The sequence below is a fragment of the Rutidosis leptorrhynchoides genome, chromosome 4 (assembly GCF_046630445.1).
Source record: "Rutidosis leptorrhynchoides isolate AG116_Rl617_1_P2 chromosome 4, CSIRO_AGI_Rlap_v1, whole genome shotgun sequence".
NCBI lineage: Eukaryota > Viridiplantae > Streptophyta > Magnoliopsida > Asterales > Asteraceae > Rutidosis > Rutidosis leptorrhynchoides.
This window is the reverse complement of record NC_092336.1, coordinates 159,071,731-159,143,819: the sequence shown is the minus strand read 5'-3', so window position 1 is coordinate 159,143,819 and position 72,089 is coordinate 159,071,731. Positions and strand designations below refer to the sequence as shown.

Genomic DNA, 72,089 nt, shown 5'->3' with positions numbered 1-72,089 from the left:
GAACTCACCAACCTTTTGGTTGACACTTTTAAGCATGTTTATTCTCAGGTACGAAAGAAATCTTCCGCTGTGCATTTGCTCATTTTAGAGACATTATTTGGAGTCATTCATGACATATTTCAAAAAATGTTGCATTCGAGTCGTCGAGTTCATCAAGATTATTATCAAGTAATTTATAGTTTAGATATATTATGAAATGGTATGCATGCCGTCAACTTTTGATGTATTGAAAGTTTGTTTTTTTTAAAACGAATGCAATGTTTGTAAAATGTATCATATAGAGGTCAAGTACCTCGCAATGAAATCAACTATTGTGAATCGTTTATAATCGATATGGACTTTATCCAGATAGATTAGGACGAGTCTCTACAGTTGGTATCAGAGCGGTGGTCTTAGTGAACCAGATCTGCATTAGTGTGTCTAACTTATAGTCGTTAGGATACATTAGTGAGTCTGGACTTCGACCGTGTCTGCATGTCAAAAGTTTTGCTTATCATTTCGTGTCGAAAATTACCTGCTTATCATCCTTAGGAAATTTCCTGCTTATCATTCTTAGTCTAGACACTTCTTATTGCATTGATTGCATGAATAGTGTAGAGACAAAATTCATATCTTAGCGTATCTGTTACTGTAGACTTTGCCTGACAGCTTCCGTAGATTTCTCCGTAATTTATGGGATTTTAGTATTATATATGCATATGTAAATTATGTATTGCAGGGTACTAATCTACATCCTATCATCTATTTCTTATCAAAAATCCTTCATCTGATCGTACGAGATGAATCCCTCAACCAGTTCAAATTCCTCGGATTCCGACTGCTATTCTGACATGAATGTTCACCTAAGCTCCGAAAGCAGCATCATCAGAATGAATCAACCAATCAGCCATCCCCATTTCATCTGATGGGTTCGTAGTCGACTTAATCAATGGAGAAGCAAAGAAGGCGATCCCTTTCACCAACCGAATTCATCTCTTGGCGAAGAACCGGAAACACTTACCGGCAAACCTGTTCGTAATACTATTTTCTCCCTCATTACCCGAATATCTCGCCATGATTATATACTATCTCAAATTCAAAACCTTACTCATCCGCTCGTTCTGACCGACAATCATCCCGGAATAATAGAAGAAGTCAACGAATTTCGCGCTCGAGTAATCAATTGGGAGAATATGGTGCAAAACCTATCAGCTTCAGCAACATCACTGGCACCAACAGTACCACCAACAACCTAAGTTTCAACATCACACGCCTTAACATCTCATTATGCACCTTGAGCATAATCATCGTTCTACATGACGTTCTACATCATTTATCTTCGCTCGACATGATGGTTATGTAACCTCTAATGTTTTAGAGATTATGTACTCTAGTTCTAACCGTAAACCAAATGAGTTTAATATCATATTAACTCATTAAATCCATGATTACATCTGAAGAAAATATACATGTATATATGTTTTCATAAAGATTGTAATTAAAATTTCGTTTGTACAAACTGTTAATGGTGAAAATATTTTAACGGATAGGTAATACCCGACGAATATTTAGATTTCACATTAATAAGTTACACTGTACATTCTTCAAATCTGATTCAACAGTCATTTACTATCCTACTTACATCCACAGATATACGTATCCGTTCACCGCAGAATAACCATTTCCATTCAATTTCATATTTGGATTTTGATCTATCAGAATCTAACAAATGGCATAATGAAGAAAACATTGGACAAAATAAAATTTGGTAGAAACAAACAAATTAACTATGAGAAATTTTGTTAAGAATCCACGCTAACGAAATCCTAGCTGACTGTTCCTAGCTGACTGTTCCTATCTAACTGTTAATTCCGTATCACATTTTAATTATCGCAATTTATTTATCGCAATTTATTTTATCGCAATTTTAATTCTCGCAATTTTATTTATCGTCATTTAATTTCTGTTATTTATTTTACGCACTTTATTTATTGTCATTTAAATACTGTTATTTACGCATTTCAATATCGGGACACGTATACAAGGTTTTGACATATCATATCGACACATCTATATATATTATTTAGAATAACCATAGACACTCTATATGCTATAATGATCGAGTTCGCCATACAGGGTTGAGGTTGATTCTATAATAATATATATACTTTGAGTTGTGATCGAGTCTGAGACATGTATACGGGTCATGATACGTATTAATTAATTCGAATATTATATATTAAACTATATATAAATTATTGGACTGTTAACTGTGGACTATCGACTATGGACTAATAACATTGGATAATTAAAATGAATTAAAATATTGATTATAACATATGAAACTAAACAATTCTTCAAGTTTGCCACTTGATTTCATCTTAAACCTCATTTGTATCTTGACGATTTCAATCTGCGTTCAAACATTTCATAATTCTTGAAAACACTTCAATCGAGAGGATGAACCAACCGCACTTTGTCTACGGAAGGAGAGATTTATGCATATAGTTATACACCTGAAAACCCTCGGAACCTGAGTAAACGTTTAACACATATCTGTGCTAATTCCTTTAGTGTTATTATCATCCAAAATAACTTGGTGATTCCTTTCAAAGTAGCAAATTTTGTCACAGCTCCAGCAAGTTAACTTCGACTTTTTGTTCGAAACAACCTTATTAACACCTTGATATATACGTGTGCTCTTTTATTGTTACCGAAGAACCGTTTATATTCCACCACATTAGCAGTAAACTTAGCAGCAACCTCGTTGCTCCTTGGCTTAAAACTTTCAGACAAATCACTATATTTATCTATTGAAGTCTTATCATGAACTCGTCGGCATCTTGTAACGATAATTACCATACCAAATATCGGGAAGCATTAATCATTATTTCTCGAATTTCGCAGCATTCCTACGTCAACAGTTATATATCTATATATAACGTATATCTTCTGGACTGATGAATTTCAATTCGGAATCTCTGAATTCCTGAAAAGCCCTCTAGCTTACGAACCAGATCTCTGAGTTCTGGAGAAAAAAAAACTGATGAAGCAGTGAAAACTGGAGACTGCTTTAACAGTCAAAAGTTGATAATAAAGAATTGAACAAACCATGAAGGAGACTCTGAACAAATCACAAGGACTAAACTTGTACATAAAGAATCTTGATGATTATGTTTTTGATGAAATCTTTGGAGATCACCTTGCTGCTTAATCATTCCAAATCATTGTGAATGAATTTCTTCGTCACACTTTGATTCTAGAATTATTAGATATCATGGTATCTTTCATTATAAATATCCTCAATATTTCTGAGGATATCTTCATAAATATTCTCGTCCGATATTAATTATCTCTCTGCGCTATCTGTGTTATCTCATAAAAGGAAACTCTTTTAGTTTCTATATTCTATAAATCTTTGAATTTAAAATATGAATGCTTTTAAAGTAGTGTTGGCAACTGAAGCATGAGTTAGTATAATATAATGACACTTGATCAACGTGATTATATTACAGTAAGTCATGCTGAGTTTCTAATGGAACGTGATGATTCACAGACCATAACGTCATCATGTGCCATGTTACACGACTCTTGTAATCTATTTAACCTCCAAAGTTATCAAGAAAATATTTTCTTGATGATTCGGTCTTTTCCGAATATTCTGGTAATTTGACAAATCAAGACCCTGTTGTTACAATTTCCTTATTAGAACATTAACTAGATTCATTTCAAAATCACGTACCTACGAATTCTGGACCATTATTTGTTGTACTTAGGGTCGAGAAGAAAATGAAAAGGCAAAGAGCTCCAAAATATAAGGGAGAATATAAAGCCAATGACGACACATAAATTACAAACCGTGTATATCAATGTTATTTGCAACATAAAGACACGGGAGAATTAAAAACATTATAACCCCAAGAGCGAAGTAGAAGAAAACAGATTCCTACGGTGGTAGTTGGAAAAGGAGAATGATTGTTGAGATAGTAAGTATAAGGACAAGAATCAGGACTGGATTAAGCATTTTCACAATCTTTTGAAATTGGGAATTTAGTATAGGAGTGGTAAAAATAATGGAACGGAAGAAGTTAATTTATGGTGAAATAACCGATAAAGAAATCAAGGCAGATTTTTGTATTTAATTATAGAGATCTTAATTTCCTTACTCGCCGAAGAATCAAATCTTTTTGATTTCGAAGATTTTCTTTAAAATCCCTTGAATTCCGGAATTCAACCCTGACTCTGTCAAAAGTTAAGACGCACCTTATTTTCTAAATTCAACAGGGACTACGTCAAAAGTTAAGACAAATCTCTATTTAAATCATTTCACTATATTGTGATAACTTCATTGGTACTCTTCGAATACTCGAATTATTTCATCCTTATTACTCTATGATAATAAAACTCTAGTTATCAACTCATAATCGTCATGAAAACATTTTTATTGTTAGCCATGACGACCTCGATCAAATTTTGGGACGAAATTTCTTTAATGGGTAGGTACTGTGACGACCCGAAAATTTCTGACCAAATTTAAACTTAATCTTTATATGATTCCGACACGATAAGCAAAGTCTGTAATATTGAATCTCAAAATTTTGAAGTGTTTCCATTTATGCAATTACCCTTTGACTGTGTTCGACGATTCACGAAATATTGTTTGTAAATAAATATGTATTTATATATAAATGCAAATATAAATAATAATTTAAAATTTAAAATATAAATTAAACATTAGAATTAATTATGTAAAATAAGATACATAATAAATAAGTAAACTTGGAAATGAATCTATATAAACATATATGATCTTTATGTATAATTATTTATATATGTATATTGTAATAAATAATCAAGATGTGTTATTATATATAGTAGATAGTTGTTACATATTACATATTTAATAATATATAAACATATTGAAATTTACTTACAAGTTAAGGTATAATTGTTATTACTATTTTCATTATTAATATTAATACCAGTAATATTAATATTATTAATTTAATACATATAGATATGAGATCTGATATGTGTGATTAGTTATATCAACATTTTTATTATTGTTATCATTATTAATATTAAAAATAACATTATTATTAGTATTAATATTATTATCATTAGGATTGGTAATATAAGAGTTATTAAAATTAGCATTATTATGATTACTATTAAAAATTAACATATTTTTATCAAAGTATAATTTTTATCATTATTATTTTGTTATCATTACTATATTCTTATGGATATTATTATTATTATAAATATTACTTATTAATACTAATTATAAAATTTATGAATACATTGACTAAAAACTAGGTAATTTTATCTAAAGATGTTTTTATTATTAAAATTAACATATTATTATGTTTAATGTATTTATAAATTATTAATATCAAATAGGATTTATAAAGATAAATAAATACGCGTAAATTATTTATCAAAATCAGTTGTTATCTGTTTCTGTCATACTATTCTGCTCGTGATATCAGATATCAAACATCAACCCTACAAGAAAGCAATCGATCCAACTGTGTACTGAGTCAAATTATTCATGCCAGATAGAAAGAGAAGCAAAAACAGATTTATTTTTTTCTTTTTCTCTTCCCTTCCCCTGTACGCGTTTTTTTTATTCAATGGTCCAATTTCGTTTAAATTTTCAAAATTGTAAAAACATTTAATAGAGCAGTTGTAAAAATAGACCCAAAAATGTAGAGAGTAAAAGGAAATCAAATGAACTCACAATACGATATTTTGTAGTAAAAATATTCATACGACGAGACTGAACAATGCAGGGTTGGCATCGGATTCACCAACCTATATCATTCATATATATATTAAAATGTATATTCGTAATCGAGCAACTTTATATATATTTAGTTATGTAATAAGATCAATTTTTATATATACTTTTATTAATACCTATAATATATTATTATGCTTATTTGATATATAATTTAGTTATCGTTATATCAATATCTATAATATTATATCATAATATTAAGCGATATTAGTATAATTATGTAACAAATATAGTTGTATATAAATTTCTTTCGTTTGCAAAGTAATAGTTAGTAATAATAGTACTAGAATAAAGTTAATAATAATTATTATAATGCTAATATCAATAATGATAGTAATAATAATAGTTTTATAATAATGATAAGATAAAAATGATAGTTTTCAATAAAATAATATTTTTAATAATAACGGTAATTTTAATAATAATAGTTTTTAATAATAAATTTAGTAATCATATTAATAATATTAGCGTTTAAATTATACTTCTAATAATAATAGTTTTTTTAATATTAATAATAATAATGATAATACTAAATAATGCTAATGATAATTATAATACTTTTAGATATAATCATAATGATAATAATTATAACTTTTATAATAACAATAATAATAATTAATCTTAAATCTTGTATTAGTAATAATAACAATAATAATAATTATATTACTAATAATAATAACAATAACAATAATAATAATAATAATAATAATAATAATAATAATAATAATAATAATAATAATAATAATAATAATAATAATAATAATAATAATAATAATAATAATAATAATAATAATAATAGAAGTAAAAATAGTAAAGTATACCCTTTAATAAAAAGAATTGCCCAAGATAAGGCTCGAACCCGAGACCTCTCGCTCACCCGCAACGCCCCTAGCCATCAAAGCTAACATGTTTTTCTGTTTTAATTTGCTAACTAAATCCATTTAACCCGTATAATACTCTTTCCCCTTTTTCTTCATTTTCAAAAAAAATGCCAGAGCTTGGCCTCGAACCCGCAACCTCCCGTTCACCCAACACACTCTTAACCAATACACTCTTTGCTTCAGTTCTTATTTTGAACCCCGACTAACTTATATATTCCGTGTCCTTATCAACTTCTTCTTCTTCTCTCAACATCGTAACAATATCATTATCAATTCCTTTGGCCCAACATCGATTACTCGGCCCAACTTGTAGCAACAGCCTAAGAGTACCTTCGATCCAACATTGTGTATATGGTTTTTGTTTTGGTAACTTCGACCGGCAGTTTAAAAAAAATATCACAAGTTTCACATATGGGGTTTGTTTGTCGGCCAATGTGCTGTAGTTCGCCCCACATATACAATCTTATCTCTGATTTGATAACATTTATTGCATTCTTCCATACAACAAAACTTTAAATACTAAATTGATATAGTACTCCATAATAATTTAAAACCTTATTGAGTGGATGAGGAGGCATGCATAGATCACGAACATGGCCAGTGATCAGTGATTATAGATATTGATCAACCGAGATTAGAAGTACTTGAAATACAACATGTTGGTCAGGGATCGAATCATGTTATAGAGAAACATTGACTGTACGTAGTTTTAGATGATTGGAGGTGGTGTATGGTGATTGTCTTAGTGGATATGGTGGTCACGATGGAGTGAGGGAGGGATGGTTGTGGTGATCGACTAGCACAGAATACAGTAAGTTGTAGCAGGAGTTGTAGCTTTTGGTGGTGGTTTCAAGTGGTTATAGAAGAAAGAAGAAGTGGGTTTTGAGGTTGAAGATGAAGAGAGGGAAAGAGAAGGTGGTTCTCGATGGTTTGTAATAAGATGATCGAAATAGAAATAGTTGTTTGGATTGTTTGAATAGAGGGCAGAAACAAAACCATAAGTATCAATTGCAGTTCTGACAGAGAATGAAACAAAAACAGTATCAGGTGGTTTTGTTTTGAGACTTGTGATCAAATAGAAAACATGATCAAGTACTTCGATGGTGACACCACTTTGTTGTGGTTGTGGGGTGGCGGTCAACCAGAAATCAATAGCAGCAAAGTGGCGGTGGTGATTAAATGGGTTGTGGTGGTGAACCGAATAATAATTACCAAGGTGTATGTGTGTGGTTTGTTGTGAGAGCCGATCGAAATGGATGACAGGAAGAAGCTCAAAGGTGTTTGGTGAAAGAGCCGAACTAGAGACAGGAAGAGTCGAGCTTGATAGTTCAAATTAGAGATAGATATATATTACATATGTATTTGTATGCATGAGTTAATATGTGTTATGTCTGTGTTGAATCAGAAACAAAAATGAAGAAGAATAGACTAGTAGCAACAATTGTTAAATAAGTGGGTTTTGTGCATGAATGAAGAAGTAATACGTACATATTTAAGAAGGAAGGTTGAAAAGATACAAACCCACTAATTGTGTTGTCAATGTAGTGCCTTTGACAAAAAAAAAGAAACAAGAGCAAAAGTTAATAATATGCTAGTGGGGATGGTGATATATAATCATGAGTCTGTATGTATAATATAAAATTATAACTATAATATATTAATTCTAGCAAAAGAAACATGTTTGCATTTGCTTTTGCATTATTAGCGAAAAAATCAACATCAAATGACATTTTGTTTTAACCATGTGACTTTGTGTCGATGCATGCATAATGCTTTGTTAGAAAGTCAAGAAAACAAAAATAGTAAATATTAAATAATTCAACTTCTAAACGTGTATGCATAAATGGATACACATATATAGTTATGGTATATATGTATGTAGGTATTTATTGAATTTCCTTTAACTTTATTAATAAACTAATAATAGTATAATAATATAAATTACTAATTAGTATAAGATTAGCTTTTAAATACATATATATACATCCATACAAATAATATAGTTCGTGAATCGCCGAGACTGATTAAAGGTTAAATGAATATTTGAAAGAGTTTAAAATTTTTGAGACTCAACATTACACACTTTGCTTATCGTGTCGAAATCATATAAAGATTAAGTTTAAATTTGGTCAAAAATTTCCGGGTCGTCACATATTTGGCACTACAATACCCTCTGTTGTTTGCGTATGCCGAAGATGGATATAGGCCAGATATTGATCATCAAGATGTGGATGGTACTACCACACGTAATAAGAAAAAGGTCTCTATGCGCGAATTTTTTGCATACAATATCCAAGATCGGTCCAAACCAACGCTGGCACATATGTCGCGAAAGCTGCATCAACAACTATTGGTAGATGCATACACAATGATCGAATCTGTGAATTCATTACATCAGAATCAACCCAAAAGTACAGAGAGTAGATACATTCACAAACCTTAAACTTGCTACTCTATCAGGTGATGTGATCAACAGTATGCTCGGCAATCGTGTTAAGTTACCAGCTTCTTTTACTGGTACTGCTAGATATATGCTTGAAAATTACCGTGATGCTATGGCATTGTGTCATGTATATGGTTATCCAGACCTATTCATTACTTTCACATGTAACTCTAAATGGCCAGAGGTCACAAGAGCATTAGAAGGAACAGGTTTTACTTCAGAAGATAAACTTGAATACCAGGGTAGAGTATTTAAAATGAAACTCGACCGCCTGATGGAAGATATAAAGAAAAACAAAATTTTTGGAAAAGTTCAGGCAGGTATGTTATTTTTTTAAACAATTCTTTTACAATGGTTTAACCGTTTTTTTAAAAATAGCTCATATATTATTTATTACTTAAAAAACAAAACTGTTACATTTAATTTTGATACATGTTCCTGTACTTGCAGATCTTTATACAATCGAGTTCCAAAAACGTGGCTTACCACACGCACACATATGCATCTTCCTTCATGAAAGCGACAAATTGCCTGAACCGGAAGATGTTGATGAGTACATTTCTGCTGAATTACTGGACAAAGAAGAAGATCCAGAACTATATCAACTCGTCACAGAGTTAATGATTCATGGCCCGTGTGGTGAAAAAAATCCAACATGTCCGTGTACTGATATCGAAAAGAAATGCATGAAAATATTTCCAAAGGCTTTTGCAGACATTACCAGTATAGATCATGATGGCTATCGGATATATAGAAGGAGAGAGGATGGCAGAACAGTCATCAAACAAGGATATGAGCTTGATAATAGAAATGTTTTTCCGTACAATGCATTTCTTCTTAGAAAATATCAAGCTCACATCAATGTTGAGTGGTGTAATCAAGTTGGTGCTATTAGGTATTTGTTCAAGTATATCAATAAAGGCAATGATAGAGTAACTGCAGGGCTATGCGATGAAGAAACCGATGAAATCAAGGAATACTATGACTGTAGATACATATCATCATGTGAGGCTGTATGGAGGATACTAAAATTTGATATACATAATCGAAATCCTACTGTTATACGACTCGCTTTTCACTTGGAAGATCAGCACTCAATCATATTTGATGAAGAAGATTTTATTGAAAATGTTTTGGATCAACCTTCGGTTAACACATCTCAATTTCTTAAATGGATGAAGTGTAACCAGACCTACGAAGAAGCCAGGCAATTGACTTACGTGGAGTTTCCAGCAAAGTTTGTATGGAATAAATAAACAAGAGAATAAACTAACCGAAAAAGATTTTCCGGGTCTATTGGGCGTAAACATCATGTACCCCCTATAATCGGTGAACTTTTTTTATCTTTGTATTTTACTGAACAAAGTTAAAGGGCCAACTTCATATGAAGATATCAGGACTGTTGACGGGAAGGTGTGTTCAACGTTCAAAAATGCATGCTTTGAAATGGGTTTATTGGATGATGACCAGGAATACATAGATGGTATCAAGGACGTAAGTACATGGGGTTCTGGACATTTTGTTCGTAATTTATTTGCTCAACTACTTCAGTTGATAGCCTTAGTCGTCCAGAAGACGTTTTTGAAAAGACATTTGATTATTTATCAGTGGAAATAATTCCTCGTCGACTTTCAGGTATACTTAATATTCCGACATGTTTTCAAATTAGTATTTCTGATTACTATATTCACGAAAACTTGAATAGAATATATGTTTAATAGATTTTTTAAGATTACTAATTAGAGTACCAACAACAAATTGTGTTTTAATACAAAATATCTTTAAACTTTCCTGGACTATAAATATAAGTATACTTTTTTTTTTCATCTTTGACATATCCATTTGCTTATTTTTAACGCAGCAATACAGCCTACAAGACAAATGATGTAGGACCTTGTGTTGATTCAGATAGAAAAATTCTTCAACGAAATGGCAAGTCATTGAGGAATTATAGTTCTATGCCATACCTTTCATCAAGTTCGTTTCATTTATCTGAAAATCAATTGATCGTAGACGAACTTTCTTACGATATGTCTGTGCTCGAATAAGAACATTCACATCTAATTGATAAGTTAATGAAAGAACAACGACATGCATACAACACCATTTTAAATTCTGTGGAGAAACAAATTGGAGGTGTCTTCTTTTTATACGGATATGGTGGCACAGGTAAAACTTTCCTTTGGAAAACATTATCAAATTCACTACGTAGTAAGGGTGAGATAATGTTAAATGTTGCATCAAGTGGAATAGCAGTAGGACTGCCTACTCGCGTTTTACAATACCAATAGATCCTACTGATGAATCTTTTTGTACCATTCTACCTAACAGTAATTTGGCCGGGCTAATTAGAAGAACAAAATTGATTACTTGGGACGAGGCACCCATGGTAAATCGCAGGTGTGTAGAAGCGTTAGATCGCTCATTACATGACATTTGTCGAACAGTTAATCCTAATAGTAATGAAACTCCATTCGGAGGAAAAGTCGTGGTTTTCGGAGGGGATTTTAGACAAGTGGTACCCGTTATTACTCGTGGAAAAAGAGAGGATATCGTGGATGCTTCACTTAATTCTTCATACATATGGGATCATGTTACTGTTTTAAAATTTACAGTTAACATGAGACTATCTAACGCTTCTTTAAATAATTCTGATGAAGATTACCAAGACAATTTGTCCGATATTCGTAAGTTTGTAGATTGGTTGTTAGACGTCAGTAATGGTAATGTCAACCCAAGTGAAGACGGGATTTCAGAGATAGAAATGCCTGAAGACATTTTAGTGAAAGACATACACAATCCTTTCGGTTCTATTATTAATGTTATTTATCATGATTTTCTCGATAACCTTGGTAATCCCACTTACTACGAACAACGTGCAATCCTTGCTCCAACTCACGAAGTGGTAAACATCATTAATGATCGTATGATGCAGTTTCTCGAAGGTGAAGAAAGATCATATTTAAGCTCCTATAGCATTTGCCAATCTGAACGAGACTCACATTTCAATAGTGAGCTATACACAACCGAGTATCTTAATAGCATTAACATAGGTGGTATACCAAAGCATGATCTACAACTGAAGGTAGGAGTACCAGTTATGCTTCTTAGGAATATAGATCAGGCTGGTGGTTTGTGCAATGATACACGGTTGCAAATCGTTGAGCTTAAAGATAAAGTCATAAAGGCAAAAATTTTGACTAGAACTCATGTTGGTACAATTACAGCTATTCAGCGAATGTTAATGGTTCCTTCAGATAAGCGAATTCCATTCAGATTCCAGAGAAGACAATACCCTATCTCTGTTTGCTTTGCAATGACTATTAATAAAAGTCAGGGACAATCATTAGCACATGTAGGATTATTTCTTCCAAAACCTGTTTTCAGTCACGGGCAACTGTATGTAGCTCTATCTAGAGTTACTTCTAAGAAAGGGCTAAAGGTTTCCATTTTGAACAAAGACAACCAATTTTCCGACATAACTAATAATGTTGTGTTCAAAGAAGTATTACAACATCTATAGTTGTTTCTTTTTTAGCCACTTATGTTTGTTTAATATTATTATCTTATTTTATAATTGTTTCAGTTATAAATTTAATAGCAATCTACTCTTTTTCAATGTGTACGACTTATTGACCATTTGCTCGGATTAAACATTTTAAGTAGATTTCAACCCATGAAACAGTATATTTTCAATTAAAAGATCCTATACAGCTTATAGTAATAACCTCATAAATAGAATTATGTATCATTATTATATATTGCCAACAAAAAATACAATATCTACAAAAACGTTTTAAAAATACTTAAGAAATTATTATTTATAAAATATGAAACCAATATCATTCTATAATAATTTCCCCTAAAATTTTTTCGATATTGGCAAATCAATGTACAATGTATTATTGATGACCACTTAATTATTATGTAAATTTCAAACAAAAGTTTATTTTACTTTGTCAATCTTTGTAGTTTAAACTTTATTCACATAATTTTATCCAACTTGCGAATTTAGATTATAATTTAAACTTATATGTTGACCCATTAATATTTGAATAAATAATATTAAAAAAAATCTTCACATCAATCTATACTATAATTTCGGCACAAAAAATTTCGCCAGCCATCTATATAAGTAAATAACATTTCCTCCAAAACTGATATCATACAAACAAAACAAACTGCTACCACAACTTTGATCTGTAAGTATGTTCCAACCTTCTGTAAACTATTTTAATTTTATTTAAATTTGTTTTTTTCATTAGATCGGTCATTCTCAATTCGTTTTTGTTCTGCAACTTTAGATCCAATTAGATATTTAGTTTGTTACATAATCGTTTCAAAGCATACTTTAATTACTATTACGGTTTATAATGTATATAAAGAATAATTATGCATTAGTTTGAACATTATACTGTAAAAGGCCGGATTTATAATGTATACTGTTTCTTCATTTACATGTACAACATATTTAATGGCTTTAATTTACAAGAAGCAACCTCCACCTTCGTTCATCCATATATTTTCCAGTATAAGTCATCAAGATGTGGTATTTCAATAATTATTATGTTCCATTTGTTTATACTTTTGCTTTATATACTTATTTAATAAATCATACAGTAAATATTTTATATTTTTTTCAGCCTTTGCCATTAAACTGGTTTAAACTATACTACGATGAGTCACTACCTAAACATAATGTTTGGATCTACACACTTAACGGATATAATGCAGAAGTGAGTTTTAGATGTTCTGATCATAATTTACTGCTAAGTGTTGGATTCATTAAGATTATTAATGATCTTAAAATTCGAAAAAATGATATCCTATGCTTTAGTGGTATTGACAAAGGCAATTATGAGTTGGTTATATACTCAGAAAACTTGATTCCAAAGAACTATTTTAACATAACTGATCATTGGAAAAACGTTATTAAGATTCATCGAAGAATGTTTCAAATGGCTCCTTATAGGAGATTTCCTTCGTTTATGGCGTTTATTGGGGATAAAAAAAATGAATTGGTATGTTATTTCTACATTAATACATTTATCTTTTACAACATATATTTTTTATACTTAACAATTAGCTTACTGTAATGTTTTTCCTGCACTACTTATCAATACCTTAATATTGTTTCAATAACAGACTCTCAAGAAGAAATGTTAGTCTGCATATAAAGCAAGATTGATCCCTAATGGTCACGTTGTCATTCACTATAATGGATCATATAAAAAATAGGCATATCAGTTAATGAAGAACAGTTGTTAATAAGGCAAGGATGGCCAGAATTAAGGAAGGATCTCAATTTACTTTATGGAGATTGCCTCATTTTTTATGCAGTTGATCATCGCAATATAGAACAAATGATATATAATGCAGAAGGTTGTGAGAAAACATGCAAATTAAATGCTCTGCAAAGTCAAATGGAACGTCCATATGTATTGCAAAAAATAGTGGATTGGTGGTTTTTCGAAATTATTATACCACGAGGAAATGTGTTGGTAAGATTAAATTTTTAAAACATTGATAACTCTTAAAGAAAAACTTATTCAGGCATAAAGTTTTTATCTCATATGCTATTATAAAGTATTATTGATACTTACTCACATATATCTCAAAGTTGTTCGTTGTTTAAATTTATATAACTTTTTATCCATTTTTTTGTAGCGTCTGCCAAACGAAATGATGTTCCTACCTGGACTTCGCAGCGGAAAAACAGTGTCGTGCTTGAATTTAGTTAAAAAAAAAAAAAAAGTATAAATGGAGGTTGAAAGAAGAGAAATCAAAGAGGAAACCAAATCTATGTGTGTCTTATGGATTTACACGTTTTCGAAAAGAAAATAAGCTAAAGCCTGGCACCAAATATTTATTCAATTACTGCAACACAGAGCGTCGTTTTTATCTTTTTCGTGCTGTAGACAATGATGAAATTGAAGTTTTGATATGAATAAACTTTTTAACATATATGTTATAAATTTTAATCATGTGTATGGTTTTTACGAGAATACTTCAACAGAGAACAATATATGACAATTATCCTGTAATATTTATATTAAATATACGCTGGCTATGTACTATATAAAGTGTTCGAAAGAGTCCCCGTGCAACGCACGGGCTCGATAAATCTAGTGTTTCATAAATCGCAATGAATTGTAGACTATAGTGCCTGGTAAAAGCTAAACTTGGACTTGTGGTTCTAACTAGCAGGAAGTTCAAGGAATAAACATGTATTCGAGAAGACTTAAAGAGCTCAAAATTTATATATCAATACGTGTTACTATGTGTAGTATAATATAATACTCCGTACTAAATATCAAAACTGGGTTTAACACTTGATACTAGACTCACAGAGCTTGAACTAAAGATTTTGGGGTTTAAAAATATTCGATCTTCGAAACGTTAAAAGAATCTTCGAACCAATATCAACTTGATTGTGATCATTTGGGGTATATATAATTTGGAATCTACATATCTATCTTTAACTAATTTATGGTAATGTATAGTTGGTGAACAAATAATACCATGAATTTTTTTTTCCGGATATTCGGATATCCGAATATCCGATTTTTCTAAAAAGTGGCATCCGATATCCGAATCCGAAAAATAGGATATCTGATTTTCGGGTATCCGAAAATCCGGATATCCGATTTTTCGGATATTTTCGGATCGGATTTCCGGATATTTCGGATGGCGGGTTCGGAATCAGATATTGTGAACACCCCAAATTCTTATGAGGACAAATATATTGTAGTGGTCATGATTGGAAACAGACAGAGAGTAATCATGTTGAGCTACGTACATCGTAGTATGAGATTGAATTACTCACTCTCCCGAATATACAACATCAAAAATTGAGAATGAAACAAATTATAATGTAGTTGAGCTCGAGCTTTATTAAACTATTGTAAAAAAGAGTTTAACTTGTTAACTACCAAACTCGAGCCTAAATACTTTCATACCTGTTAGTGTGTACACAATTTTAAACAAAAGTACTCTTAGATCATATGCTACGCGGGTACAACTGTATACCAGTTGTATATGTGGCACATTACAACGGAGCGTTGTGGGGCTTTTGTGAAAAGAATTGTTGTGGTATTGTTGGGTCAAACAACGATATTGACAACGGAAGGGAGTGAATTTGTTGGCCATAATTTTTTAAAAATTTCTTTATTCACCCAACTACAATTATATTTTATCACATTGCCCACAACTCTACAACACAACATTTATCACAACACTCCTCCATACAACAACAGTGCTACATAAATTACCTCCAAAGCTTCACAACATCACAACATTTACGTTTACCATAACAAATGTTCTCAAAAAAACAAACGTTTACCATCACAACATCATAACATTTACGTCAACTCTATCAATTGACGAACTACATATTAGAGGCTTTACATAGTAATATACTCTTTCTTCTTTTTTCTTCAAAACATAAATATAAATATAGAATATAATAGCTCTAAAGATTTATGTTAAGTTACAGATGTAACAAAACATATCATGTATGTTTGAATAGATCTTACAGTCTACTTGAACTACTTAATTGACCAATTTATTGATTCAAATCCTAACAACATTGAAATAAAACATGTTTGAGATATAGAGAACTTTAAACAATTAGAGGAAAGATTCCAGGAAACTCACACGAAGCTTCCACGAAGTTGTTAGAAAACTCACATGTAGCTTCCACGAAGCTGTCAGGAAACTCACATGAAGCTTCAAGGAATTGTTTTTAGCTTACTCCTTAAACCATTCTATAAATAGACCCTCTTGTAACTCATTGTAAACACACCACAAATATTCAGTAAATACATTCTCTAGTTGGTCCGTGGACTAAAGCAATCACAATGATTGCATATAACCACGTTATCTCTTGTGTCGATTTACATTTCTTGCATTTATAATCTTTCGTTCATTAAGTGAGTTAGTAATCTTGTAGAATTACTATCGGTGAGTGATCTTGTTGAATCACTTGCGTTGTTTTGGGTCCTAATATCCTTACAACTGGTATCAGAGCACAAGGTTTCGTTAAGGGAACGATGGCGGAAGACGGGAAGTTTAGAATCGACCGATTCGATGGGAGAGACTTTGGCTTTTGGAAGATGCAAATTGAAGATTACTTGTATCAAAAGAAGCTACACCAACCCTTGTTAGAGACCAAGCCTGAAAGCATGAACGATGCCGATTGGACGCTTTTGGATCGTCAAGCTTTGGGTGCTATTCGTCTTTCACTTGCTAAGAACGTTGCATACAACGTTGTGAATGAGAAGACGACGTTTGCTTGCTTGAAAGCACTCTCTAACATGTATGAGAAACCTACCGCTTCTAATAAAGTATTTCTCATGCGTCAATTGTTCAATACAAAGATGAAGGAAGGTACGAGTGCAATGGATCATATCAATGAATTTAATAATATCGTTTCAAGGCTTGAATCGGTAGAGATTAAGTTTGATGATGAACTAAAAGCACTAATCTTGCTTTCATCATTACCGGAAAGTTGGTCGGGTACGGTTACCGCGGTTAGTAGCTCTACAGGAACTACGAAGCTAGCGTTTGAAGCAATAAGGGATTTGATTCTTGGTGAAGATACTCGTAGGAGAAACTCGGGGGAATCGACATCCGGTTCTTTGTTAAGTACCGACAATCGTGGTAGGAAATTTGATCGAGGTGAGAAGAAGGGTAGAAAGAAGTCTAAGAAGAGGTATCCATCGAAAGATAGAAGTGAAGCTGTTTGTTGGAGTTGCAATCAAAAAGGACACTTTCAAAGGAATTGTAAAAATGGTCCGGCGAAAGGTGTGAACTTGACCGAGGAAGAAAGTGATGATGCACTTTTATGTAGTGTTGAAAATTCTATGGAGTCTTGGATTTTGGATTCGGGAGCTTCGTTTCATGCTACTCATGTCAAAAGCATGATGAAGAATTTTCATTCTTATTAAGGCAATTTGAGATTGGCGGATGACAAACAACTCAATATAGAGGGCATTGGAGATGTTGTATTGAAGACTACTCTTGGCTCTAATTGGACCTTGAAAAACGTAAGGTACATTCCTAAATTAAAAAGGAAACTTATTTCGGTTGGTCAATTAGATGATGAAGGTAACGCGGTTACTTTTGAAAACCGCCAATGGAAGGTGGTTAAGGGTAGTTGTGTCATGGCTCGTGGACATAAAAGGGGAACTCTTTATATGGTTGAAGTGTTTGATGAAGACACGGTGGTTGCTACGGTTAATGTTGAGTCCGAATCAACTCTATGGCACCGAAGACTCGGGCATATGAGTGAGAAGGGTATGAAGATGCTTGTTTCGAGTGGGAGAATTCCAGATTTGAAAAAGGTAGAACTTGGATTTTGCGAACCATGTGTATATGGGAAGCAAAAGAAGGTGACTTTTGGGAAATCGGGAAATGCTCCTAAGTTGGAGAAATTGGAGCTTGTTCATACGGATGTGTTTGGTCCAACCAATGTAGAATCACATGGAGGTTCTCGCTATTATGTCACCTTCATTGATGACTCCACTCTAAAGGTATGGGTTTATTTTCTTAAAGCTAAATCCGATGTATTTAATACTTTTGTGAAGTGGAAAGCTATGGTAGAAAATGAGACTAATTTGAAAGTCAAGTGCTTGAAGTCGGATAATGGAGGGGAATATGGTAGTCTTGAGTTTAAAGACCATTGTGCAAAGCTCGGTATTAGAATGTTGAAAACGGTACCGGAGACACCGCAACACAATGGGGTTGCCGAACGTATGAATCGTACGTTAAATGAAAGGGCAAAGAGTATGAGACTACATGCCGGTTTGCCTAAAATGTTTTGGGCGAATGCGGTTAATACGGTGGCTTATTTGATAAATAGGGGACCCTCAACACCGTTGGGTTTCCGAATTCTTGAGGAAGAATGGCAAGGTAAGAAGGTGAGTTATAATCACCTTAGGATCTTTGGGTGTAATGCTTATGTGAAGACCAAAGATGCGGATAGAGACAAGCTTGAAGCTAAGTCAAAGAAGTGTACTTTCATAGGTTACGGGTCGGATGAAATGGGCTATCGTTGTTGGGATAACGAGGCTAGAAAAGTGATTCGTTCTCGTGATGTTACCTTTGATGAAGATTCGGTTTATGGTAAACCGGAAATGAGGAGTCCAAAACCGGGTCATGTTACTTTTGACGATGTTTCTATTGATGATCTTGCAGGTTCTAGTGGGAGTACGGGTAACAATGAATTACCAATTAACGGTGAGGTGTCAGAAAATGCTAATGATGGAAATGATTCGGAAAGCGGTGATGATTCTGAACATAGTGCGAGTTCTGGTGATGAGGAGGATACAAATGAAAACCGGTCCAACCATTCCGGTTACTCCTACACTAAAACGCTCGACTAGAGTGCCCAAACCTAATCCTAGGTATTTTCCATCAGCAAACTATTTGCTCTATACCGAGAATGGTGAACCCGAAAGTTACTTTGAGGCAAGGAAGACAAAAGAATCCATACAATGGGAGCTTGCCATGAAAGAAGAGATGGGATCACTTGAGAAGAATAAAACTTGGTCACTAGTGAAACTACCTCATGATAAAAGGGCGTTGCAAAGTAAATGGGTGTATCGAATCAAGAATGAGTTGGATGGCAAGAAAAGGTATAAGGCTCGTTTGGTAGTCAAAGGCTTTCAACAAAAGGAAGGGGTTGACTACAAAGAGATATTTTCACCAGTAGTTAAAATGACTACTATCCGTTTGGTACTTTCTATTGTTGCATCCGAAGACTTACATCTAGAGCAACTAGATGTGAAGACCGCATTCTTGCATGGTGATCTTGTTGAAGAGATCTACATGAGGCAACCCGAGGGCTATGAGGTAAAGGGTAAAGAGAAGTGGGTTTGTAAGCTAAAGAAAAGTTTGTATGGATTGAAGCAAGCACCTCGGCAATGGTACTTGAAGTTTGATGATTTTATGAAGAAGATTGGTTTCTTAAGATGTGAAGCGGATCACTGTTGCTACTTTAAGAAACTCAAGTCTTCTTATATAATCTTATTGTTGTATGTTGACGACATGTTACTTGCAGGTTCCAACATGTCCGAAATTAACAAGTTGAAGGGATTACTTTCCCGTGAATTCGAGATGAAAGATCTTGGTGGTGCTAGGCAAATACTTGGCATGAGTATTGTGCGTGATCGTGTGAAAAGTACTCTATACTTGTCTCAATCCAAATATATTGAGAAAGTAGTAGAGAGGTTTAATATGAAGAATTCAAAGGCTCGTTCTATGCCTTTGGGTAGCACGATTAAGTTATCGAAAAGTCAATCACCAAAGACGGTAAAAAACAAAACGGATATGGAAAAGGTTCCATATGCATCGGCTGTGGGTAGTATTATGTATGCCATGGTTTATACAAGACCCGATATTGCTCAAGCAGTGAGAGTTGTAAGTCGTTATATGTCTAATCCGGGGAAAGAGCATTGGGAAGCGGTCAAATGGTTGCTTCGTTATTTGAAAGGTACTTCTAATATGGGATTGTGTTTCTCCAAAAAGAATCTCATACTTAGGGGTTATGCGGATGCTGATTTGGGTGGATGTGATGATTCAGGGAAAAGCACTACGGGTTATGTTTTCACAATAGGGAAGACGGCGGTTAGTTGGATGTCTCGACTACAAAAGAGTGTTGCTTTATCAACCACCGAAGCCGAATATATGGCTATTGCAGAAGCTTCTAAAGAGCTTGTTTGGTTGAAAAACTTCTTAGGTGAGTTGGGTAAAAGACAAGACTATTGCGTCTTGTATTGTGATAATCAAAGTGCAATACATCTTGGGAAGAATCCGGTGTTTCATAGTCGTACGAAACACATCAAGATAAGGTATCATTTTATTCGACAACATATAAATGATGGTACTTTATTATTGGAGAAAATCCTTGGTACGGAGAATCCTGCTGATATGTTTACTAAGGTTGTTACGACAGAGAAATTGAGGTTTTGCATTACCTCAATTGGTCTTCTAATGAATTGATGAGAGAAGACCCCAACTAGAGAATTAGAGAGTTAATGTTTCAATTCTAACAAGTAGTGTTGAAGACCTTGTATCGAAAGTCTGCTCATCCGAAGTATGTGTTGAGTGTGCGTGTCCCAAATGGAGTTTGGCGGTATAATGGTGGTTTAACGTTCTTGGTTAGATCGTTGATATTTTGGGTTGACGAAGGTTGGGTTTGTTCAAAGTCTCCAAGTGGGAGATTGTTGGAGATATGGAGAACTTTAAACAATTAGAGGGAAGATTCCAGGAAACTCACACGAAGCTTCCACGAAGTTGTTAGGAAACTCACATGTAGCTTCCACGAAGCTGTCAGGAAACTCACATGAAGCTTCAAGGAATTGTTTTTAGATTACTCCTTAAACCATTCTATAAATAGACCCTCTTGTAACTCATTGTAAACACACCAAAAATATTCAATAAATACATTCTCTAGTTGGTCCGTGGACTAAAGCAATCACAATGATTGCATATAACCACGTTATCTCTTGTGTCGATTTACATTTCTTGCATTTATAATCTTTCGTTCATTAAGTGGGTTAGTAATCTTATAGAATTACTATCGGTGAGTGATCTTGTTGAATCACTTGCGTTGTTTTGGGTCCTAATATCCTTACAAAACACATATACAACAACCTAACTCATTGAAGCATCCAAAAACACTACGTTTTTGCACAAATTTAGGAAAGAGCTTCATCAAAAATTAATCGCCGAAAAGCTATTTGATTGAGAGACCTTGTAACTATGGTGAAGCCGGATTTCATCCCTGTACTAAAGAATACCCTAACATCTACGCACAAAATGTGCGAACATCCATTTTCGAAGACATAAAACAACTGAAACTTTACGATAGAGAATACTCGACAAAATAAGCACCTACAACAATTAAAGTCAACTTCGTCCGAAACCTCAAGAGGAATAGCGCCACAAGGACAAGATAGATTAATGATTGTTTGGATGCACTGATAAAGGACACGTAACCACCGGGTATATTTTAGAAAAAGACGGCAGCAAGAACAATTAAGCCACATCGATGCAACCGAACCGAGTGGTGCTTGGCGAGGTGTAGGACGAAAATTTGGAAAAGAAAAATAACAACAAAGGGAAGGCACACCAAAGCAAAATTGATGCAAAAAGCAGGAAGGATGTCTTAAAGCAAATCGACACCGGACCAAAAACAATTTGAGACACTAAAATCATCAAATATATTTAAAGCCCTCTGAAACAATATCATGTCCTGAAAACTACTAAAGTTCCACCAATACCGTCAACCAAACAAAATTAATTCCTCTAAAAGACTAAAAGTACTAAAATAGTAGAATCCTACATCAAAACCCTACAACTTAAAACTTAGAATGAATCGTCCGGACAACGCTAAGTAAATATCCACCAATGATAAATATCACTAACAACTTCGTGTTATATAAAAGTTACGTTTTTTAGCAAAAAAAAAAAAAATAAAAATAAAAATAAAAATAAAAAAATAAAAAAAAAATATGATAACATTATTTACTGCAACCAAGTACCGCCATAATTTATCAACAATATGCATGCGCAGATATATGCATACCAAGTACAACCATCTTTGTTCGTCTTTTCCATCTATTGACGAAGATGCTTTGTTTTATATTATCGTTATTTTAGTAAAAAAAAAAAAAAAAAAAAAATATACGCATGCATATCTGACAAACAATACATGTATGCATGGTAAAGCATATTGATGTATATATGTACAATATGAATGCATATCCGACCGTAAACAATACATGTATGTATACAGGTATACATGGGTAAAGCATATTGATGTATATATGTAAAAAACACACAACCCAAGTCGTCGAAAGAACCCAAACAACTTGCAAAAAATCAGAAATTTAGCACCGGAAAACCAAACCTGAACCCATAACACCAAACCGCTGGTAGCAACACCTGATGGCGTGGTGACTGTGACTTGCCACTTGAAACGACCAACGGCTGGATTGACAAATCGTCAGAAAACTGCCCTACTGGCAAAGAGAGACTCAAGAAAGCGAAACCAGTGTCGATATATGACAACCAAATAAAAAACAGAAAATGACGAGTGGAGGACCCACCGGAAAAGCAACTAACTGTGAGAATTATTTAGTGCTGTCATTGTTGTATAAGTTACAATTATTTATACAACAGATTGTATTGTATTACATAGCCAGCACACACAAGTATACAATAAATGAAATTATACAACATTTTCTAGCTCAACATATTGCAGCTAAATTGGCCATTTGATAGAAATAGTTTCTCTGCTTTGACAACCATGTCAAGTGTGAGAGGAACGAAACTTCGAGATGGGCCATAGAAATGGGGAAACACGTTTGTACCGTCCACGTTTTCATATATTAATCCATCTCCAAGCTGCAAAAACAAATCAAAATCATAGAAAAATATGCAGTTGGTCAAATACATAAACTTTTTTCCCTACTCAGCGTTATCGTATACTTAATATGACAAATTGTTTGCCAGTGATGTAATAGTTATATTGAAATTTCAATGCTTCAATTGCTAATTTGCTATCCAAAACTTTTTTTAATCAAATAAAGTGTGATAGCTTACAAGTATGAAACCAGCAATAATGTTCAGCAGTTGACCCATGTACAACCCTGCAGATTAAAGCTGAGACTAAATGGGCGGCCGGGCGGGTTGTGACACGAGTCAAAACAGATTGGGGTCAAATTTCAAAACTAGTAAAATTGATGCCAGTACAGGCTGGATCAGTTAGTCTTATATAACCAGTTAGTGTGTTAATTATAATCACAAAAACCAAATTTTTAATAAACAACCTATATTTATACAAACAACATGATCTATGAAGTTGTATGCATTAAAAACACACTTTTGGTCACTTTTGACCCATCAGTTTGACATGTTTCCTCCATTCTATTTGAAGCTCATTCTTTTGAATTTTGATTGTTCATGTTTGAGCCATTTGAGATCAAACATAACCTGGATCAACCCATTCAAAAGTGAATGGGTTAAAATTGACACATCATTGGACATGTAGAAGTACCCTATTGGCCAATTGTAGAATGGTATTTTACCTTTTCACAATCAATCTGGAGCAGGAAAAGATCTTCCGTAGTATTCAAATAAAACCTTTCTAAGGTCGACTTTACCTGCAACAAAAAGTTACAGAAGATCACTTACCAATACACTCGAGATCTTGCTTTAAGTAAAGCGTTTAAAAGATAAGGAATTTTTATAATAAGAGCAATCGAAACCAATGGTCATCCGTAGACTAAAAGTTCCAAATTTGGGTCAACCGCTGAACCTCATCGCCAGAAATTGTTTGACACAAATCAAGGATTACATTACATAAATATTACTCGATGATTGATCAACTAACTAACTTGTCATATTAATATTCCAAGAAGAACATTGGACATACATAGTTCAATTTAAACCAAAACACATAGGCTTGCATCAAAATCAAAATATAACACAAGATTGTGCAATAAAAGGCCTACTTTTCGAGTATAGGGTCATCATCAAGAGGGAAGCACTTTTTAGGGGAAGGGGAAGTAATTTTTTTTTTGAATTTTTTTTGAATTTTTTTTTCAAACATTAAGATCACATGAAAATATGAACATTTAAAAAAGACACTTTGTGATAAATGTTATTATTTTAGCGGGAAAACGCTCGAAGAAATAAATGATAACATGCATCATGAGTAATGTTTTGATTGAAGTGTTTTTTCATCGTTTTTTTTTTTCATCTTATGTAACTTTTTTTTTCAAAATTTAGCCCGATTTAGAGTCTAGGGTTTAGGGTTTAGTGTTTTGGGTTTAGGGACTAAACCCTAAACTCTAAACCGTTCGTGTTGAAAATTCAATCTAAACCCTAATTTCTAAATCCTATATCCTAATTTCTAAACCCTTTACCACAAAAACATCAACATTACATATTTCTAAACCCTTTACCCTAATTTCTAAATCCTAATATCAAAACCCTAATTTCTAACCTCTTAAAAAAAACTTTAATTAAAACATTACATATAATACATGTCATCATTTATTTCTTCGAGCGTTTTTCGACCAAAATAATAACATTTATCACAAAGTGTCCTTTTTAAATGTTCATATTGTCATGTGATCTTAATGTTTGAAAAAATATATTCAAAAAAACGAAATAAAATCACTTCCCCCCACTTCCCCCAAAAAAAGTGTTTCCCTCTTGATTAAAACACTAGGCATCGGCATCGGCATAGACCCTAATTTCTAAACCCTAATATCTAAACTCTAATTTCTAACCCCTTAAAAAAAACTTTAATTAAAACATTACATATAATACATGTTATCATTTATTTCTTCGAGCGTTTTTCCACCAAAATAATAACATTTATCACAAAGTGTCCTTTTTAAATGTTCATATTTATATTTATATGATCTTAATGTTTGAAAAAAAAAATTCAAAAAAACGAAAAAAAAAAAAAATTACTTCCCCCCACTTCCCCCAAAAAAAAGTACTCCCCTCTACATTAGAACACTAGGCATCGGCATAGACCCTAATTTCTAACCCTTAAAAAAAATTTAATTAAAACATTACATATAATACATGTTATCATTTATTTCTTCGAGCGTTTTCCCACCAAAATAATAACATTTATCACAAAGTGTCCATTTTAAATGTTCATATTTTCATGTGATCTTTATGTTTGAAAAAAAAAAATCAAAAAAGCAAATAAATTACTTCCCCCACTTCCCCCCAAAAAGTGCTTCCCTCTTGATTAAAACACTAGGCATCAGCATCGGCATCGGCATCGGCACGGGCACCGCCACGGGCACCGACACAGGCAGACGATGACGTAGACGAAGACGCAGACATAGCCATAGCCATTGGCCATTGGCATTGGACATGGACATGGACATGGATATGGACATGGACATGGACATGGATATGGACATAGACATAATATCCAAGGGCGGAAGATTACTAGGGAAAGGGGGTTGTCGCCCTGTAACACCCCGTTTTCCCGTGCGCGTCTAAAGGTACGTACTTAATCAATAGTACGCTTATAACTTATTCGTTATGTGATTAAATGAACTAAAGTGTTAGTTAGGTGTAAGTGTATATATGTATATGTGTGTATATATATATGGGTATATTCGAATGCGTGCGTGTACGCGTATATGAATGTGACGTGATGGCGTTGAGTCGTGTGAGACTTAAGGTTGAAGTTTAGACGTGCATAGGAAGGGTGAATGAGGTGTGCTAGTTGTTGAACCCTTGATTCATGTTAAATTGTCGAAGTGACCAGACCTAGGCTAACGCCGCGCCGCGACAAACGGGTCCGCGCCGCGACCATTGAAGCAAACCAGGATCAGAAAGAGGGTTAAGAGTGATCATTTTTCCTTCGATTCGTCGCGCCGCGCCGCGCCGCGGCATCCCTGCAGATCAGACTCCGAATTCTGCTCAAATTAAATAGGGTTTAGGGGCAATTTGGTCTTTTTGCGTGTAGATCTGTTTGGAGCTTTTAATATCAGCCACTTGTTCTCCATTTCTTATTTCTTTTCCATTTTCTTTCACATTTTCCTCTCAAATCCTAAAACCCACTTAGATTAAACTCAAGATTTGAAGGTGAAGTTTTGTGAATCAATCCTAGAAGCAAGAATTAAAGTTGCTCTCCTTGTTATTAGCTACAAGAGGATAGTTTTGGTAAGTCTCAACTCTAAGTTTTGAGTTTCATTTAGTTTAAGCTAGGGTTTGGTTCATATGGAACTTGTGTGACCCATTTGAGGGTTAAATGGGTGGATTTTGGGTTGGATTGTTAAAAGGATACCCTAAATAGCTATTATCTAGGGTTTGGTCTTGTGATTTGAGGTTGTAAGTGCTAAGTGATGTTATTAGTCACTAATGCACTTTTAAAAGGATGAAAGAATTTTTAATGTGTAAGTTGTACTTGGTTTGTGAGTCAAAGAGTCAAAAGAGCACTAGTTGACCTAATCGGGTGAAATGGTTATGAAATACACCAAGTTTATGTTAGTTGATGTTAATAGACCCTAATCACTAGCTTTTAGTGATTTATGACAAGGAATGGTCATTAATGGGCGGTTTTGGGTAGTTGAGTCATTTAATGCAATCGGGTCATTAAATGCTCAAGGGTTAGAAGTTGGCATTTAATTCAACTAGATTGTATGTTAATAAAATGCATAATGTAATAGGTGCGTTACATTGAAGGTTTGCAAGCTCGATTAGCTTCCACAAGAGTCTTGAGGTGAGTGGAATGATTATGCATATGTGTATATAATGTATTTACTTGTACGAGATTCGGTGTGGGTTTAAGTTCGGGCGGTCGATACCACATCGGGTCAATATATGATATGGGTTTAAGTTCGGGCGTTCGATGCCATGTCATATATGTGTGTGGGCATGTAGTGTGGGTTTAGAGTTCGGGCGTTCGATACCACATTACACGTGACGGGTGGGTTTAAAGTTCGGGCGATCGATACCACTCCGGGGTTAGTGTTATAATTTGTTGTGCACTAACGGTTGTTGGGAACACCAATGGGAAATTCGAAGTACCATTCCTTGTACTATTGGTTAACCATGGCTATGTGTTTGTTGTGTGGTGTTTTCACATTATTCGAGTTATGTGTTTGTTGTGTGGTGTTTTCACATTATTCGAGTTATATATGTTATCGTTGTGATATCTTGTGGTCTTGGAGATTTAGCGTTATGCCTTGCGTTGGTACGTCTTTTAAATTGCTGGCGTGTATGAGGTAATTGTGCATGTGATTGCATGTAAGTAGGTTATATATGTATGTGTATAATTATTGCATTCACTAAGCGTTAACTTACCCTCTCGTTGTTTATCTTTTTAGATGCAGGCGCAGTTAAGGGCAAGGGGGTTATCGGACATTAGGTGTCCCGTGATGATGCTTTGTTGGAGTTTTGATGTTGGCCTAACGTTTTGGGTAGTTTAGTCCCAAACCATGCTCGAAGTGCCGTTTGGATTGTAAACTATCATTTGTAATGGGTCAAACTTGTACTAAACTTTATTCGTGGCCCTCGTGCCTTTTGTAAACAATTAATTGTTGTGCGTTTTAAATGGAACTCGTGAAATGGGTTACATATTTATTTGGCGTGTAATTGTGTTGTATAAAAAAAAAATTATCGTATGGATTACGGGTTGGGTTGTTACAAGTGGTATCAGAGCATGGTCTAAGGGATTTAGGTGACTTGAGATAGGCGCCTAGACTTAGACTTTTGTGTTGTGGAATTATATGCGGGACTTGTAGGACTACAGGTCAGTGCGGGGTTTGATTAGTTCTTTGATGCATAAGTGGACAACTATGCTATGTTATGATGTTACTAATCATGCGTTGTTGTTTTGAACATCGAGCAAGATGGTTGTGACACGTTTGAGCATGGCACGGCATGTGAGCGTAATAGTGAGTCACGACCACTATTACGGTTGCAAGTCAAGTCAAGCAAGGATGTGCGACAAGTATCGAGCTAGATTTGGTGTGTGTGCGGTCATATGCATAGGTATATATGTGTATTAAATTGTTGTGATGTCTAATCCATTTTTAATCTTTAGAATGAAGACGAGAAACGGAACGAATACGAATGGCAATGGTGGTCCCTCTCATGTGGAGGAAGATGAGATGACTACCAAGATTGAGACCGCTTTAGAAAACTATGTTTCGGTTTTCTCACGAAGGGTTAAACAAATATTCGAAGAGTCGGTTTCGGAACAAATTGTCGATATGATTCAAGAACGGATGACTAATGCCGTTAAAGAAGAAGTTGAAAGGAGGTTTCCTAGACCTCAAAATGTGGGCGAGTTGGAGTTTAGCTATAAGAACTTCTTGGCGACCAAGCCTCCTCACTTTCACGGGGATCCCGACCCCATGAAGAGTGCGGCTTGGATTTCCGATGTTGAAGGTTGTTTTCGCACGACCGAGTGCCCTCCAGAAAAGAAAACAAGGCTTGCTACTAGTTTGTTAAGGGGCCATGCTAAAGATTGGCTCGATGGCAAGATTGATATGGTGGGTGATGCGGCTTTTGTGGGATTATCTTGGGCGGATTTCAAGGAGGAGTTTTTCCTTGAATATCGTACGCAAGCGGATCTTTCCAAATTGCGCAACGAGTTAAGGAACATGCGTCAAGGGTCTTTGGACCTAAACACTCTTAAAACCAACTTTCTCGCTAAGGCGCGTTTTTGCCCCGAGTATGTGGGGAATGATCAATTGTTAATGGAAGACTTTCATGCGACCCTTAGAGATGATTTGAAGGGTAAAATTAGTATTGGTCATGTTGAGACCTTTGCTAAGCTTTTGGCGGTGGCGAAGGGGTTTGAAGTGCAAGCTCCGAGTCCGGTTAGTTATGCGCCAAGTAAACGAAAGTTTGAAGCTTCTAATTTTTCGAACAAGAAAAGTAAGGGAGCATCCGAGAGTGTCGGTAGCGTGAAGAAGGGTGCTTCTAGTGGTCACATGGTCACTTGTTTCAATTGTGGGCAAAAAGGTCACTACTCTCGTGATTGCCCAAAACCGCGTACTAATGTGATCACATGTTTCAATTGTCAACAAGAAGGGCACCGAAAGTCGGAGTGCCCCGAACTCCGAAATGATCAAGTTAAGAGAATGGAGAAGGCAGCGGGGTCGGCTAGGGGACGTAATTATTTGATGACCAATGACGAAGCCAAGCAATCCAATGAAGTCGTTTAAGGTACTTTCATGGTTAACTCTAATCCGGCAAGGATTCTATTTGATAGCGGTGCAAATTTATCGTTTGTGTCTCCAAAATTTGTGCATAAACTTAATAAACCGTTAGCTAAGTTAAGTCGTCCGGTAGAAGTCGAAATAGCGGATGGCAAGACGGTGCTAGTGATTGATGTGTGTAAGAATTGTAATGTTGTGTTTGGTTCCGAGAACTTTAATATTGATCTCATTCCGATGACGTTGGGTGATTTTGATATCGTGGTTGGTATGGATTGGCTCGATCATAATAGAGCCGATATTGCGTGCCATGAAAAATCTATTCGTGTGAAGACCCCAAGTGGGGGAGAGTTAATTATTCATGGTGATAAACGTAGAAGACTTGTACCGGGATGCACTTTTGCACGGGCACGTCGTTTCCTTGTTAGTGGTGGCATGACTTTTCTTGCCCATGTTGTTGATACTCGTGATGAGCCACCACCCATTCGTGAAATTCCGGTGGTAAGTGAGTTTGAAGATGTTTTTCCGGATGAGTTAACGGGTGTTCCGGCGGAAAGACAAGTCGAATTTCGCATTGAGTTGGTTCCGGGAGCTACTCCCATTGCTAAAACTCCTTATCGTTTAGCACCGACGGAAATGCAAGAATTGTTGAATCAAATTCAAGAGTTACTTGAGAAGGGTTTCATTCGACCGAGTGCTTCGCCATGGGGTGCTACGGTTTTATTCGTGAAAAAGAATGATGGAAGTATGCGGATGTGTATCGACTATCGGGAGTTGAACAAGTTGACGATCAAGAATCGTTATCCATTGCCTAGGATTGACGATTTGTTTGACCAACTCCAAGGTGCGACGTATTTCTCAAAAATTGACCTACGGTCCGTCTATCACCAAATGCGGGTCCGTGAGGAAGATATTGAGAAAACGGCCTTTCGAACGCGTTACGGGCATTTTGAATTTGTGGTCATGCCTTTTGGTCTTACGAATGCACCGGCGGCATTCATGGATCTTATGAACCGAGTGTGCCGACCTATGTTGGACAAGTCGGTAATTGTGTTCATTGACGATATTCTTGTCTATTCTAAGAGCATGACGGAACATGAACACCACTTGCGCGAAGTATTGAAGACGTTGAGAAAAGAGAAGTTGTATGCTAAATTCTCAAAATGTGAATTTTGGCTAAGGGAGGTTCAATTCCTTGGCCATATTGTGAACAAGGATGGTATTCAAGTTGATCCGGGGAAGATAGAGACGGTGAAGGATTGGGGACGACCGACTACGCCTACGGAAATTCGAAGTTTTCTCGGATTGGCCGGTTACTATCGTCGGTTTATCCAAGACTTTTCCAAGATTGCTTCGCCATTAACTAAGTTGACAAGGAAGAATACGAGATTCAATTGGGAGAACGAGCAAGAAATCGCTTTTCAATTGTTGAAAGAGAAATTGTGTAAAGCTCCGGTCTTAGTATTGCCGGAAGGTGTAGATGATATGACGGTCTATTGTGATGCTTCTTTGAATGGGCTCGGGTGTGTTCTAATGCAACGAGGTAAAGTCATCGCTTACGCCTCTCGCCAATTAAAGGAACATGAAAAGAGATACCCGACTCATGATCTCGAATTAGCGGCGGTGGTCCATGCTTTGAAAATTTGGCGCCATTACTTGTATGGTGTCAAGTGTACGATTTATTCGGATCACAAGAGTTTGAAACATCTTTTTGATCAACGGGATTTGAATTATCGTCAACGTAGATGGATGGATGTGGTGAAGGATTATGATTGTGAGATACTTCATCATCCGGGCAAAGCGAATGTGGTCGCGGATGCGTTAAGCCGAAAGAGTCACCACCCGGCGTTACGATTAGGATTGTTACGTATGATTATTACTAACGATTTTCTTGAAAAACTTGGTGTGATTCAAATAGAGGCTTACGTTCACAACAAGCATGCGGAACGAATTGTGGGGCAATCGGAATTCATTACGATGGGTTCGCGTGGTTTATTGTCTTTTCAAGAAAGAGTGTGGGTGCCTAAGATGGGTGATTTCCGAAAGGTGCTTCTTGATGAGGCGCACAAGTCTAAGTATTCCATACATCCGGGTACGACGAAGATGTACCATGATTTGAAGAAAGATTATTGGTGGCCGGGCATGAAACGCGACGTTGTTAAGTATGTTGAGCAATGCGTCACGTGTTTGCAAGTTAAAGCCGAACACCAAAAGCCGTATGGTAAGTTGCAACCGCTAGAAATTCCGATGTGGAAGTGGGAGCATATTACCATGGATTTTATTACCAAGTTGCCAAAAACGGCAAGAACCCAATTTGATACTATTTGGGTGATTGTTGATAGATTGACGAAAAGTGCATTGTTTCTTCCTATTAAAGAAGCGATTACATCGGAGGCACTTGCGAAGATGTTCATTAAGGAGGTGATATCAAGACACGGCGTTCCCGCGTCTATCGTTTCGGATCGGGACACGCGTTTTACTTCTCGATTTTGGAAGAAGTTTCATGAAGATATGGGTACGAGGGTAAATATGAGTACGGCGTACCATCCTCAAACGGACGGTCAAACCGAACGTACGAACCAAACATTGGAGGATATGTTACGTGCGTGTATCATTTACTTCGGTGGTAGTTGGGATGAACATTTACCTTTGGTGTAATTCTCGTACAATAATAGTTTTCACTCTAGTATTGGAATGCCACCGTATGAGATGTTGTATGGTAGAAGGTGTCGAACCCCGATTTGTTGGGGCGAAGTGGGTCAAAGGGAAGTCGGGAGCTCCGACTTGGTATTGGAGACAAATGATAAAATCGATATGATTCGGGAACATTTGAAAAAGGCGCAAGATAGGCAAAAGTCTTACGCCGATAAGCGTAGACGTTTGATCGAATTCCAAGAAGGTGATATGGTGATGCTCAAGGTTTCGCCATGGAAGGGTATCATTCGGTTTCGAAAACGGGGAAAGTTAGCTCCTCGGTTTATTGGGCCGTTTAAGGTTTTAGCTCGTGTTGGTGAAGTCGCGTATCGTTTGCAATTACCCGAAGAACTTGCGGGGATCCATAACACATTTCATGTTTCCCACCTCCGTAAGTGTCTTGCGGATGATTCTTCATGGATGCCTTTAGACGAAATTGAGCTAAACAACAAGTTAGAATACGTTGAAGAGCCGATTGCTATACTCGATGAGAAGGTAAAAATGTTGCGTAACAAAGAGGTGAGGACCTTTAAGGTCCAATGGCATCGGCATCGGCATCGGCATAGACCCTAATTTCTAAACTCTAATTTCTAACCCCTTAAAAAAAACTTTAATTAAAACATTACATATAATACATGTTATCATATATTTCTTCGAGCGTTTTTCCACCAAAATAATAACATTTATCACAAAGTGTCCTTTTTAAATGTTCATATTTATATGATCTTAATGTTTGAAAAAAAAAAATTCAAAAAAACGAAAAAAAAAAAAATTACTTCCCCCCACTTCCCCCAAAAAAAGTACTCCCCTCTACATTAAAACACTAGGCATCGGCATAGACCCTAATTTCTAACCCCTTAAAAAAAATTAATTAAAACATTACATATAATACATGTTATCATTTATTTCTTCGAGCGTTTTCCCACCAAAATAATAACATTTATCACAAAGTGTCCATTTTAAATGTTCATATTTTCATGTGATCTTTATGTTTGAAAAAAAAAAATCAAAAAAGCAAATAAATTACTTCCCCACGTCCCCCCAAAATGTGCTTCCCTCTTGATTAAAACACTAGGCATCAGCATCGGCACGGGCACCGCCACGGGCACCGACACAGGCTGACGATGAGTAAGACGAAGACGAAGACGCAGACATAGCCATAGCCATTGGCCATTGGCATTGGACATGGACATGGACATGGACATGGATATGGACATAGACATAATATCCAAGGGCGGAAGATTACTAGGGAAAGGGGGTTGTCGCCATGTAACACCCCGTTTTCCCGTGCGCGTCTAAAGGTACGTACTTAATCAATAGTACGCTTATAACTTATTCGTTATGTGATTAAATGAACTAAAGTGTTAGTTAGGTGTAAGTGCATATATGCATATGTGTGTATATATATATATATGGGTATATTTGAATGCGTGCGTGTACGCGTATATGAATGTGACGTGATGGCGTTGAGTCGTGTGAGACTTAAGGTTGAAGTTTAGACGTGCATAGGAAGGGTGAATGAGGTGTGCTAGTTGTTGAACCCTTGATTCATGTTAAATTGTCGAAGTGACCAGACCTAGGCTAACGTCGCGCCGCGACAAACGGGTCCGCGCCGCGACCATTGAAGCAAACCAGGATCAGAAAGAGGGTTAAGAGTGATCATTTTTCCTTCGATTCGTCGCGCCGCGCCGCGGCATCCCTGCAGATCAGACTCCGAATTCTGCTCAAATTAAATAGGGTTTAGGGGCAATTTGGTCTTTTTGCGTGTAGATCGGTTTGGAGCTTTTAATATCAGCCACTTGTTCTCCATTTCTTATTTCTTTTCCATTTTCTTTCACATTTTCCTCTCAAATCCTAAAACCCACTTAGATTAAACTCAAGATTTGAAGGTGAAGTTTTGTGAATCAATCCTAGAAGCAAGAATTAAAGTTGCTCTCCTTGTTATTAGCTACAAGAGGATAGTTTTGGTAAGTCTCGACTCTAAGTTTTGAGTTTCATTTAGTTTAAGCTAGGGTTTGGTTCATATGGAACTTGTGTGACCCATTTGAGGGTTAAATGGGTGGATTTTGGGTTGGATTGTTAAAAGGATACCCTAAATAGCTATTATCTAGGGTTTGGTCTTGTGATTTGAGGTTGTAAGTGCTAAGTGATGTTGTTAGTCACTAATGCACTTTTAAAAGGATGAAAGAATTTTTAATGTGTAAGTTGTACTTGGTTTGTGAGTCAAAGAGTCAAAAGAGCACTAGTTGACCTAATCGGGTGAAATGGTTATGAAATACACCAAGCTTATGTTAGTTGATGTTAATAGACCCTAATCACTAGCTTTTAGTGATTTATGACAAGGAATGGTCATTAATGGGCGGTTTTGGGTAGTTGAGTCATTTAATGCAATCGGGTCATTAAATGCTCAAGGGTTAGAAGTTGGCATTTAATTCAACTAGATTGTATGTTAATAAAATGCATAATGTAATAGGTGCGTTACATTGAAGGTTTGCAAGCTCGGTTAGCTTCCACAAGAGTCTTGAGGTGAGTGGAATGATTATGCATATGTGTATATAATGTATTTACTTGTACGAGATTCGGTGTGGGTTTAAGTTCGGGCGGTCGATACCACATCGGGTCAATATATGATATGGGTTTAAGTTCGGGCGTTCGATGCCATGTCATATATGTGTGTGGGCATGTAGTGTGGGTTTAGAGTTCGGGCGTTCGATACCACATTACACGTGACGGGTGGGTTTAAAGTTCGGGCGATCGATACCACTCCGGGGTTAGTGTTATAATTTGTTGTGCACTAACGGTTGTTGGGAACACCAATGGGAAATTCGAAGTACCATTCCTTGTACTATTGGTTAACCATGGCTATGTGTTTGTTGTGTGGTGTTTTCACATTATTCGAGTTATATATGTTATCGTTGTGCTATCTTGTGGTCTTGGAGATTTAGCGTTATGCCTTGCGTTGGTACGTCTTTTAAATTGCTGGCGTGTATGAGGTAATTGTGTATGTGATTGCATGTAAGTAGGTTATATATGTATGTGTATAATTATTGCATTCACTAAGCGTTAGCTTACCCTCTCGTTGTTTATCTTTTTAGATGCAGGCGCAGTTAAGGGCAAGGGGGTTATCGGACATTAGGTGTCCCGTGATGATGCTTTGTTGGAGTTTTGATGTTGGCCTAACGTTTTGGGTAGTTTAGTCCCAAACCATGCTCGAAGTGTCGTTTGGATTGTAAACTATCATTTGTAATGGGTCAAACTTGTACTAAACTTTATTCGTGGCCCTCGTGCCTTTTGTAAACAATTAATTGTTGTGCGTTTTAAATGGAACTCGTGAAATGGGTTACATATTTATTTGGCGTGTAATTGTGTTGTATAAAAAAAAAAAAAATTATCGTATGAATTACGGGTTGGGTTGTTACACGCCCCTCCATTATTTGACGTTGTAAGTTGTAAATATGCTAATACTAGAATGACTTAAGCAAAGAAGCTTTATACAAACTACCACTCTAAGAAAAAGAAGCCAATCATATAATGCCTTAGGCTGGAGTACTACCCATATTTTTGTGGGAGATTTAAGCTTGAAAGCCTTATCTACTAATTCTACTCCATTATTAAGATTCTAAAAAGGCTTTGGGCATGTTTGGGACGGAGCTTTTAAAAGCTTTTAGCTTTTATGAAAAAGCTCATATCTAATAAAAAGCTTCGTTTGATTAAAAGAGCTTAAAGCTATTAGACGGAGGGAAAAAGCTAAAAGCTAATAGAACAGGCATGTTTGGCAATGGAAGTTGCTAGTTGGAGCTTTTTAGATGTATTTAGGTGTTTGGTAAAATGGCTGGAGCTGTTAAAAAAATGTTAAAACCAAAAAAAATGGACACGAGGGGAAAAAACACTTGATGCTAAATTAATGTCATCTAAAAACATGATGACATGTGAGTAATAGTTTGATACTTAATTTAAACCCCTCGGTTATACCAAAACCAATAATATCAATATCGAGATTGCACAATTTCTAGAACCGATTACCATACCGAAATTCTTTTAAAGACTTGCTGCATGTTATCAGATTGACATATCAGTTGCATTCGTTACAAAATAAAAAATCATATGTACTAATATACGAGTAACTATTTTCAATGTTATAACTTATATGATGAAAGTGATAAAATAATAATCCTTTTCAATGTAATACGAGTAATTTTGGTGTAGACCCCACAAATGATTTTCTACAACTGATTATTACGGAGTAAATGTTAAATATTACAGAGGAAGTCTCAAATACAGTAGTATAGTACTTGTCCCCACATATGAATTTTTACCTCTACATCTATTTTTATTAAAATAAAATGCCAAATATTGAATATATTAAAAAAATAAACGAAATTACAGCTCAAATATTGAAAGGGTATTGGAGTCATCTACAATCCAAAAGCACTTCTATTAGCTGAAACGCTTGTTAGAATAGCGTTTAAACTTGGGGCTTTTTCCCATCCCTAGAAGCTAGAAGCTCATCTAACCAAACGGAGTTTTTTTTATCAGTTAGGAGCTTTTTCATAAAAGCTAAAAGCTATTGAGCTCCAGAAAGCTCCATAAAGCTTTGTGCCAAACACAGCCCTAGCGTTTTAGAAAAAGCTCCTAACTTTTATCATTTTACTCTTTATTTTAACAGTTCGAGCTAGTCTACCAAGCACCTAAATACATATAAAAAACTACCAGCTAACAGTTAAAAGCTACCAGCTACAAATTACAAGCTACAAGCTACAAAACCAAACATACCCTTTAACTACGAAACTTTGTTTTTGTTTGTTACTCTAAGCCTTATAAGGTTTAATTTATCTATAATTTGTAATTTGTATTTGTATATGAATATGTCTTACATAAAAGTTTTTGTTGTTGTTAAACAAAAAAGCTTCGACTATTATCAATTGATAAACTGGAAAATTTAACATTGTAGATCAAGTTATCTTTAGATGGCAACTTAGATTTAATTAAAAATGAGGTGTTATTATATGTTATTTTTCTTATAAGCATAATTTATGATTATGTGAAAATACAAAAAAAAACTATACTACGTAAGGATCATTTTCACCCTGGACAATACAGTTCAAGTTCAGCCATTGATAATATCTAATACTCTGTATCACTTTAAGACATTTTAACTAAAACTAAGCCAGCCTGTGGTACACAATAATTCAATGAAATTGGAATCTCAATTCTATTTTCTAAGGGTGTTTGGTTAAAAAATGAACATAACTGGTATTCACCAATTTCCTACAATCAAAAGAATTCACTATCCTGAAAACTCCAATTCATTCGATGAATTCCAATTCGTTATAAAACAAACCAAACGCACCATGTATAAGTATAGCGTGCTTATCCTGCTAGAAGTACAATAAATGTAGAAAAATGTAAAAGGACCTGACTGAGGTTGCTGAGATGAATGTAGTTAGAATCTTTATCAAGTTGTTGACCAAACGTCGATTTACTCGTTTGCAATTCCGACCACTCGTCGGCAGTACTAATTCTGTAAACGAATTCTTCGATTTCATTCACACCAACGTTTTCAGCCATTTCTTAATTCTTCACCTGTTTGATTCCGGTGATAAATTAATTGTAATGTAGTTATAATTCTGTTTATAAGTTAGATTCCTGAAGAAATTAGAAACTAGGATTTGTAACTAACTTGATAGTTGGTAGATAAAATAAAAAAGCGTTAGTTAAATAAGTGTAGAGACGATCAACGTACCAGAAGAGATGGCTAGGACTCTAGGGTTTTGTTTCTCTTTAACGGCTCAGTTAAGCTATGGATCTTAATAGAGTTGTTAGGTGTTCGGGTTTACCCGATCTAAGGCTTTCCTTATTTTAATTGATATTTTAATTTAATTTTAATTTTGGATTTTGGATTTTGGATTATATATATAAAATTGATATTGATATTTTGATTTTTGTTATAAAACTAGTCCGGACCGGTCCACGCGTTGCGTCAGGGCTTTCGGTCTGCGTATTCATATTTAACGTAGCGTTGTGTATCTACAGAGGGGAACATGACACATGTGTTAAGCGCCGTTTTAGATGTCGTTGTGTTAGGCGTTTTTTAAAAAGTACCCCTTTCGAACGTAGTTAGTTTTGTTTTGTTCAATAAATTTTTTCGAGTGTAACGGTGCTGTCGGAAAAATTTAACTCCCGGCGAACGGAAAGATGCGGGCTGTCGTTGTGTTTAGCGTTTTTTAAAAAGTGTCCGTTTCGAACGTGGTTAGTTTCGTTTTGTTCATAAAATTATTTCGAGTCTGACGCTGCCGCCGAAAAAATTTAACTCGTGTCGAGCGGGAAGGTACGGGTTGTCGTTTTGTTTAGCGTTTTTTTGAGAAGTGTCCGTTTCGCATATAGTTAGTCCCGTTAGGTTCATAAGATTTTTTCGAGTTCAACGGTGGTCTCTGAAAAATTTAACTCGCACCGAGCGAGAAGATAGAGCCCGTTATAAATTCGGTTGGAATTAGCTTCTTTTATTTTAATAAAATTATATATTTACACTTTGTACCCCTGGAAAAGTGTAAACTTGAGGGGGCCGTTGTGTAAATATAGTGGAAGTTGAGGGACTGTTTATAATGTGAACGCAAATTCAAAACGACAATCCAATGTAACTGAAACTACTACATCGACCATCACTTTTCTTTTAGTATATAAGGGTTAATAATTAATAAAGAAGAGAAAGAATGAATGATCAATTATTTTGTACACCTTGATATTTTGATTTTTGTTATAAAATAAAAAAAAGAGAGAATGAAATGATCAATTATGGTCCAATTCTAGTGATTTAGATGATGTGTGGAAGTCATTAAATATAGGTGTGAACAAATCATCTATTGATACTATAATTTTTTTTAACAACTCTTAGGATCATCTAGGGGACTTAACCATTCACGCGTTCATCTTCTACACAATTATACCCGCCACCAACCGATAGACCACATCACGATACTAATACTTATGTGATTAAACATTCTAACATGAATTATCCTCTGCCTCAAGTTTAAAGGCTACTGTGTTCATCCATGGAGGCATATGTACTCCTTTTCTATATGGGTTAAGGCTACTGAAGAGTTATATACTTTTTTTAGTCCTGATGTAGGCTATATACCCAAAAAAAATACTATTATAGGCCATAAACTTTAAAAAAAAAATGTGTTAATGTAAATCAACTTAACTTGTTGACCTGACAAATAAGGTTGTTCGTTTGACTTTTTTTCCGAAACTTTGACTTCGAAATTCGGATTCATTTCTTCGATTTAAGAGCTGTAAATTTACAGATAGTTTCACGAAGAGATTTCGATCACATCTGTATTTTTACATTTCGCTATAACTACTCACATTGATCCGGTGCTCAAATCGGGCACGGTTTTCGGTGAAGGATGAACTCGAGATCAAACTCTATGAATTTGTTGTTGATTATCAGTTCTGATGATGTGCGAAAATTCGTTTGATATTATGATTCACAAATATGAAGTCAATTCGTTAAGAGAATCATCCTTGATCGATTTTGTAGATTGAGCTTAAAAAAATATACTTTTTTTGTTCCAGTGTAAGCTATATACCAAAAAAAAAAATACTAATGTAGGTAACATATTTTCAAAAAGTGTATCGATGTAAATAAAAGGTGACCTGTTTAGCCGGTAACATGTTACCTTTTGTTTAAATCGATACACTTTTTGAAAGTATATGACCTACATTAGTATTTTTTTTGATATATGACCTACATCGAGAAAAAAAAAATATATGACTCTTGAGTAGCCTTAATCATTTCTATATATTGTCAATATGTGGATGTAAATTAGTGGATAGCATGCATATGTAGGTTTTATTTTTTAGTGGTTTTGTGCCAATTGAACATAAAGAATGTAAGTCCATATCTGGCCCTATTGTTCCATCTCAATTTTTCACTATTTTGTGAAAAATTGTTATTTATTTCTGTTTTTTGCTATAAAAAAAATTTATTTTGTACACATCATTTCTTATTATTGCATTAGATGAAGTTACTTGTGACTGTGTTTGGTTAAAATCAATGACACGATTTATTACTGGTTCATGTGAACTAAAACGCGATAAAAGTCCAACAACTATCTAAAGATAATGCACTTTTCATAACACATATAAAAGGAGGATATATCAAAAGTGACCGAAGAAACCATATACCTCATAGATTTTTTTATACACTCATGATTTCATTAAGGACAACAAAATTGAGATGAGATATATTCAATCTAGCAAAACCTCGGCTCATCTTTTCACCAAAGCACTTTATACTGATGTTTGCATAAAACATATTCATAATATCGGCATGTAACACGTACAAAAGGTTTAACAGCTCAATGATGACTACTTGAAGGGAGAGTCAACTCTATGTTGCATTCTTTTTCCCTTAGCTAAAGTTTTTTTTTTACAATTGAGTTTTCTTTAACAAGGTTTTTAACGAAGCAGTACTAGTTGATCTCTAATGAAACAAAATTGTCATCAAAGGAGAGTGTTATAAAAGAAGATACATGATGGATGATCAATTATTTGTACACATCATTTATTAGTATTGTACGTAGTATTACCCTAAGTTATTATAAATAGAATAGGAATGTAATTATTGAACTTGCATTCTAGTTAAATTAGGTCACTAAAAATAGTTATAAACTACTCAAACACAACCATATTGACTTTTTTCCTATATATTATTTTGTTTTGTTTTTATGTTACATTTTTCAAAATGTACACTATAAATTATTTACACCAATATATATATATATATATATATATATATATATATATATATATATATATATATATATATATATATATATATATATATATATATAGGGGCAGGATCAATGGGGAAGTAACCAATCGGGGAGAAGCGGGGGGAAGCAATTTTTTTTTTCGTTTTTTGAAAAAACTTTGTTCACGAACATTATAAATTGGATGAAAATAAGAACATTTAGAAAAGACACTTCGTGATGAATATTATTATTTTGACGGAAAAACGATCGACAAAAATAACATTCAAGATAATATTGTTTGTGAAGAATGTTATTTTTTTTTTTTTTTCATGTTTTGTGAAGTAAAATTTAGCCCTATTTAGAGTTTAGGGTTTAGGGTTTGGTGTTTTGGGTTTATTCCATAAACTCAAAACACCAAACCCTAAACCCTAAACCCTAAACTCTAAACCGTTCGTGTTAAAAACTCAATCTAAATCCTAAATCTAAACCCTAAACCCTAAATTTCTAAACCCTAATATCTAAACCCTATAAACCCTAATATCTAAACCCTAATATCTAAACCCTAATGTCTAAAACCTCAACATACACTATAAAAACATGATAATTGTTATATATTACTTCTTCGAGCGTTTTCCCGCCAAAATAATAACATTCATCACGAAGTGTCTTTTCTAAATGTTCTTATTTTCATCCAATCTATAATGTTCGTGAACAAAGTTTTTTCAAAAAAACGAAAAAAAAAATGCTTCCCCCCTATTGGTTACTTCCCTCTTGATCCTACCACTATATATATATATATATATATATATATATATATATATATATATATATATATATATATATATATATATATATATATATATATATATATATATATTGTGGAATTTACACATCAGTAAAAAATTAAGAAAATATTTTAGTTAACAATTTTTACCTCAATTGCAACACTTTTTGAATCAGAGAACTTTTTACACACCAAATTAACATCAAAATCCTTTTTGGGTAATTGTAAAAGTGATAATCTCTTTATTGAGAAATTGTCGTATCATGTTACTTTTTTGAGCTATTTGCTCAAATATAAGTTTTTTTCTTAAACAGCGATAAATGGCGATAAATAAGTAAAAAGAGAAATTCTAAATGTTAAAATAAATATTGCACATGTGAATGCCACTGTAAAACTAATACTTCGTAATTATTATCGGTAAGCAATAGCTCAACTAGTTATGAGAGGACTATGCACTTGTAAAAAAATGAATAAGAGTTACTTAATACTCTCGGGTTACATGTGCAAGAGGGCGTGATTAAGGTCATTAAGTGTTAAGCTTGGATTTATATCCATGTTAATGTGGTAAGCTTGGATTTATATCCATGTTAATGTGGTAAGCTTGGATTTATATCCATGTTAATGTGGTAAGCTTGGATTTATATCCATATCAATGTGGTAAGCTTGGACTATGTCCAGGGGCGGTACTTAGTGGAACCCAAAGAGGGTATCCGCGCCCACCTGGATTTTACGGAACAAAAAATTTTACACTAAAAAAAAAATTCTTACAAAAAAATAAGTTTTTTTTAGTGTTTACCCCTGCAGACAATGAAAACTTTATTAAATTTTTACACCGCCCCGTCTGTATTCGAGTTCAAGTTCCGCCACTGACTATGTCCATATCATGCGATAAGCTTAGACTTATGTCTATGGTATGAGATGATCGGATCCGAGTCAAGAAAGCAACCCTTTGGGTTGGAAGGTTATGGTTACGATTATGATTATGTATATGTTTGTGTCTATGCTATTTTACCTATCATTAACTCACTAAGCATGTGGCTTACCCTATTTATGTTGTAATGTTTTTAGGTTCTAGATGGCATCGGAAAGGTAAGGAATCGACTAAGGAATTGTGGAACGTTGGCAATTTAGTAAGTGGTGTTGCAAGTCTCTTTTGAATCTAGCTATATTTTACCCGCTTAGTAACGCCTTGGGTCAAATGTGTATTTTATATGAAAGATGTTTAAGTTATGTTATGGAATCGAATGACATGTATAAGTTTGGGTAATGAGACTTATGAGAGCAAGATGTATTTTAAGTTTGTTGATGCATGAAATGGTTGTAATTGAGAACAAGTCTTGAATTTGTGGTGGCAAGTAAAACGTTACGTTTATATCTTAAAAACAGGTGTAACTGAGTTATTTTGTTCGGGTTTGAGTGGGGTAACTTAAATGGGTCAAAAGTGCTCAAAAAAGGTCAAAAACTGGTCTGGGTGATATGTGTACCGCGCACATACAAAGAGAATTCGGACATAATTTTGGACACACTGGTGCACACCCTATAGGTGTACGCCGCGCGATCTATATAAAAAAAATTGTCGTTTTCTTGTATGAGTTTAAGAGCACTCTCAATGGAGTAGTTCCTCCATGCTTAGTCTTGGGCGCCACATGAGCACTTTCTTCTCAGGACTAAACCTAGGACTAAACACTCCCAACAATGACACTCCTTCCTTCCATTAATTAATTAAATGTACAAGTTTAAAAGCAAAAAATACCACATAAATATACTGAAATGTCCCGTTCATATTGATTATAAACGTTCCATATTAATTGATTTCGTTGCGAGGTTTTGACCTCTATATGAGACGTTTTTCAAAGACTGCATTCGTTTTTAAAACAAATCATAACCTTTATTTTATCGACAAGGTTAAAAGGAAACCACCTAGATTATCAGAAATGATAATCTAAAAATATCACACTTACACACTACCAATACATGTTGGTTTACAATATTAATATGTTACAACAAAGTAAATCTCGAATGCAGTTTTAAACAATATTATACAAGCATGCAGACACCATATCTTGTCCATATTTTAGCATGCAACAGCGAAAACTCTTAATAATCACCTGAGAATAAACATGCTTTAAACGTCAACAAAAATGTTGGTGAGTTATAGGTTTAACCTATATATTTATCAAATCCTAATAATAGACCACAAGATTTCATATTTCAATATACATCCCATACATAGAGATAAAAATCATTCATATGGTGAACACCTGGTAACCGACATTAACAAGATGCATATAAGAATATCCCCATCATTCCGGGACATCCATCGGACATGATATAAAAACTCGAAGTACTAAAGCATCCACTACAACGGATGGGGTTTGTTGGGCCCAATAGATCTATCTTTAGGATTCGCGTCAATTAGTAGACTGGTTTACTAATTCTTAGGTTACCAAGCAAAAGGGGCATATTCGGCTTCAATCATTCAACCATAGAAAGTAGTTGCATGTGCTTGTGTCTATTTTGTAAAATATTTATAAAGCTGCATGTATTCTCATTCCAAAAAGATTAGATTTTAAAAGTGGGACTATAACTCACTTTCACAAATTTTTACTTCATCGGGAAGTAAGACTTGGCCACTGGTCGATTCACGAACCTATAACAAATATGTACATATATATCAAAGTATGTTCAAAATATATTTACAACATTTTTAATACGTTTTAATGTTTTAAGTTTATTAAGTCAGCTGTCCTCGTTAGTAACCTACAACTAGTTGTCCACAGTTAGATGTACAGAAATAAATCGATATATATATTATCTTGAATCAATCTACAACCCAGTGTATACAAGCCTCAGGCTAGATCACAACTCAAAGTATATATATTTTTGAAATCAACCCCAACCCTGTATAGCGTACTCAATCATTACAACATATAGAGTGTCTATGGTTGTTCCAAATAATATATATAGATGGGTCGATATGATATGTCAAAACATTGTATACGTGTCTATGGTATCTCAAGATTACATAATATATGTTAGAATACATGTATAATACAATATAAGTTAGCTAGGATATGATTAGTATAGATTTGTTACAATTTTCACGTAGCTAAAACTAGTAAAAATATCCAATTTTGTTTTACCCATAACTTCTTCGTTTTAAATCCGTTTTGAGTGATTCAAGTTACTATGGTTTCATATTGAACTTATGTTTATGAATCTAAACAGAAAAAGTATAATTTTATAGTCGGAAATACCAGTTACAAGTCATTTTTGTAAAGATAGTTATTTCAGTCGAAAGAACGACGTCTAGATGACCATTTTGGAAAACATACTTCCACTTTGAGTTTAACCATGATTTTTGGATATAGTTTCATGTTCATAAGAAAAATCATTTTTCCAGAAGAATAGCTTTTAAATCAAAGTTTATCATAGTTTTTAATTATCAAGCCCAAAACAGCCCCCGGTTTCACTACGACGGCGTATGTCCGGTTTTAAGGTGTTCTTCGTGTTTTCAGGTTTTAAATCATTAAGTTAGCATATCATATAGATATAGAACATGTGTTTAGTTGATTTTAAAATTCAATTTAGAAGGATTAACTTTGTTTGCGAACAAGTTTAGAATTAACTAAACTATGTTCTAGTGATTACAAGTTTAAATCTTCGAATAAGATAGTTATATATATATGAATCAAATGATGTTATGATAATCATTACTACCTCAAGTTTAGTAGGTAAACCTACTGGAAATGATGAAAAATAACTTGAGCTTCAAAGGGTCTTTGATGGCTTGGAAGTTCTTGAAATAGAATCATGACACGAAAACAAGTTCAAGTAAGATTACTACTCGAATTAAGATAGTTATAGTTATAGAAATTGAATCAAAGCTTGAATATGAATATTACCTTGATTTAGAAAGATAACCTACTGTAAATAACAAAGGTTTCTTGATCTTAGATGATTGCTTGGAATGGATTAGGAAACTTGGAAGTAAACTTGTAAACTTGGAAGTGTTCTTGATGTGTTCTTGAGTAATTATTTTTATGATGATTATAGATAATAATCAAAGATTGTATTTGATGATTTTTGCTGGAAAAATAGTAACTTAGATGTTCATGGAAGAGTGTGTGTGTTTTGAGAGAGAATTGGGGAGAAAATTGAAAGTAAAATGGAGTGGGTGGTGAGTGGTGAAGGTGAGTGGGGTTAAAAGGAGTTCTTGTTTTTGTTTCTTTACTCATAAGTCATGCTAGTTTTCTAATGATGGTTCTCACATATCTTGATGACTCACAAGGGCTGCTAAGAGCTGAATTATTATGTGTATATACTAATAGTATATACATCTAGGAGCTGTTTATTGTACGAGTACGAATACGGATGCATACGAGTAGAATTATTGATGAAAATGAATGGAAATGTATTTGTAACCATTTTTGTTAAGTAGAAGTATTTTGATATTTGTCTTGAAGTCTTTCAAAAGTGCATTAATATATCTTAATACACTACATGTATATACATTTTAACTGAGTCGTTAAGTCATCGTTAGTCGTTACATGTAAGTGTTGTTTTGAAACCTTTAAGTTAACGATCCTGTTAAATGTTATTAATCCATTGTTTATTATATCAAATGAGATGTTAAATTATTACATTATCATGATATTATGATGTATGAATATATCTTAATATGATATATATACATAAAAATGTCGTTACAACGATAATCGTTACATATATGTCTCGTTTCAAAATCCTTAAGTTAGTAGTCTTGGTTTTACATATGTAGTTCATTGTTAATACACTTAATGATATGTTTAATTATCATTTTATCATGTTAAACATAGTGTATCAATATCTTAATATGATTCATATGTATTTAGTAAGACGTTGTTATAACGATAATCGTTATATATATCGTTTCGAGTTTCTTAACTCAATAAACTCATTTTTATGTATGTCACTCATTGTTAATATACTTAGTGAGATACTTACTTATCAAAATCTCATGTTATATATATATATATATATATATATATATATATATATATATATATATATACATACATATATATATCATCATGTAGTTTTTACAAATTTTTAACGTTCGTGAATCGCCGGTCAACTTGGGTGGTCAATTGTCTACATGAAACTCGTTTCAATTAATCAAGTCTTAACAAGTTTGATTTCTTAACATGTTGAAAATATTTAATCATGCAAATATAGTTTTTAATTAATATATAAACATGGAAAAGTTTGGGTCACTACAGTACCTACCCGTTAAATAAATTTCATCCCGAAATTTTAAGCTGTTGAAGGTGTTGACGCATCTTCTGGAAATAGGTGAGGGTATTTCAGCTTCATCTAATCTTCATGCTCCCAGGTGAATTCGGGTCCTTTACGAGCATTCCATCGAACCTTAACAATTGGTATCTTGTTTTGTTTAAGTCTTTTAACCTCACGATCCATTATTTCAACGGGTTCTTCAATGAATTGTAGTTTTTCGTTAATTGTAATCTCGTCTAATGGAATGGTGAGATCTTTTTTAGCAATAACATTTCTTCAAATTCGATACATGAAAAGTATTATGTACCCCGGCGAGTTGTTGCGGTAAATCAAGTCGGTAAGCTACTGGTCCGACACGATCTATAATCTTGAATGGTCCAATGTACCTTGGATTTAGTTTCCCCCGTTTACCAAATCGAACAACGCCTTTCCAAGGTGAAACCTTAAGCATGACCATCTCTCCAATCTCAAATTCTATATCTTTTCTTTTAATGTCCGCGTAACTCTTTTGTCGACTTTGGACAGTTTTCAATCGTTGTTGAATCTGGATGATCTTCTCGGTAGTTTCTTGAATTATCTTCGGACCCATAATCTGTCTATCCCCCACTTCACTCAAACAAATCGGAGACCTGCACTTTCTACCATAAAGTGCTTCAAATGGCGCCATCTCAATACTCGAATGGTAACTGTTGTTGTAGGAAAATTCTGCTAACGGTAGGTGTCGATCCCAACTATTTCCGAAATCGATAACACATGCTCATAGCATGTCTTCAAGGGTCTGTATCATCCTTTCACTTTGCCCATCAGTTTGTGGATGATAAGCAGTACTCATGTCTAGACGAGTCCCGAATGCTTGTTGCAATGTCTGCCAAAATCTTGAAACAAATCTGCCATCCCTATCTGAGATAATAGAGACTGGTATTCCATGTCTGGAGGCAACTTCCTTCAAGTATAATCGTGCCAACTTCTCCATTTTATCATCTTCTCTCATTGGCAGAAAGTGTGCTGACTTGGTAAGACGATTGACTATTACCCAAATTGTATCATAACCACTTGCAGTCCTTGGCAATTTAGTAATGAAATCCATGGTAAAGTTTTCCCATTTCCATTCTGGGATTTCAGGTTGTTGAAGTAGTCCTGATGGTTTCTGATGTTCAACTTTGACCTTAGAACACGTCAAACATTCTCCTACGTATTTAGCGATGTCGGCTTTCATACCCGGCCACCAAAAGTGTTTCTTGAGATCTTTGTACATCTTTCTCGCTCCGGGATGTATTGAGTATCTGGTTTTATGTGCTTCATTAAGTACCATTTCTCTCACATTTCCAAACTTTGGTACCCAAATTCTTTCAGCCATATACCGTGTTCTGTTTTCCCGAATAATAAGATGTTTCTCTGATCCTTTGGGTATTTCATTCTTCAACTTTCCTTCTTTTACAACTCCCTGCTGCGCCTCCTTTATTTGAGTAGTAAGGTTAGTACGAATAATTATATTCATAGCTTTTACTCGCATAGGTTCTCTGTCCTTTCTACTCAAAGCATCGGCTACCACATTTGCCTAGGGGTGTTCAACGAATCGTTTAAACCGGCCAAACCGGCCAAACCGGGGTATTTGGTTTGGTTTGGCCGGTTTGAGTTATTAGATCACCGTCCGACAGTTTTAGTTTTGACAAAACCGGGTTCTCTGGTCCGACTACAGTTTGAGAAAAAAATTAACCGTTAAAACCGGACCGGACCGTCAATATATATATATACATATATATATATACATATATATATACATATATATATATATACATATATATATATACATATATATATACATACATATATATATATATATATATATATATATATATATATATATATATATATATATATATATATAACACATACTGGTTTAAATGGTATACATTAGCAATTATCTTCTGCTATATTTTTAGTTGGACTATATACTAAGCCCAATTGGTAAAAATAACACATGCTTGACCCATAACATTAAATTTAATTATTTATTAATGATCATTATAAAGTTACTGTACTAGATATTTTGATCAGATTTTTATATATCTCAACGACTCAACCTACCTTACGTCTTCCCCATTCATTATTACTTCACCTCTTTTACACTCAAAGATCACTCCACAACTTTTTCATCAAGATCATCAACCTAAATCCTCCGTCAACGATTCATCTTAAATCATTCATCATCTTTGCTTATTTTGTAAGTATAAAGCATATCTATATGTTACTTTTTCAATGCTTCTAAAATTTTATTTTACAATTTATTCTCGTATAGTGATGTTCATGACCTCTTGTTCTTTGTGTCTATTGTCACTATAGCTTTTGCATCAAACATGACAAACAAAGATGACTTTATTGATATAGAAGATGATGCTGAGATGGAGCCTAAAGCTCCCAATCCTAGAATGGCAGCTATTGGTGAACTTCCATTTAGGTTTATTCAAAAAGAAGGCTTTATTTATTTATTACAGCCTAAGTTTGATTTATATGGATGGGTTACAATTGCAAGGGATGTTAGGTCATTTTATGAGGAAGAAAAGAAAAATCTAAAAGATATGTTTAAAAACTTTTCACAACAAATATGTCTTACAACTGATTCATGGACATCGAATCAAAATATCAATTATGTTGTTTTGACGGCCCACTATATCGATGATGATTGGGAATTGCAAAAGCGAATTATAAGTTTTGAAATAATTTCTAATCAAAAGGGCGAGACCATTAGGAAAATGGTTGAGGCATGTTTGATTGCATGGGGTATTGAAAGAGTTTTAACAATAACCGTGGATAACGCAAGTTGTAATGATGTGGCACTTACTTATATGAAAAAAAAGATATGTAATTGGGGCAAAGCGATACTAAATTGTGATTATTTGCACATGAGGTGTTGTGCTCACATGTTGAACTTAATTGTGATTAGTGGTTTGAAAGTCTATGATAAATCTATTAAAGTGATCAGAAATGTAGTGAAATATGTTAGATCATCACCATCAAGGTTGAACAAGTTTAAGCAATGTGTGGAAGATGAAAATTTAGATGTAGGTGGAAGTGTCTTGTTAGATGATCCTACTAGGTGGAACTCTACTTTTTTAATGTTGGAATCAGCTATAAAGTATAGGAAGGCATTTGAGAGAATGAAAGATGATTCACAATACTTTAGATACTTTATAGTAGCTTCAAGCTTAGAAAATGAAGAAGCTAATCAAAATGAAAGTAGAATAGGGCCACCTTGTAGTCAAGATTGGGACGAGGCAGAAAACTTGATGACGTTTTTGGAGTTATTTGTTGTGGTCACCAAACGATTTTCGGGATCATTGTATGTTACTTCAAATAAGTGTTTCCATGATTTTTTCACCATCTACACTCACATAACTACTTTCATTGAAGATGTTGATCCAAAGTTAAGTCACATGGCTTGTGACATGAAATTAAATTTTGATAATTATTGGGGTGAATTGGAGAACGTCAATCCATTGTTGTTTGTTGCTGTGGTACTTGATCCTCGTTATAAAAAACAGTATGTTGATTGGAGTTTTGAGAAAATGTATGGTATAAATGATGTGTCAAATAAGATGAAAAAAAGTGTAACTAAAATTTTGAAAAACATGTTTGATCATTATTCTGCACAAGATTCTGAAGGTGAAAAATATGAACTAGATAAATATTTAAAAGAAGAAAGAGTGAGTATGGATGGAGATTTTGACTTGTTAGATTGGTGGAAATTGAATTCAACAAAGTATAAGGTTTTATCACAGGTTGCAAAGGATGTGCTACCTATTCCTGTTTCTACCGTTTCTTCACAATCGGTGTTTAAGACAGGTGGTCGAGTTTTGAGTACTTTCAAAAGTAGTCTTACTTTAAAAATGGTACAATCACTCATATGTTCACAAAACTGGTTGAAGAGTAAAGTTACACAAGAAAGAGTTGATATTCAAGGTGCTTTGCAAGATATTGAAGATCTCGAAGATATTGATAATGGTATGATGCTGTGTTCTTTAAACTACATGTTAATTAATTGGTTTTTGTTTTTTTACTAACAAGATATGATGTTGCCTCTTATATTAGATTTTGCAATCCTTGTTGATTTTCCTACTGATCATATCTAATGATATCACAAAACGCATTTGGAATTTGGGTGCCTTGCTTTTGGAGAGTGATTTTAATGGTAATGTTTTATTGATCTTTTATTATTATTAGTATATAATAATAATAAAATTTACTTATCATTGATCACAGATTTTGTATTCCATGTTGTGAAGAATTAAAAATGCAAAGTGGAATTGAAGAATCGAAGCCTTGGAAGTTTTTAATAGTAGCACTCTTTTGGATTTTGACTTTTGGTATCTAGAATAGTTTTTGAAAACTCAAGATATGTAAATAACTCGCTGGGACCTTGTTTGTCTTTTGATTTTTTGAAGTAGTAAACTTTCTCTTGTAACTTCAAATCTAGTGGCATATGCATTTATATCTATCTTCTATGGGAAATAAAAAGAAAGAAAAACTCAAAACCGTTAAACCGGTTAAACCGGACCGTCCCAAACCGGACCAAACCGTCCAGTAAGACAACTTACTTGGTTTAGTCTGGTTTAATAAATGTTGAAACCGTGAATGTCGGTTTGGTTTGAAATTTTGTCCAAACCGGGCCAAACCGGACCGTGAACACCCCTACATTTGCCATCCCTGGGTGGTAACGAATCTCAAAATCGTAATCATTTAACAATTCAATCCACCTACGTTGCCTCATGTTAAGTTGTTTCTGATTAAATATATGTTGGAGACTTTTGTGGTCGGTATATATAATACTTTTGACCCCATATAAGTAGTGTCTCCAAGTCTTTAATGCAAAAACAACAGCGCCCAATTCCAAATCGTGAGTCGTATAATTTTGCTCGTGAATCTTCAATTGTCTGGACGCATAAGTAATTACCTTCGTTCGTTGCATTAATTCACAACCGAGACCTTGCTTTGAGGCGTCACAATATATCACAAAATCATCATTCCCCTCAGGCAATGATAATATAGGTTCCGTAGTTAACTTTTTCTTCAACAATTGAAACGCTTTCTCCTGCTCATCCTTCCATTCAAACTTCTTCCCTTTATGCGTTAATGCAGTCAAGGGTTTTGCTATTTTGGAAAAATCTTGGATGAACCTTCTGTAGTAACCAGCCAGTCCTAAAAATTGGCGTATATGCTTTGGAGTTTTCGGGGTTTCTGTAACGACCCAGATTTTTCCGCTAATATATAAGATTAATATTTACATAATTAAATGTCTCCAACGTGTTAAGCAATCAAACTTGTCAAGACTTATATATTTGGAATGAATTTTATATAAACGTTTGGCCACCCAGTCTGTCTGACGATTCACGAACGTCATAACTTGTAATAATCATTAAATGGAATATATATTTGGATATATATATTTATGACATGTTAAAATGATATTTAAGTATCTCATTAAATATATTAACAAAGAGTTATATATATAAAATGAGACTACTAACTTAAAGACTTCGAAACAATATACATATATGTAACGTTTATCGACGTCTTAAACCTTAATTTAAACTAAATGTATATGTATTGTATTAAGATGTATTAATACACTTTTGAAAGACTTAAAGACATATATCAATATACTTATACTCAACAAAGATAGCTATACTCAAAATCTCATTCAATTCTATCAAGAATTCTACTCATATTCTTTCGGTATTCATACCCGTATCATACCCAGCTTCTATACGTATATACTATTGGTATATACACATCACAATCACTTTATTAGCAGCCTTGAGTCAGCAAATTTTAGATCTTAGCATGCATGATTAATCAACTTGACATATTACAAGACTTTTGCACAATATTATAAACTTATACATCATATATCTATATCTATATTTGACGTATCATATCTATATCTATATACCATTCCATTTCAATTTCTTACAACTCAAACACATACTCAAACACATTCCTCTCAAGAACACCACATAATTCAACAACCTTCTTAATCCATATCATCATCTAGCTTCAATTATAATCTATAATCATCATAACAAAACTCTTCCAAGAACATATCAAGATAACCCTCCATTCCAAGAAGATTACTTTCACTTTTGTTAATTCAATCCAACAACTCTTTTAAGATCAAGAACATCCACTTAATCTCAGCAAATTTTCATCTTAAATCAAGGTAATAATCATATTCAAGCTTTGGTTTAAATTATATAAACATAACTATCTTAATTTCAAGATAGAATTCTTATTCCAACTTTTGTTCATTTCATGATCTTACTTCAAGAATTCCAAACCATCAAGGAGATCTTCAACCTCAAGATTATTATCTTGTTTCTTCAGCAACTTTATTCACTTGAATTAAGGTAGTAACCTTATTCGAAATCTCGTTCGATTCATATTCATATAGCTATCTTATTTTGAGTTATAACTAATAACAACATGAACATAGTTTAGATTATTTCTAAACTTGTTTGCAAATAAACTTAATCCTTCTAACTTGAATTTTAAAATACTTCAACACATGTATTATGACTATATGTCAAGCTAACATAAGGATATAAAACCTGTAAACACGAAGAACACCTTAAAATCGAATATACGCCGTCTTAGTCGAACGGGGGCTGTTTTGGGTTTAATTTTAAAAACCTATCTTAAACTTTGAATTAAAAGATTTACTTTGGTGAAAAATATTATTTTATATGGATATGAAATATATCCAAAATCCATGGTTAAACTCTAAGTGGAAGTATGTTTTTCAAAAGGGTCATCAAGATATCGTTCTTACGACTGATATGACTATCTTCTCTTATTTGACACCTAAGCTATATTTTTGACTATAAACCTATACTTTTTCTGTTAAGATTAATAATGTTGAGTTCGATACGAAACCATGGCAACTCGAATCACTCAAAACGGATTTGTAACGAAGAAATTATGGGTAAAAAAAATTGGATATTTTCTTAATTTTTAGCTACGGACATGATACATAAAAATGGATGCTAACCTTATCCTAGCTAACTTACCTTGTATCCTACATGTATTTATACATGTCTTGTTCCCGAACTTATGGAAATACAATTTATAATAGTCGTGATTAAGTTCTACGATAATATATTATAGTCTTAATAAAGATCGTAAGGCACCATATATATATATATATGACTTGATCACCGTGGATCCGTATACAGAGTTTTGACATATCATTTTGATTTCTTCTATATATATTATTGGAACGAACTATAAGACACCATTGGCAGTAATTTCGAGTTAGCTGTGGGTCGAAGTGGATTCCAAAATATTATATACTTTGAGTTGTGATCGAGCCTGAGACATGTATACAATGGGTCGTGGATTGCTTCAGATAATATACATATTATGTGTCTTATTATATTAAGACAATATATTATAGTGTTAGTGAATTCTAACACAATATACGCATTTATATTTATATATATATTTATAGTGTTGGACTATTGGACTATTGGACTACGAACGTTGGACTACTAACAATGGACAATTAAAATTATCACAAGTATCATAAGTATGGAATATTAATTATATATATATATATATATATATATATATATATATATATATATATATATATATATATATATATATATATATATCTTGACACAAGAATATTATTATTAGATTCGTGAATTTGTCAAAGGCCAAGTCTTACCACCATCTATTCAGAAATCATCACAAGTGAGTTATAGTCCCATTTTTACTATCTAAATTATTTTGGGATGAGAATACATGCAAAATTTATAAATGTTTTACAAAATAAGCACAAGTTCATGGAACTACATTCTACGATTGTTTTGTTATGCCGGATATCTGTACTTATTATTATTATTATGCTTGGTAACCTAAGAATTAGTGAAAAACACTAATTGACGCGAATCCTAAAGGTAGATCTACGGGCACCGACCATCCCCATTTTCGAATAGTGGAAATGCTTTAGTACTTCGAAGGGTTCTTATCATACATTTGAATAGTGGAATGTATGATGCCAGCTATCTTAAGCACTCTATGTTAAGGTCGGTTACCAGGCGACTCATCGTATGAATGATTTTTGCAGTTGTAATGATGCTGCGCATTTAATTAAATGAAATCTTGTGGCTTATTAAATATTATGATTATTATATAGAAATTAAACCTATGACTCATCAACATTTTTGTTGACGTTTTAAGTATGTTTATTCTCAGGTGAATATTAAAAACGCTTCCGCTGTCGTATGCCAACCCAAGGTCAAGATTTGGAGTCGGCATAATTGTTTATATTGTTTAAACTTGCATTCGGAGTATTTGTTGTAATATATTTGATCATACTGTAATGGGTTATGTAAAAACTTATTTATTTGAGGAGATTGTCTTTGATAGACAATCTAAATTATGTCACTAAGACCTTTATTCAATAATAAAGGTTATGGTTATTTTTAAAAACGAATGCAAGATTTGAAAAACGTCTCATATAGAGGTCAAAACCTCGCAAAGAAACCAATTAATATGAAACGTTTATAATTAATATAAACGGGGCATTTCAGTTGGTATCCGAGCGTTGGTCTTAGAGAATCAGAAAATTTTTCATTAGTGTGTCTAACTGATTTTTGATGCATTAGTGAGTCTGGACTTCGACCGTAATTGTTTTAAAAATGATTGCTTAATATAATTGTTGGAAACATAATATTATTAACATATAAATATTATAAGATATATCATTCTCTTAACGTGCCTGCTATTATGTGATAGATGACTTCATCAGATCATGTAAGCATATCTAGTGATTCAGATTTCATTTACTTATCAAGTGATTCGGAGGCTGAGTCAAAGCATACGACTTATGAACCAACGGAAAAGTTAACTTTTGGTGCTACCATTAAAGTGGAAAATTGTTGGGAAAATTGGGAAGATTCACAATTACCAGTAGAGGTTCCAGAAGAGGATCCAGAAGAAGATCCCGAAGAGGAACCCGAAGAAGAGGATCCTGAAGAAGTTGTGGAAATTACAGAACCACAACGTGATTTGGGAAAATCTTTGACTGTTATACCCGATCCCAAACCCGATGAACCTATTATGACCCAAAATGTTTGTGATCATCCACCTAAACCACCTAAGAGACCATTTTATAAAATGACCGCTCGTATAACAACTGTTGGTTTTGCTCCCAAACAATTAGCCGAAAGAACCAATTGGGAGGAATTGGAAAAAGAACTATCCAAACGAAAATCCAAACGTTTGGCCGAGAAAGAAACAACTTCAACATCTAAGAAATCTCGTCGTTCTTGAACCATCGGCAGCTATCCTGTATTCCATGCATTGTGAAATATGTATTATATTGTGTGTTTAAGTTTGTAAGAAAATCCGCAATGTAATTTTCCTTATGATTGTATAATAATAAGAATAAGCATGAAAGGTTTATTATTAATATTACAACTTATTATTACGTAGTAACGTAATAACTTATCATAGTATTTCATATTAGAATTTTAGTAGTTAATTTATGTGTTAGCTGCTAAGTATGAACATTATTACAGTTATAAAACGCTAATATGAAGAAAAGGCTTTCATAATAATAAGTTCATATTAAGCTACAAAATACTTTTTGGCTACTCAAATTCTATATGATTAACTCATTCGGCTATTTTTGAAGGAAATGGCTCCTCTAGCTACTAGACAACAACAATTGAACACAGAAGAACTTCAAGCTTTCACTGCAAATGTGGCTGCAGTGGTGAATGCAATGAACAACAATAACCAATCGGGTTCCAGCAGTGGAGGAAACAATGGCAACCGGATAGGATGTTCCTACAAAGCTTTTATGGCCTGCAAACCCAATGAGTTTGAAGGAACCTAAGGACCCGTTGGACTAAAGCGGTGGACAGAGAAGGTTGAAGCTGTGTTCGCAATCAGCAACTGCACAGAAGAGGATAAAGTTAAGTATGCCACACATACTTTCAGGGGTACAGCTTTGACATGGTGGAATACCTACATGGATTACGTAGGACAGAATACCGCCTACGCACTTCCATAGTCCGCTTTCAAGCACATGATGACGGAAGAGTACCGTCCCAGAACCGAAATCAACAAGCTCAAGGCAGAGCTTAAAGCACTGACAACCCAAGGGTTAGATGTCACTACCTACGAGCGAAGTTTCAATGAACTGGCTTTAATGTGTCCTGGAGCATTTGAGGACGAAGAAGCAAAAATTGAAGCATTCATAAAAGGGTTGCCAGAACAAATCCAAGAGCATGTAGGTGCTAACGACCCTGCAACAATGCAGAAAGTAAGCCGTATAGCCCACAAATTGATAGGCCAAATTACAGGAAGGATAAAGAAAGAAGCGGCCGAAGAGGCCATAATGAAACAGGGGAAAAGAAAGTGGGAGGAAAGCTGTGATCAGGGTCACCAGTACAACAACAACAATCAAAACAACAATTACAATAACAATCGCAACCACCCCAACAACGACAATAATCGCAACAACAACCGCAACAATAACCGCAACAACCATCCCAATAATAATAACAACAACAACAATCCCAATCACAATAATAACAACAACAACAAACGTCTCAACAACAATAACCCTAACAACAACAACAACAACAACAACGACAACAAAAAAGCAAAGGACTATATGCCCAAGGTGTGATACGTTTCATCCGGAATGGTTTTGTAGAGAATTATGTACCAAGTGCAATAGGAATGGCCATATTGCGGCAAAGTGTGAAGTCTACGGACCAAATAGAAACAGAGGAGCAAATAATGCCGGAACAAATAATAACGGCGTTGTTTGCTATGGATGTGGAAAACCTGGCCATACCAAAAACCAGTGCCAGAATGGAAATAGGCAAGGCCGTGGGAGAGCTTTCAACATTAATGGGGAGAAAGCACAGAAAGACCCGGAACTTGTTACGGGTAAGTTTCTTATCAACAATACACCTGCTTATGTTTTATCTGATTCGGGTGCCAATAGAAGTTATATGAGTAGAGAATTTTGTGCCAAATTAAATTGCCCGTTAACGCCTTTGGATAAAAAGTGTATAGTTGAAGTAGCAAATGGTAAACTAATTAAGGTTGATAAAATTTGCCGAAATAGAAAAACTAGTTTAGTTAGCAAAAAGTTTAGTTAGCAAAACGTTTGCAATTGATTTAATACCGGTGGAATTGGGAAGCTTCGATGTAATTATTGGAATGGACTGGATGTCCAAGGTGAAAGCCGAAGTTGTTTGTCATGAGAAGGCGATTCGCATTCCGAGAGAAGACGGATTACCCTTAATGGTGTACGGAGAAAGGGGTAATGCCAAATTAAATCTTATTAGTAGTTTGAAGGCGCACAAACTAATATGAAAAAGTTGCTATGCTGTACTAGCACACGTCGAGAAGGTTGAAAAAGAAGAAAAGAAAATCGATGACGTTCCCGTTGCAAGAGAATTTCCTGAGGTGTTTCCGGATGAATTACCGGGACTACCTCCACACCGATCCGTTGAATTCCAAATAGATCTTGTACCAGGAGCCGCACCAATAGCTCATGCTCCATATAGACTTGCGCCCACCGAAATGAAAGAATTACAAAGTCAGCTACAAGAATTATTAGAACGTGGTTTTATCCGACCAAGTACGTTACCATGGGGAGCTCCAATTTTGTTCGTTAAAAAGAAATATGGGTATTTTCGCATGTGTATCGATTACCGTGAGCTGAACAAAGTAACCATCAAAAACCGATACCCTTTACCCCGAATCGAGGATCTATTTGATTAACTCCAAGGTTCGAGCGTATACTCCAAAATTGACTTAAGGTCAGGTTATCACCAACTGAGAGTTAAAGAAGCCGATATACCAAAAACAGCCTTCAGAACTCGTTATGGCCATTACGAATTCATGGTTATGCCATTCGGTCTAACCAATGCACCCGCAGTTTTCATGGATCTCATGCACCGAGTATGTAGTCCATATTTAGATAAGTTTGTTATTGTCTTTATTGATGACATTCTTATCTATTCGAAGAATAACCAAGAACACGAACAACACTTGAGACTTGTGTTAGAGTTGTTAAGAAAAGAACAACTTTATGCAAAATTCTCTAAGTGCGATTTTTGGTTAAATGAAGTACAATTTCTTGGCCACGTAGTCAGTAGTAATGGAATCAAAGTTGATCCCGCCAAGATCGAAGCCATCAAAAATTGGGAAACCCCGAAAACTCCAACGTAAATACGTCAATTTTTGGGTTTAGCCGGTTATTATAGGAGATTTATTCAAGATTTCTCCCGAGTAGCCAAACCTTTAACTGCCTTGACACATAAGGGGAAGAAGTATGAATGGACTTCTGAACAAGAGGGTGCCTTCCAATTGTTGAAAAAGAAGTTGACTACGACACCTATTTTATCGTTACCTGATGGAATGAAAGATTTTATTATCTACTGTGACTTATCAAGAATAGGTTTTGGGTGTGTTCTTATGCAACGAAAGAAGGTGATTGCATATGCTTCTCGACAACTCAAAATTCATGAACAAAACTACACCACACACGATCTGGAATTGAGTGCCATTGTTTTTTCATTAAAGATGTGGAGACATTATCTATATGGGGTCAAGTTTATCGTATACACCGACCACAAAAGTCTCCAGCATATTTTAAATCAAAAGCAACTAAATATGAGGCAGCGTAGGTGGGTTGAGCTGCTAAATGATTATGATTGTGAAATCCGTTACCACCCGGGGAAAGTAAATGTGGTAGCCGATGCCTTGAGTCGAAAGGAAAGAGAACCTATTCGAGTAAAAGCTATGAATATGATTATTCATACTAATCTTACTACTCGAATAAAAGAGGCACAACAGGAGGTTTTGAAGGAAGGAATTTTTGGAAGGGAAATACCCAAAGGATTAGAAAAACAGCTTAATATTCGGGAAGACGGAACCAGGTATTTAGCTGAAAGAATTTGGGTACCAAAGAATGGAGATTTGAGGAAAGTGGTACTAGATGAAGCACATAAAACCAGATATTCAATACATCCCGGAGCGGGGAAAATGTACCAAGACCTCAAGAGAAACTTTTGGTGGCTAGGAATGAAGGCCGATATAGCCACATATGTAGGAGCATGTTTGACTTGTTCTAAAGTCAAAGCTGAACATCAGAAACCATCGGGCCTACTCCAACAACCTGAAATCCCAGAATGGAAATGGGAAAACATTACCATGGATTTCATTGCTAAGTTACCTAGAACCACAGGTCGTTACGATATGATTTGGGTAATAGTCGATCGTCTTACTAAGTCAGCACACTTTCTGCCAATAAAAGAAGAGGATGGTATAGAGAAATTAGCACGATTATACCTGAAAGAAGTTGTTTCTAGACCTAGTATACCAAACTCTATTATCTCTTATCGTGATAGAAGATTTACTTCCAGATTCTGGCAGGCATTACACGAAGCGTTGGGAACTCGTCTAGATTTATGTACTGCCTATCATCTACAAACTGATGGGCAGAGTGAAAGGACGATTCAGACACTCGAAGACATGCTACGGGCATGTGTTATTGATTTTGGAAGCATTAGGGATCGACATCTACCGTTAGCTGAGTTTTCCTACAACAATAGCTATCATTCTAGTATTGAGGTGGCACCATTCGAGGCACTTTATGGTAGGAAGTGCAGGTCTCCAATTTGTTGGAGTGATGTTTGGGATAAACAGATTACAGGTCCAAAAATTATCCAAGAAACCACTGATAAAATCATTCAGATTCAACAACGATTGAAAACAGCCCGGAGTCGACAAAAGAGCTATGCGAATGTTAGAAGAAAACCTTTAGAGTTTGAGGAAGGTGATATGGTTATGCTTAAGGTATCACCTTAGAAAGGTGTTATTCGTTTTGGAAAGCGGGGGAAATTGAGCCCAAGATACATTGGGCCATTCAAGATTAAAAAACGCATTGGGCCGGTGGCCTATCGACTTGAGCTACCTCCACAATTAGAAAAGATTCACAACACCTTTCATGTTTCAAACCTGAAGAAATGCCTAGCTACCGAAGATCTAATTATTCCTTTAGACGAGATTAAAATTGACGAGAAACTAAATTTCGTCGAAGAACCCGTCGAAATTATGGATCATGAGGTCAAACGACTCAAACAAGGTAAGATACCAATCGTTAAGGTTCGATGGAATGCTCGTAGAGGACCTGAATTTACTTGGGAACAAGAAGACCAAATGAAGTTGAAGTACCCACATTTGTTTCCCGATATCGCACGTTAACTAGGTACTATTCTAAATTTCGGGACGAAATTTAATTTAACGGGTGTGTAACGTAGCGACCCGGATTTTTCCTCTAATATATAAGATTAATATTTACATAATTAAATGTTTCCAACATGTTAAGCAATCAAACTTGTTAAGACTTATATATTTGGAATGAATTTTATACAAACGTTTGGCCACCCAGTCTGTCTGACGATTCACGAACGTCATAACTTGTAATAATCATTAAATGGAATATATATTTGGATATATATATTTATGACATGTTAAAATGATATTTAAGTATCTCATTAAATATATTAACAAAGAGTTATATATATAAAATGAGACTACTAACTTAAAAACTTCGAAACAATATACATATATGTAACGTTTATCGACGTTTTAAACCTTAATTTAAACTAAATGTATATGTATTGTATTAAGATGTATTAATACACTTTTTAAAGACTTAAAGACATATATCAATATACTTATACTCAACAAATATAGCTATACTCAAAATCTCATTCAATTCTATCAAGAATTCTACTCATATTCTTTCGGTATTCATACCCGTATCATACCCAACTTCTATACGTATATACTATTGGTATATACACATCACAATCACTTTATTAGCAGCCTTGAGTCAGCAAATTTTGGATCTTAGCATGCATTATTAATCAACTTGGCATATTACAAGACTTTTGCACAATATTACAAACTTATACATCATATATCTATATCTATATCTAACGTATCATATCTATATCTATATACCATTCCATTTCAATTTCTTACAACTCAAACACATACTCAAACACATTCCTCTTAAGAACACCACATAATTCAGCAACCTTCTTAATCCATATCATCATCTAGCTTCAATTATAATCTATAATCATCATAACAAAACTCTTCCAAGAACATATCAAGATAACCCTCCATTCCAAGAAGATTACTTTCACTTTTGTTAATTCAATCCAACAACTCTTTCAAGATCAAGAACATCCACTTCATCTCAGCAACTTGTCATCTTAAATCAAGGTAATAATCATATTCAAGCTTTGGTTCAAATTATATAAACATAACTATCTTAATTTCAAGATAGAATTCTTATTCCAACTTTTGTTCATTTCATGATCTTACTTCAAGAATTCCAAACCATCAAGGAGATATTCAACCTCAAGATTATTATCTTGTTTCTTCAGCAACTTTGTTCACTTGAATTGAGGTAGTAACCTTATTCGAAATCTCGTTCGATTCATATTCATATAGCTATCTTATTTTGAGTTATAACTAATAACAACAAGAACATAGTTTAGATTATTTCTAAACTTGTTTGCAAATAAACTTAATCCTTCTAACTTGACTTTTAAAATACTTCAACACATGTATTATGACTATATGTCAAGCTAAAATAAGGATATAAAACTTGTAAACACGAAGAACACCTTAAAATCGAATATACGTCGTCTTAGTCGAACGGGGGCTGTTTTGGGTTTAATTTAAAAACCTATATTAAACTTTGAATTAAAAGATTTCCTTTGGTGAAAAATATTATTTTATATGGATATGAAATATATCCAAAATCCATGGTTAAACTCTAAGTGGAAGTATGTTTTTCAAAAGGGTCATTAAGATGTCGTTCTTACGACGGATATGACTATCTTCTCTTATTTGACACCTAAGCTGTATTTTCAACTATAAACCTATACATTTTCTGTTAATATTAATAATGTTGAGTTCGATACGAAACCATGGCAACTCGAATCACTCAAAACGGATTTGTAACGAAGAAATTATGGGTAAAATAAAATTGGATATTTTTCTTAATTTTTAGCTACGGACATGATTCATAAAATGGATGCTAACCTTATCCTAGCTAACTTACCTTGTATCCTACATGTATTTATACATGTATTATTCCCGACCTTATGGAAATACAATTTATAATAGTCGTGATTAAGTTCTACGACAATATATTATAGTCTTAATAAAGATCGTAAGACACCATATATATATATGACTTGATTACTGTGGATCCGTATACAGCGTTTTGACATATCATTTTGATTTCTTCTATATATATTATTAAAACATACTATAAGACACCATTAGCAGTAATTTCGAGTTAGCTGTGGATCGAAGTGGATTCTAAAATATTATATACTTTGAGTTGTGATCGAGCTTAAGACATGTATACAATGGGTCGCGGATTACTTCAGACAATATACATATTATGTGTCTTATTATATTAAGACAATATATTATAGTGTTAGTGAATTCTAACACAATATACGCATTTATATTTATATATATATTTATAGTGTTGGACTATTGGACTACGAACGTTGGACTACTAACAATGGACAATTAAAATTATCACAAGTATCATAAGTATGGAATATTAATTATATATATATATATATATATATATATATATATATATATATATATATATATATATATATATATATATATATATATATATATATATATATATATATATATATATATATATATCTTGACACAAGAATATTATTATTAGGTTCGTGAATTTCTCAAAGGCCAAGTCTTACCACCATCTATTCAGAAATCATCACAAGTGAGTTATAGTCCCATTTTTACTATCTAAATTATTTTGGGATGAGAATACATGCAAAATTATTTTTACTTCACAAGAATACATGAAAAAATTATAAATGTTTTACAAAATAAGCACAAGTTCATGGAACTACATTCTACGATTGTTTTGTTATGCCGGATATCTGTAATTATTATTATTATGCTTGGTAACCTAAGAATTAGTGAAAAACACTAATTGACGTGAATCCTAAAGGTAGATCTACGGGCACCAACCATCTCCATTTTCGAATAATGGAAATGCTTTACTACTTCGAAGGGTTCTTATCATACATTTGGATAGTGGAATGTATGATGCCAGCTATCTTAAGCGCTCTATGTTAAGGTCGGTTACCAGGCGACTCATCGTATGAATGATTTTTGCAGTTGTAATGATCCTGCGCATTTAATTAAATGAAATCTTGTGGCTTATTAAATATTATGATTATTATATAGAAATTAAACCTATGAATCACCAACATTTTTGTTGACATTTTAAGTATGTTTATTCTCAGGTGAATATTAAAAATGCTTCCGCTGTCGTATGCCAACCCAAGGTCAAGATTTGGAGTCGGCATAATTGTTTATATTGTTTAAACTTGCATTCGGAGTATTTGTTGTAATATATTTGATCATATTGTAATGGGTTGTGTAAAAACTTATTTATTTGAGGAGATTGTCTTTGATAGACAATCTAAATTATGTCATTAAGACCTTTATTCAATAATAAAGGTTATGGTTGTTTTTAAAAACGAATGCAATATTTGAAAAACGTCTCATATAGAGGTCAAAACCTCACAAAGAAACCAATTAATATGAAACGTTTATAATTAATATGAACGGGGCATTTCAGTTTCCCACTTTTCAACGGTTTCAATCTTTACCGGATCCACCTGAATACCTTCTTTGTTCACTATGTGGCTAAGGAATTGAACTTCTTCCTATCAAAATGCACACTTGAGAACTTAGCATACAGTTTTTCTTTCCTCAACAACTCTAACACTTTTCTCAAATGTTCTTCATGCTCCTGGTCATTTTTTGAGTAAATAAGTATGTCATCGATGAAAACAATGACAAACTTATCAAGGTATGGTCCACACACTAGGTTCATAAGGTCCATGAACACAGCTGGTGCATTAGTCAACCCAAACGGCATAACCATAAACTCGTAATGACTGTAACGCGTCCTAAAAGCAGCCTTTGGAATATCATCCTCCTTCACCCGCATTTGATGATACCCAGAACGTAAATCAATCTTCGAATAAACCGACGAGCCTTGTAGTTGATCAAATAAGTCGTCGATTCTCGGTAGTGGGTAGCAGTTCTTGATGGTAAGTTTGTTCAACTCTCAGCAGTCGATACACAACCTAAATGTACCATCCTTCTTCTTAACAAACAAAACAGGAGCTCCCCACGGTGATGTGCTTGGTCGAATGAAACCACGCTCTAAAAGTTCTTGTAATTGGTTATGAAGTTCCTTCATTTCGCTGGGTGCGAGTCTGTATGGGGCACGAGCTATTGGTGCAGCTCCTGGTACAAGGTCTATTTGAAATTCAACGGATCGATGTGGGGGTAATCCCGGTAATTCTTTCGAAAATACATCGAGAAATTCGTTTGCGATGGGAACATCACTGATGTTCTTTTTTCAGGTTTAACTTCCTCGATGTGTGCTAGAATGACATAACAACCTTTTCTTATTAGTTTTTACGCCTTCAAACTACTAATAAGATTTAATTTCGCGTTGTTCTTTTCTCCGTACACCATTAAAGGTTTTCTTTTTTCACGCATAATGCGAATCGCATTTTTGTAACAAACTACCTCTGCTCTCACCTTTTTCAACCAGTTCATGCCAATTATTACATCAAAACTCCCTAACTCGACTGGTATTAAATCAATTTTAAACGTTTCATCCCCCAGTTTAATTTCTCTATCCCGACATATATTATCTGCTGAAATTAATTTACCGTTTGCTAATTCGAGTAAAAATTTACTATCCAAAGGCGTCAATGGGCACCATAATTTAGCACAAAAATCTCTACTCATATAGCTTCTATCCGCACTCGAATCAAATAAAACATAAGCAGATTTATCGTCAATAAGAAACGTACCCGTAACAAGCTCCGGGTCTTCACGTGCTTCTGCCGTATTAATATTGAAAACTCTTCCGCGGCCCTGCCCATTAGTATTCCCCTGATTCGGGCAATTTCTACTAAAGTGGCCCGGTTTTTCACATCCAAAACAAACTATGGCGGTGTTATTTGTTCTTTTAGTTCTGTTATGCATTGGTCCGTAGATCTCGCACTTCTTCGCGCTATGACCATTTCTTTTACACCTGTTACAAAATGTCGTATAGAACCCCTGGTGATGCTCTTCACATCTTTGGCATGGCTGTTTTTAATTTTTGTTGCCATTGTTGTTATTGAGATTGTTGTTGGGATTGTTATTGTTGTTGTTGTTGTTGTTGTTGTTGTTGTTGTTGTTGTTGTCGTTGTTGTTGTTATTGTTGTTGGGACGGTTATTGTAGTTGTTGTTGGGATTGATGTTGCGGTTGTTGGGATAGTTATTGCGATTGTGGTTGTGATTGTAGTTGTTATATTAGTGACTCTTGTCATTGGTTTCTTCCCACTTTCTCTTGACTTGTTTCATGTTAGCCTCTTCGGTCGCCTGCTCTTTAATCCTTTCTTCGATCTGGTTCACTAATTTGTGAGTCATTCGACTTGCCTTTTGTATGGAGGCGGGCTTGTAACAACCCCGATTTTTCCGTTACTTCCGTTAACCTTTCGTTAGTTTATTTAACGGCGATTATTTAACTTTTATGTGTTTATGTGTAATAAATGCATACTTAATCTTCGGAGGGTTGCAATAATTAATATGGGTTGATATTAAATCAAATAAATATTTCGGATAATGAAATACGATAAAAACGATACGATTTTGATAATAGCTTTTTGAGCAACGAAACGCTCGGGTTTATTTTAATAATTAATTTTATTAATTATTAACTTTTTAAAATATTTAATTTATTAGGTTTTTAATAAATTAAGCGATTGGTTGCGTTTAACGATCGGGTTAGCGTTCCGGGCCTTCGGTATGACTAAACGACACTTAAAACGGACCACGATTACACGGAATTGCAAAAAACGAGCCCGGGAACAACATGTGGGCCATGTTCGGCCGAAACCCCTCCCCCTCCCCTTTATTTGCTTTGTTGGGCTTATTGGGTACTTGTAGTGTGCTTAGGACCTAATTTAAGTAGCTATAACAAAAATTAAACTGCATAATCACCCTAATACCCTAATCAGTCGATCCTTTTCTCACTACCTGGCCTCCTCATCATCGACCATCACCACCATACCATAACCTTCAATCTTCAATTTTTGATAAAACCTCAAGAACAAATGTTGCAATTCTCGATCTCCTCTACGCGTTGGTGTATTTAATTTTGTGATCTAACGTATATTTACATGAACCCTAATTCTTAAAATCTGATTTTTATAAAAGTTTCATAGTTATGTTGTCAATTGCTCAAGTCTATACGCGTACGTGTTAATCGTTATCGTTATTTTGATTGTTTGATGCGCTAGGGTTTAAAAACGAATTTGTTATTGTTTGATCAGAAAAATTAAGTTTTTCAAATGTTAATTATTATGTTATAATCAGATTTCTTGCGAAAAACTATTGAGTTTAGGCTTTGGATTCGCTTGATTTCGTTTCCGTATGATTAAGTTATGTCAATTTGAATTATCGCTGTGTTTTTGTTGCTTGATAGAAATATGGTATTTATAGACAACGAATTGGCATGTAAAACTTATACCACTGGAAAGATAATTTAAAAACACTCAATTTAGACTAGGATATCATGTCGTTTGCTTATGTATAGCCCAAGATATGCTTGAATTAGTGTAAAAGTAGTTTTATACAGCAATTGCATGAAAATAACCTTGTATGATAAAATTTGTTAATCTCTGTGATTAAAGCTTTGCATATTTGAAAATTAGACAAAAAGTACTTCATCTTTCATGTGGATATCATAGGCTAATTTGTAACAACCCAACCCGATATACAATCGACCACGTGAAATTTACCAAAATAAAAAAAAAAAAATCTTTGTTCAGCAGGTGGCGCGGCGCGCCATAACCTTGCGCGGCGCGCCAAAGTGGCCTGTCCAAAAAGTCTTGAAATGCTAAAATGTTTGACCACTTCCCGACGTATTTAGACAAAACGCTATTCACAACATATTCATATATAAAAAACTAACACGTTCCATTAATAAAATAAGTTTTACGAGACCGGGCCCATATCGACCGTTTTACGACTTTCGTACGAAAATACAAGTTTTCAACCACATGATTTGTAATACAAAATAAAGGCCGAGCATGGCGATTGGGGATACGCTACCCAATCCTAATCAATCCAAAAGCAAGCCTTCTAAAGCAACTACGCAAGTCCACTAGTCCCCGCTTACCCGAACCTCCGCATCCATGCAATCTATAAAAAAGTCAACAACGAGAGGGTAAGCTAACGCTTAGTGAATGCAATACTTATACATATACATATGTAATTTACCTACACGCATCCACTTACAATACCATGCAAACAAAATGCATAAACGAGCTAGCAACACCAAACATACGACTAGCAACAACATTAGTATATAAATCGCCACAATAATATACTAAATCACAATAATGCATAAATATAACAAACCGTTCCCCGCTATGGCACTACCGACTTGTAGACGACCAATAATGTCGAGTCTCACTCGTATGTTGTCACCGACTTATGACTCATCAAAGGGTGTCACCGACTTGTGAACTACCCACCAATATCTATGGGTCACCGACTTGTGAACGCCATGTGACATCACCGACTTGTGAAGCGCCACTAAGTGTCACCGACTTGTGAACACTATAGGGTGTCACCGACTTGTGAATCACCCAAGGGTATCACCGACTTGTGAAACCCCATCAATATATATGGGTCACCGACTTGTGAACCTCCATGTGGCATCACCGACTTGTGAAGCACCACCTAGTGTCACCGGCTTGTGAACACTATGAAGTGTCACCGACTCGTGAATCACTTCCCCGACTTATGGTGACACCGAATTGTGAAACACCAACCAACTACTAAGGGTCACCGCCCCGTGAACCACTATGAGGTGTCACCGACTTGTGAATAACCTGTCGAGACACTACCAACTTGTAGTTCCCATCCCATCATACCAACAAATATGTCACCGTCTTGTGACATAGCGCCTACTACTCACGATGTGGCACCAAAGGCCCACATCGCGTACGAGTAAATAAACCACATACATACATGTATAAATATTCCACTCACCTCGATTACTTGAAGAAGTGCAACTCGCAAACTTGAACTCCTTCCACCGACTTCACGTATAACACCTACGCAAATCATACATGCAAATAAGCTACAACTTAAGCCTATTCGACTTAACACATCACAAGTGTAATTTCGACTATATACACTTGACCAACTTTGACTAAGTCAAATCTCACCCGAACCACTCATAATCACAATCGAATAGTGATTATGTCCCACTAATACATTTTGCACAAGGTTTGATCAACCAATCCCCCATTTGGACTCACGACCCGCCCAAATTGACATAAAGTGCAATCTACGCCTTTTTGCACTTTTAACGATACTCGAAAGTCCAAAACTAACGAGACCATTTCCCGCGTTCCCGAAATACCTAAATACACCTCTTTTAGGCTTTAAATGCATTTTAGACCAACATTTACACAAAAACCCATTTTGACCTAAAACTAGTCAAAACACCCAATTTGTGAACTTACACCCCAAATCACTAATAATCCAAGTTAGCTAGTGATTTCATCAATAAAATTAGTTTACAAACTAACAATATCATCATCCAATCCTAAACCCACCAACATCAACAATAACTAGTTACAATTACCCATTTCACCTCCTAAAAGAGTTTTATAACTAACTAGTTCAAAACCCTAAACTTGAATATCAAATTACAAAGATGAAGTTCGGAGTTTGAACTTACCAATACCGCCAAAATGATGCCGTTGACGAGTAGAACAACTTTAATACCCGAGGTTTGACCTGAAACACCCTTCTTCTTCTCTAATTGGAGCTCTCTCTCTCTAAAACTCTCCTCTCACTCTAGGGTTTGAAGATGAGAGTGTTTGATGAGTGAAAATGAGCTCCAATGGAGCTCTAGATCAGTTTTGATGACCCCAAACCGACCCTAATTGAAAAGACCAAAGTACCCCTCATTTAAACCTTTTAAAAAGGCTGAAAATTGCCTCTGCAGCAATCAGCGTGCCGCGCCAAAAGGTGGAGCGCCGCTCCAAATAACTGGAAATTGTGGTCGAGCCCAAAACAGGTTTCAGCAACTTGTTTTGGCCATAACTTTTCGACCGTAACTCCGTTTTCGATGAATCAAATATCGTTGGAAACGTAATAAGATATTCTATCCAATGGTAAGGCTTGGAAACATCAATTCAAACTTTATTTGGGGTTGAAAAGATACGTACACACCTTGTCACTTCGAACAACGTCCAGTTTCCTTCGACGTTCGAGCAAGCAACACGTACATGCTTCGTACACTTCATATACGCATCATACACCATAAATGCATTATGTACAATAAATATTTGGGTCTTACAACTCTCCCCCACTTAAATTGGATCGCGTCCTCGCGATCTAAACCTCATCGCGAACAAAAACAACACACTTTCCTCAAGTCTTCGAGTTCTCACACAATCTCGGACCCTTTGATGCCGTCATTGCATCCTATCGATCACGCTTTACCTCCATGCAACGTTCCAAACACACAACTATCCTTCAGAAATTCCTTGGCGTACTCCAACTCACGACTTAGAGTTCTAAAGCCCAACGCCAATACTCTAGAGAGTTCATTCCCGAACGCACTCTACACTAACACACCCCTACATTAGACAGTCCAAACTAACACTCTACGCCCCTAGTTGGCTCCCCAAACGAGACAACTTCCGGAAAATGGCTCAAACACGCCTACCAAACCGAAGAAACATCGTACCCACCGGGTACATACTCCCCCACTTAGGGTTTTAACCCTACCTTATCACCGTCAAGACGATAATATCTTGTGAAATTTCAACATTCCACACACACATGACCGGCACCAACGTTGGTCATACACAAAATTTTCCGCGGACTTACCACAAGATACTCGGACCCAGTCCTTTCGAATCGGTTAAACGTCACCGCCCGCTAATCACCACAATAAACCATCATTGTACCTTCGGGTTTTTTTTTTTTTTTTTTCGGTACCCAAGTACAAAATAATCACAACACAGGAGTGAAACATTCCACTTGCAGGTATACGGAGGGCACCTGACGTAGTGTTATGCAACTCCCATTACTACCACCGAGTCTCAATCATTCGACCCTTTCGGGTCCCTCCTCGGTGTCATATGACACTTGACTATTCGAAGTCACACAAATCCAATGGACATTTCGGCTCAACGCCTACAACTTTCTAGTGACGCCTGCTTGTCACTATCCGCCTAGGCCGCAAAGCAAGCCTAGCAATCCTTTCACTTACAATGGTGATGCTTGGTGCCACCAAGACTTACACCCCAACTCGTATCCTCTCAACCGTTAACACGGTTATTTACACACACCAAAGATAGTCAACAATCGTGACTCTTCTCCACACCTACATGATCAACGTAAGCGCCTCTCGAATGGAATGCCATCCTACGCTAACCCTTATGGAGAACAATACAAGTAACCCTCTAATCATCCCATGGTTACACCCGACTTGGTTAAGCCTCCAACACCAACCCAATTAACCCGACTCGGTCAAG

At 34.7% G+C, this 72,089-nt stretch overlaps 2 protein-coding genes across 2 annotated transcripts; one reads left to right on the top strand and one right to left on the bottom strand.

Annotated features, from left to right (window-relative positions):
* Positions 1–11,492: 11,492 nt before the first annotated feature.
* Positions 11,493–12,629, top strand: LOC139841171 (ATP-dependent DNA helicase PIF1-like). Its single transcript, XM_071831402.1, has one exon. The coding sequence runs from the start codon at positions 11,493–11,495 to the stop codon at positions 12,627–12,629; it is 1,137 nt and encodes a 378-aa protein (XP_071687503.1).
* A 10,607-nt stretch (positions 12,630–23,236) lies between these two features.
* On the bottom strand, positions 23,237–38,349 carry LOC139904247 (uncharacterized). The gene is made up of 4 exons (XM_071886193.1): positions 38,258–38,349; positions 37,930–38,097; positions 24,202–24,276; positions 23,237–23,518 (listed from the first exon to the last, which is right to left on the bottom strand). The coding sequence occupies exons 2-4, from the start codon at positions 38,080–38,082 to the stop codon at positions 23,357–23,359; spliced, it is 390 nt and encodes a 129-aa protein (XP_071742294.1). The 5' UTR covers positions 38,083–38,097; positions 38,258–38,349; the 3' UTR covers positions 23,237–23,356.
* Between the last annotated feature and the right edge of the window lie 33,740 nt (positions 38,350–72,089).

Bases quoted from the DNA above. Each gene is read 5' to 3' on its own strand.
- LOC139904247 (XM_071886193.1), bottom strand. From the start codon at position 38,082: ATGGCTGAAAACGTTGGTGTGAATGAAATCGAAGAATTCGTTTACAGA. The intron at 24,277-37,929 runs GTCCTTTTACAT...TTTTTGTTGCAG, and splicing joins ATCTCAGCAACCTCAGTCAG to GTAAAGTCGACCTTAGAAAG. The intron at 23,519-24,201 runs GTAAAATACCAT...TTGTTTTTGCAG, and splicing joins TCCAGATTGATTGTGAAAAG to CTTGGAGATGGATTAATATA.
- LOC139841171 (XM_071831402.1), top strand. From the start codon at position 11,493: ATGGTAAATCGCAGGTGTGTAGAAGCGTTAGATCGCTCATTACATGAC.